We start from the raw sequence: 72,089 nt of genomic DNA, 5'->3' as shown, positions 1-72,089 counted from the left end.
GTGATGTGTCTGTAACATCCACACCAGAGGACAGCTGTTTCAATCGACAGCTCAGGCGTGTGGCACAAGTCTGAGGCTCTGTGATCTGTGTTTGGTCCAGTAGCTGTTGGTCATACAGGAACCGGTTTCATGTTGGCAACAAGTTTCGGTACCAACCGAAGGCACAAGGGATGAGGTGAGCGTCATCACTGACCAGAACAGTGCAGGAGGTGGGAGTTATTTAGACTAAAGATTTGAAGAAACAGAAACCCCTTCGACTGAATGCCTGTGATTGATAATGCATCAAACATCAATAATTAAAAAGTATTTTTTAAACACCAGTAATTTTACTTGTACTTGAGTACAGATTTTCAGTACTCTTTCCACCACTGGCTGAGACTTTGTTATAATTTGTTCAACAAGCAGACAATGTATTTTTGTCAATCTAGACACGTGAGCACAAGAAGGTCTGCAATTCAGATAATGATCATTAGTGACCAAAGATGGTTTTTATTTTATTAATAATCAGCTTCCAGACAACATGTAAGAACAGCTTTGAATTTCACTCATCGGTGATCAATAATATCATATTTGCTGACATGTTGACAGTTTTAATTTCTCCTGAGCTGGAGGATAAAACACCTGTCAATATTACCAGAAAGTCCACAACCCACAAGCTGAAGGGGTGGGGCTGCTCAAACGTTATGCTGCCGCCACCTGCTGGTAAGCAGCTTTTGAAGCCTTCTCCCCCTCCCCTCTTCTGCCATTCAAACTCACCAACCCCCCAAAGTAACCAACAGTAAAATCTCTCCTCTCTCCTGCCTCCAGCTTCACTTCACTCCACAGCCTTTTTTTTCTCTCTCTCTCTCTCACTCTTTTTTTTTTAACAAATCCCAAAGCTGGAGAAGTGTTTATTTTTTAGCCTGTAAAAAATATTTCCTTTCACCTTTTAAAAACGTGTCCACATTATTTGAGTAGAAATATGAGCCTATGTAATTCTATCATGCACAGAGATGGGTGCAGACCAGAGCCTGACCGATACTTGATTTTTGGAGCCAGTGTCGATATAAGAGTAAAAAACTATTTGACATTGATATATTGGCGGATATTCTTTAAAGAGAATATAGAATATATACATAAACTCACTTTTTTTGCAAGATCCCTCAAAAGTGGTGATCAAACACTTGTGACAAAGTAATGGAGGCAGGATATTTTACAGTTTAACAATAAATGTTATTGTCCAAAGCAATAGTAGGGCACTCAAACAGTAAACTTTCACCTGCATTATTAATAATTATAAATAAAAAACACAAATAGAGTAAATGTATATGTATATATCAAGTCTGAATTCAGAAAAAGGATCAAATATACATACGATGCTGCCTATAAGGCTAAAAATTAAAAGCAATCTGCATTATGTTCTACTAAAAAAGGTTACAGTTTTTTCTATTTAATCTTTATTTAGACAGGCGATCTCACTGAGGCATAAAGTCTTATTTTCACTTGGTCAAAACACAGAGTTACCGGTGGTATGAGGTAGTTACGATGGGCACCAGTGCAGGCTATTATGACAACAGTGATTTGACAACCTCAAAATACATATTACAGAGCAATTATCACTGCACATCTACTCTGTATATGAAAAATATACCAAAGAAAATAAGAAATTATTCATTTAATTGATTTTTTTATTGTTTATGTAGAATAAGAATAGAATTTAGTTATTTGCTATTAACTATTTTTAATTTTTTTTAATTGTTTAAACACAGGCATATGTCTTTTTAAGGTGACAATCTGAATCACTTGCGAGGCCCATTCTCTCCCAAACACATTGTTGGAGGCCCCCCACCTCACTGGGCCCCAGTGTACCTGCACTGACTGCACTGTCTATATTTACGCCCATGGTAGGTACACAAAGTTAAAGACAGGACATTCAATATATCGGAACAAATAAAACCCAAAACATGAGACGATGAACACAGAAACACCAAATGATCAGTGTTAAATACTATAAGCAAGAGACGCCCCCCCGCAGATGCTCCCTCCATATCTCGTGAAAGTAATTTAAAATCCCCTATAGGGCAAGACAGCTCCCTGCTGCAGTGTTCATATCAGTGCATATCGGACATCAAATGAGCTGATACAGACCAACAAAGCTGTGATAGGCCCATACCGGGCCGTTATTATCGGTCAACCAAAATATATCGGTCAGGCTCTAGTGCAGACAGACTGAAGCTGCAGATATGAAGGTCAGCAGATAGACAAATGGTCAATGTTATGCAACGTTATTACACAGCTTTGTTAAATACACAATTCTGATCGGTCAACTACAGTATTCTATGGTCTGTTGTTTCTGTAGCACAACTTTGCTGTGAAGAACAGACTGTTGCTATTGCTGCAGTTTGGATCATAAACTTTAGACGAGCAATTAAAATCATTTTGAAATAAATAAAAACATTTTATAATTAATAATCTGTGTCAAATTATTGATTTTCTTTTGGCAAGTCACCTTGTAATAGCAGGATAATGTACAAGGAGCAGGTTATTATTGTGAAAGGGTGATTCTGTATCATCTTGTTAAGGTTTATTTCACAATAATGACCTGCTCACTGTACATTATCCCTTAATGCAACACTTGCCTTAAAAAACGCTTCACAGACTTATAAACTCATAGCATAATTTCCTTATTTTCTCATTATTTTGCTGTGCTCGGGATGCTTTACTAACCCAAAACATCGGTATTTGATGTCTTGAGAATGATACTCAACGATCAATCTTTCAATCATATCTTTCTGGTGCGTTTAAGAACAGCTCGGACAAATCCCTCTGATTCTACCTTTAATTATTCTACAAGAAAAAAGAGCCTCTCTCTCATATTAAAGAGGCACCTGATGAGGAGGCCACTGCGCCCTCCTTACAAAGGCCACGTGTTCACCTTACATCTCCTCACCACTCCAACACTCCTGAGACATATCTGCAGCAGGCCCGAGTCCAGCAACAGACAAAGACAGTCCTGCACCATTTATCTTAAAGCTGGCATAAGGTGCCTCCTCCACCACATTACTCTAAACACTGTCTTTTCAATCGAATAAAATAAATTCTAGTGCTCTCACTAATGGTCACACCGAACATTGACCACGGGAGGTAAGTCTAACAAAATTAGTATGCAAAAGACCTGCCCTGCGAGGCCTATAATTTCCTTGCAAATGATTTCTGTATTTGAGGATGAAAGAAAAAAAAAAAAGAAGACAATGGCATTTTTTGTGCGTGCATGTGTGCGTGTGCAGCCTCCCAATAGAAGCTGCATTTAAATAACTTAACCCGGCGTCAGCAGGTGGGATCGGATGAAATAAGGTAAAAATGCAGAGTGGAAAGATCCGACACTCCGCGTCTTTGATATTTAGTTGATAGGCTTTGGCATGACGCCCCGACGGTGTGAGCTGAGGACAAAAACAAGTGCCTCCGAGAGCGTCCAGCCATAAGAAAGGCCCCTGCATTTGCTCTTTCGCCTACATTATGTGCAGCGGGCAGGCTGGCTGCGGCATGCTGTGACATCTTTTTCATGAGTTAACTTAATTAAACGTATATCCGCCTTACATTGTTTTGCCCAGACAGACCTTTAACTTTAAAATAAAGGGCAGCTGCTTTCCAGGAAAAAAAAGTTTTCAATTTTCCAGGGGAAAAAAACAAATAATAATAATAATAATAATAATAATAATAATAATAATAATAATAATACATATTTTACCTAACTTAATTAAAGTATTTCTTCATTTTTCTAAGCCGCACAGGCCCTACAGGCTTCATGCAAGGCTGCATTTCTTCAGACCACGAGTCTTATGAATGTTAATTGCACCGTTTCCGAATCATAAATACTAACATAAATCATCGGACTATACAATATTATGCTCTACTTTTTTTTATGTCCCCTACGTGGTCTGCAGGAGTACATCCTCATCACAATAAATCACATCCCTGCTGCAGCTCACACGACTGGTTGCACGGACCACGCACTTTCCACAGCATAAGAGACCATTTCTTGGTATTAATTTTAATGTACTTAAAAGATGGAACTCCATGTTCGATGTCCATTTAGTAATCTATCATGACTTATAATGTACATCACGGTATATTAAAATCCGGCCTGGGCCATTGTAATTTCTGTGATAAGTCATTTAAATAAACGATGGCGGTGGGATTCGTTAGAAATGCAATAAAATGTGAATTATTATTATTATTATTATTATTATTATTATTATTATTATTATTATTATTATCATTATCATTATTCTGTAAAATAAAATTCCCATTTAAGAAATATTATTTCAGCTTTAATCTTAGGAATGACTTGTCGACTATTTATTTAATATGCAAGCATTTGACAAGCAGTCAAAATATTTAACAAGTGTTAAAACGTGCAGACACTCACTGTGATGCTAAAACATTTCATGGGGGAATCTCAGCCTTTCGCACACAAGAGTTTGCCAATTTTTCAGAGTGTTTGACATGTTGAAAATTCCAGATAAATTAAATCCCAAATGTTCGTGGTGAGTGACATTTTCTCCCTTATTTTAATTTAAAAGAATTATGTGCATTAAAAGTCGAATTTTAAGTAGAATTTCAATCTTTTTGAATTAATTTTGGGGTCATAATTTATTAATACTTCATAAGACCAAAATGTTTCTGACATTAATAAGACCAGAAAACAAAAGAAATCCAGCCAGCTTTTAACTTTTTAAAGGTACAGTGTCTGTAGTGTCATTGTAAAAAAAAAAATTACATGTATTTATGTCTAAAGTCTATAGCTTAACATTTTATCAGTTCAAAAAAATCTATTTATTCTTTTGAATAATGAAACATTTACTTTCATCAGTCACTTAAATTAGAAAAAGGACATTTTAAATATGTCCGCAATGCAACATTTTTTATTACATTCTGACCTTTAAATTCCCTGATGCTTGAGAGTTCAAACATAAGCTTTCCTTCCACCAAACCACATGTAAGTTTTGGTTGTTTTTTTTGTCCTCAACAGCACTGACTGCAGCAGAGTGGGCGCCTGAGCCCTCCAGTGTACACGTCTCTCTATGTGTCTGTGTCATAACCTCCATCAGGGTTTCATATTTCCCTCTTCCCTCATCTGTCCCAGCATGGTAGCCTTAATATGCATGTCTCCGTACCGACACGCTCTGACTAAATGGCCACATTTGCACATCTTTTTTGCAGCCTATGTCCAATCCCCTCGCTCCGTTAATGTGAGTTAATTTCTTCCTCCAAAATAATACTTTGGCAAATCATTCTTACAAAGTGCTACATCATTTATTGTGAGGACTTCGGTGAACTTCTTTGAAAAATTAATGCCTTTAATTTTGGTTGATGGCAACATCAGTGCAAGCTCTGTAAATTGCACTTTAATGAGATTTTGCTACAGGGGATAATCTGCAACTGACAGAAAAAACATCTTGAAAACATCTGTAGACCTATGATTTCACTCTGACGATCCGACCCCCCGTAAATCTCGGAGCTGAGGGATGAGCAGAAAAATGGTCACTTGATAAGTACAACTTTATGATCCAAACTGCTCAAAGTTAAACTATAAGAAGTAAACTTACAAGTACGTCTTATTGTTAGTCTGAATGGGCAAGTAGGACAGGAAGTACAGGATTTTTAATAAGATACTTATGGAAGGGGTCCAAAATAATATTCATTATCAACTTGTGTCCACTGTAACATGTTTAAATCAGCATAACTGACAAATCTTCAAGTTTTAAAACATCAGACACAGCAAGCTCTATGTGAACTTACTGAAAAAAAAATCATAAAAAGAACAAAAATTTACAGTCTGATGTGGAGATCAAAAGATTGTCCACGCTGATCAAGTACCAGAACAGCCGGCCAAGTTTTGCATCCGATGATGAAAAAAAAAATAAAACGAGACTTTCATGCAGATATTTAACATTTGATCATAAAACCAAATATGCAGTGCTTCCACCCTTGCAAACAGTCCAAACTGAGCCCATCTGAAGCGCTGCGTGTAGATTGCCTTCCTTGGGGTGTCTGGACAAAGTCCCATGGCCCAGTAACTCTTCCAAGGAGACAGATTTGGACACCATCCAGCAAAAGTATGGACCAGATCATCTGCAGCGCGAGCTAAGCCAAAGTCCCTCCAAATTAAAGCTGACACATTCAATCTCGTCAACACGGTATTTTTAATGTGTCTTTCTCACACTGTCACCTGATCTCTTTGCAGCACCATGTTAATCTCATCTCTTTTAAAGGTTGTTTTTTTTTCTCCCTCTCATTCTGCAGCTTTAACCCCACTGCTCTCCATTCACCGCAGAGAGGAGTGCCACTGAGAATCTGCCAGGTGAACTGTGAATGTCTCATTACTGTTTTACAGATGTGTCCAAAATGTCCACCTGGTCTGTATTTTCCTCATTCCCTCTTTATTTCCCCGTCTATGTTTTGTCTGCCTCTTGCTTGCTCTTGCTGTCATGGAAACAATAGCTTGCCTGAGCTAATTACAGAGCAGACAGCAAACTGCAAGGTGGGATGTGGTGAGGAATGCTTGTTCTCATAATGAATGCAAACGCCGGATTGGAGGCAAGTGATGGAGTCCCACCCTGTCTGATTTGGTCCCGCTCTCTGAAATTCCTGACATTTATTGGCCCATCCTTATTCAATCTGTAAAGAGCTTAATGTTTTCCATGTGCAACCTCACAGCCCTGCAGTGGAGGAAGACATGTTTCCAAATGTTTCATGGTGAGAGTTTGTCTCCTATGAAAGTGGTTCCTTCACTCAGTTTCCATGTCTACCTCAGATAACAAACAACATTACACCTATTGGAGTGCGCACCCCACCATGACAATTTGGAGATAGAAAAAATAGTCCCCACTGGAGGCTGAGGAGGGATTTTAGTTTTAAACTAAAGGTGTAACAATAAATGTTGTGTTCATGGTTACCTACTCCACTGCATCCATGTCTTTCACCTCTGTTTTCCCCCGCTTCTTTTTGCTTCTACTTTACTGTAACTATTAGAGCTACAACAACTATAAAATGAAGTGCCATCTAGTTTGATAACTGATTACACACATCCACACATCACCTTTACCTTTGGCAAACAGTAATCAAAAGTTTTTACAATTTTCTCACAATTTATGGACCAAACAACTAATCAAGTGATAAAGAAAATAATCTACAGATTGATCGATAGTGAAAACTAGAGTGCACTCAGTGGAGTGCGGATCCACGCAAGGCAGCAGATGGTGAAGCACCTACTGCAATACCACCACGACTGCCAGGTGAAACCAGCAGAGATCTACAAAGTCCTGCCAACATTAACATGACCTCTGCATACTTTGTCCCAAGATGAAACAAGATTTCAAACTGAGGCAGTTGTTGATCACTTGCAAACCCTAGCAGCCAGTTAAGAAGAATTAGCAGTCAGCTGTCAGTGGACATATAAAACAGAGCAGTCAAAAAATAAAATTACTGCTTCAAACTCGTCCAACCAGTCAAGCTGCAGCAAATCCATGTCTGTCCAGATTCATATAATGTATGTAATGAAAACTCTGTAACTCTGAAGGAATTCAATAACAAGGTATTAAGTGTAGCTTTTGGCAAAATGGAAGTTAGCAGTATGTTGACATGTCTGATTCCAATGAATCATTTCCAGTGAGAAACATGCTGTTTTCACCATGAGGCTATTTTTACAGATGACTGATAGAGAACTAAAGATGGTGATGGATGTCAGATTGGATAGGAAATGTCATATTTAATTTTGTCACTGAGGTTCACCATGACCTTGGCGTTTGACCACCAAAATTTAATCAGTTTATCTTTGAGTCCAAGTGAACATTTGTTTCAAGTTTGAAGAAATCCCCTCAAGGCATCCTTGAGATATTGCATTCAAAAGAATGGGATGACCTGAAAACCAAATGTCTCTGGCTATAAAAACAATAAGGCATATTCGTCATAATGATTTTCAGGGTTTTTCAAGATTTGTGAATCACAGAGGTCCTTCAACATGCAGTCATGAATCTGCACAACGCTCATTATTAATAAGCTGTGGACAAGCTGTAGGTCCAGTGACTGATCGATCACTCACTCACTGAGGTGATCACATTAGTTTACATTGGTAGCATTTTATAGCATAGCATTTATTAAATTGAGGTGATTGTTACAAGACTCACAGACACTGCTATCTAGCAGTCGGGAATGTAAACACAACACAAAATGAACCACCATCACAAATCTTTACATGTATCACAATATCATGATACAGTGTTTTGAGAATTGGCAGTATCACAAAACCGCAATACTCAAGTGTATCAATATTTTCTTATACTCCTAGTCCCCATGCTGGAGGCTGAGGAGAGATTTTAAAGTCGTATTAAACTAGAGGTGTCACAGTAAATGTTGTGTTCATGGTTTTACACTCCACTGCAGCCATCCCTTTCACTTCTGTTTTCCCCAACTTCTTTTTTCCCCAAGAGTGACACAATTAAATCAGCTCCAGTGATTGGTGCTGTGGTCAGTGCCAAGTTGGGATCACGCTCTCAGCACGGTTCTGGGTCTTCTGCGGCTCGAGCAGACAACTCTTGTCTGGTTGGTGGCCGAGCCGCGCTGTCGGGATGGCAGCACCTGTCAGAGCCGGGCGCATCATGCCAGCATCGCGCTAGGAGATCCTGAACCCAAAAGAAATGACGGCCTTGTGCTGCATAAATGTGGCATCTGACGCCTCAACCAGAAATACACTGGGCTCGGCCGCTGAGAGCAAACACAGTGGAGTGTGTGTTGCTGTGTGATTGCATGCTGCCCGTGTTGTGCAAGTTGGTCTTGGTCTCTTGCTTTCCCCTCTCTGTCTCTCTCCATCTCTCGCATGATTTCCCTGACTCGGGCTCCCCAGGGGTTAGTCATCTTGGTCATCAGCTCCACTCGCAGGTCAATTGTAGCAGCAAGTGGTCGGCCAAACAATGCAGAAAAAAAAAATTGTTATAGCCATGATCCACCGCCGTGCTTGTATCACCAGCGCATGACAAGATCAGAGCAGAAAGCTGGCCATAAACAAGGCAATGAGTGGTGTGAGAGATTTGCTCAAGCACTTAAAATGGATGAAGGGAATATGTTAAAAGATGGAGACACAGAAACCGGTTATATGTATTTGCATCTTGTGAATCTTTGAGTGACTCAGGCAGGCTTTTTTCCTGCTGATCTCCAGTAGGGGAAACAGTCCTGCCGGGGCAAATTAACTGGAGAGCCTTTGCACACAGGCCCCATAGACTAATGAAGAGGCCCAGAGGATATTTGCAGGGTCACACAAAGGAGGTGGTGGTATAGATGCTGAATGAAAATTGGGTATTAAGCAGGATGCCATGGGTAGCTTCAAACTACTGCAGGCCTTGCTTCTAGGGGACCATCACTGGAAAGAGGATTGCCATCCTATCTTTTATTTATTAAATTTCTTTCAAGAAATGAGATGATTATTCACAGAATATCTGCATGTTTAGCAGAGAAACTGTCATCATTTCTCTTACCCTGCAGACCCACAAAAAGAAAAATTAACATTTATTCAGGGCCACGGGACTTTTATTGGCTCCATATGCAGGCAGCAAACCCACAGGAAATTTCAATTTGAAGCCACTTAACTTCAACACTATTGCAGTCGTCTCCAACAATGAGGCATTTAGGTTTTAAGTATTAAAAAGGAATCCCAGAATGCCTGTGTCAAACACTGTATACTAGTCAAGTGCAGTGGCCAAGAGGCATCACTGCGGACGCTGGCGTCCACTAATGCTTTACAGCACCACTAGTTACAAAGGGATTCCAACTGTTTGCCCAATATGAGGTAAAATGAAATTAATATCACTGACCATACATTTTGTGCTAAGTCCCACAAGCTATTGTGATTCAGAAACCTGTGGTGTAATATTACAGCAGTTGGTGAATTACTGTTGAGTATTTAAGGATTATAATAATATTAAAATCACATTCTTTTTATTTCTTTTTCATCTACTCAATCTACTAATAGCACAATCAAGGCTTAATACAATAGAATTTTTGGTAAATAATCATCAGTATTGTGGATAAAATGGTGACGTGTGTAAAGGCAAATAACAACAGCCAGAACATTCTGGTAATTTTAAGAAACTGATATCACTTTACTGTAATGCAGCCAGGAAAAGACAACACCTTTGCCATATCAAAATATAAAAATATCTAAAATGTAGTCTCATATCAAGATATCAGCATTTATTGATCTATTGCCCAGTCAAGGTGGAAGAGGAAATCGATTCTCTTATGTATTGTGATTCTTTTCTTTACAATTCCTGAATATTTGTTTTATTTTATAAATACTAGTGATTACTCTGTTAGCTTGATGCTAACACATAATGGGAATTACCCAAAAAAAGCTTTTAGCATCACGATTGCAGTAATATTATCTTTACAAACAATACATCTGTCGAAACAAGCATCAACTACTCTGGCTTCAACACTCCACACTGACCAGCTACAGCAACCTCAAAGGGTCAAAACTCAAACTAAATCTCCAGGGGTGGATCCACTCAAGGTTTCTGCTTGTTTAAAGTAAGTGTTTCTTGAGGTTGTCTCAGTGCTTGCTCTTGGTGGAAACCACTGAGTTTATAAAGAGTACGGTCTAGACCTGCTCTATATGAAAAGTGCCCTAAGATAACTATGTTATGACTTGCTGCTATACAAATAAAATAAAACAGAAGTAAAGTAATATTGAATTGCTGTACTTGCAGAATCACAATACTAAAGAATTACATTACATAGTGAATTGGCACCCAAGTATCGAGTATAGTACCCATTGTCCTAAGCACAATCAGCTACATGTCCTTTGAGCTGCACTATTCTTTGGTTTTCAACATGAATATGCTGTGTAGTCATTTTCCAGTGGAGATATTATTCAATTGTTCATCAGATTTTGGATCTCTGTTTTTTTTTTTTTTTTTTTTGCTCAGCCAAAGAAGAAGCTGCAATTAGAGAATCTAACTATCCGTTTACTTGATGAATTCTATTCCACTGTGTTGTCTGATAAATAAGGAAATACGTCAACGCTTGCACTATGTATAGTAATTAAAGTGAAAAATACTGTCACAATGTAAATCCTTAATTGGACTCCCAGAGAGATATTGAAAATTTGTCTTTAATAATAGGTGATGACTGGGGACAGAAAAACAAAGCGTGCTGAAATGTGGCCCTGCAAGTTCAATTAATCACAACATAGAAAACAACCAATTTAGCATGGCTCATTCAGGGAATCACCAGGCCCAGGTAATGCACTTTTAATCATCTCACTTCAGCACCTCAGCACAACGGTAAAGTAGAGAGAAGCCTCACTCTCTGGGAGGATAATGTTTCTCTGAGTGTTGCAAAATGTTCCATTATAATAGGACACTATTAATAAGGAGTCGGTAAGAGGTCTGCCATCTTTGGACTACACGCGCAACATTTGTGCTAGTTAGTGTCATGGCTGCCTTAAAATTTTAAGTTGACTGAATTTGAAAAGTCGAGGTGCAACAAAAAAAACCTTTCTATTCAAATAAGCGTGATATTAATTCAGTTGTACTTTCATTAAGATGTTAAATTGAACCAACAACTCTTCAGTCACACTGATAAACATTACAAACAAATCTGATTTCCTTTTACATTTTCTCCTTTTCAAGAGCTAGTTCTTCATTTAACACACAAACACACCAAAACAAAACCAAAAAAAAAACTGTTGGAGCTTCTTTGATCCAGCATCGGCACAAAGTTAAGTTTTGTAAGGAGTAGGGAGTGAATTCAGTACTAACCTTCATCATTTTTTGCAGTGTTTTCATTATTGTGAAAACAAACAACCATGAACTTAAAGTGAACTTTTCTTTAATTTACAAAAAAAAAGCGGGGTCTCAGGAGAGTTTTACTGTCCAAACAATGCATGCTGGGAAGTCTGCTAATATGCTACACTGAAAACAGAGAGTGTTGGACTTAACTTAAGAAACGTACTTCAATTGGTAACATACAAATTAATTAAGTTTTTGCAAATCAAGTTAACAAGTTACGTGTGTGCAGATGTACTTAATCTGATTGCTTTCAAATCAACAGTTTGCATTAATGCAACCTAAATTTAAGGTGAATCAACTTAAAAGTTTACAATTTTCCAACTCAATCATTTGCTTTACCCAAAAGTAAAATACTGCTTCTTACAGCCTTACAGTGTGGTTACAGGGAAAGTAGTTTTTATATAGTAACCTCAGTGTGTTTGTTAAATATAATGAATGCAATTGCTAATGTTAGCACGACTTAACGTTAGCTTCTTCTGATATAATATATTATTTGATCACACATTATAAGTTTATCTTGCATTAGACTTAATCTTCTTTCCAAAGTCACCAAGAGAAAATGGCTCCTCAACAGCAAGGGAAAACATCTGGAAAAGACGTGGACTGATGTGCTTTTACTCACACAAGAACAACAGGTTAAGGGAATGGGATGTAATTCCAAGTTGTTATAATCCATAAAAGTGGCATCACTAAAGCAGAAACCTAGTTGATTGAACTCTGTACATTACATTCATTCAACACATTATTTTAAGTCAAAAGGCTTCGAGTTAAAAGACCTCATGTTTACTTAGTTCTGTTTTCTAAAATTTAATATTATAGGTGTTAAGTTTAATTAACTTGATAAATAAAACTTTTATATTTAGGTTAACGAGAAACAATTAGTTGATTCCTCTAAATTCCTGTCTGATTCTTTTTTACAGTGTATGCAGCTAAAAAAAAAAAATGCTGGTGAGCTGCTCATCTAAAGACTGCGAATACCTCCAGTAAAATGTGTGTCAGTGAGTCCATAAACTGTGGGCTAAGTATGTGGTCAGGACCTTATTAGTGGGGGTCAATCAAATCATATGTGTGAATTGACCTGGCTTACATTCCACTTGCTTCTGACAAGTTCAAGCTCTGCACTTGGTAAAACAATCTCGCATCAAAGATAAAAGTTTTCTGGTGTTTACTATTCTCTCATTAACAACGCTCCCAGCCATCTGTGAAGTGCCGCAAACACACCTGCTTCACCCTGGGCTTGTAATGGCTTTTCTCAATGTGCATGTGGGTCTCCAACTATCTCAAGGAGAGGGGGGCTGTTATAGACCTGTCATTCCAGGATCATCAACCAGACGCACAGCACCTTGTATTCCACTCGCATAATTATGGATATTGTAAAGCATTCAAAATGATCAATTTAGCCGGCTCTGTCACCGGAGGAGTTATTAAGCCACTTTGTGTTGATTTCAATGTTCATAATGTGGTGTTTTAAAGCACACCCGACTGCGTGAATTTGGAGCTCTGTTGCAGAGCGTGGACTTGTGCAGCTTGAGGCAGAAGCATATTTGTGAGTGGAGTCATTTTAAGCAATATCCATTTCGTTTGGGTTGAGGCCAAAATCAACAAAATCTCTAAAAACCTTCCCATGCTGCCATCCACAATTGTCACTATATTCAGATTCTTCTCCTCATCACACAAACCCATTGATGCCAAAATGAGAATGAGCTCAGAAAAGATTTTTGTTCATTATTAATGAAATTGGATGGTCCTCAAGGGGTGTAAACCTTACGGGGCTGATGCAGTTGTTAAAAAGACACAGTGACTCATTTTGAATTTGAGATCCTAACGACGTTGCCAGCTTTGAAGTCTCGCACATCAAACTGAAATGTCTCAAGAAAACAGAAGCAGTGAACCGCATCAGGAGCTGAGATGAATGAACTCCTGAATTCCTGAATCATTTTTTTATTCCTGAATTGATTTGATTAGTATCAGTCATTCTTATCAATTGGGACAAAACCATATTTGGAGGGGTTTTTGATTTTTATAGTTTAAAAGATCAGACTCTTGGCTATTAAATCTTGTAACAGGCTGTTTTTGGTTTTTTTTTGTTAAATGTAGACATCAACTGTGTCGGTATTATTTCTTTTACATTTTTTGTGGTTGGACTTGATTTGTCCCAATTCTCAAGAATGAGTGATATATGCAGTGGTGCTGAGTCATTTTAGGGCGTCATCTTGGGCCTTGAGAAACATTGACTGACTTTTCTGACCATTTTCTGACACTTGATAGACCAAACAACTAATTGAATAATCAAGAAAATAATCGACAGATTAACTGGCAATGAAAGTAACTGTTACAGCTTTACAGTAAAGCAATGATGCTGCTGAAATAAAATTCAGAAAGACTGACTGACTTGTGGTGTGCGTTATTTTCATGAGATACAGTCTATGATTCAACTTTTCCCCATTGTCTAGTTGTTAAGCCACTTTGTGTTGATTTGACAATGAACTAAGAAAATGTTGTTGTTCATCATTAATGTATTTGGATGATCCTCAAGGGGTGTAAACCTTGCAGAGCTGATGCAGCTGTTAAAAACACACAATGACTCATTTTGAAATAACGTTGCCAGCTTTGAAGTCTCGCACTTCAAACTGAAATGCCTCACGAAACAAGAAGCAGTGAACCACATCAGGTGCTGAGATGAATGAACTCCGGCAAATGAACTTTGGCAAGACCCCACTGGATCCTTTGAACTTGCTATAGGGTCTGTTTCTGCTCTGTCAGGGGAGGGTGCAGTGTTGTGGTCACTCTGTGGTATGGTCATCAGGCTCTGGCCCCTCCGCTCCTCTCTGCCAATGTATCTGTTTCCAAATGGGACTGACACAGGCCTGAGACGTACCCTGCTGAGGTCCTCTGAAACCAGAGACCCTTGAAGTGGACGTCTGCCTGTGTCCAGTCTGCTCCCAGGAACCCCTTCAGATCCAAGGACTCCAAATGTGGCCTGCTGCATGAAGACATTTTGGACACAGCCTGGTCGGACGGTTAGGTCCCTGCCCCCGACGCCTCGGCCCTCTGCACACCACCACCAGCTCGACCAAGCTAACCACCAGCAGACCAGGGAGCAGACCACCCTGGGCTGGTCAGCAACCCCTGCTTACACCTGCCATAAAACTTAAAAGCTACAGTCTCATCCCCCGGCTTTGAAGTGTTCAAAGCATAGCTTAGTGACCTTTGATGCGACTTTGGCCGCAACACATGTTTTGCACCCATGTATAAACGCAGGCCTCTCAGTAGACAAGGCGGGATTGTTTACCTACATGTGCAAAACGTAAGGGCCAATGCATGGCAGCCATGCATGGAGCCTCTATTCCCACACGTCAAGTTCCCCGCGGTGGGAAACTGACATAAGTCGAGCCGGACACTGCTTTGAGCTAACATATTCAGCCACCATGTGTTCAACATTACTTAAACCACTTTCTCTGTGCCCTCGCACTGACCACAAGGCCACAGTCTGTCCTGGATATGGATAGAGGCAGCAGTTGGGCCTCTTGCCTTTGATATAATACTAGATGTCCAGAGGTGAAAACTAAAAAACAAACATTAACTCAGTGGCAGACTGTAACTTAGTACTTAACTTAAGTAGAATTTTACTTGTATTTAACTTGAGTATTTCCATTCTATGTTACTTCACAGGCCTCCTTAGCCTACAACACATTCCAGAAGAAGATACTGTAGTTTTTATTCCACTCTGCTTTATATAACATTTATAGTTAGTAGTTACTTTTTATTTGAAAAAACACGATAGGCTTCTATGATATGATGCAGTGCTATATCAGCGTTTGAAATCAAGGATGTCCCCTTGTCCTGGGGACATTAAAAATAGCCAATGGGACACAAAGATACAGTGTCTGGGATGATTCTGGGATAGTAAAACACATAACAGAGACAAACAGAATATATTCAGTTTCAACTGTTAGGTGTTCAAGTTCAAAAAACGTGAGCTGGCACTGGCACAAGTTCTTGACTACACCACACATGCACCTAAACACCGTCCTGATTAAATTATTTGATTTAATTTTTCATGTAAATGTAAGTGCAGAATCAACAGGCAGAGGCTGCATTGGAGTAAAGTGATGTAATTTTCTGAACTTTCATCTCATCGTGTAAATTAAAAAAAAGTAAGAAAAAGTATTAAAAGTTTTGTTTCTGTGCCAAAAAAGCAGGTCTTGTACTGAAAATTGAGACACTTGTACTGTATTTTTTGTGTAAATGTGTAAATTTATACTTTAACATAACTTAATTTAAGTGGAAGATATTGTGCTTTTAACTTGATACATGCACAAGACGTTAATAGTTACTTTATACTGTAGATTAAAACAGTGCAATAAATATGATAAGCTCATGAATGCATTGCTTTTGACTGAACTTTAATACTGAATGGTATAAAAAGTAGCAGTAGCTTATCTTGGGTCAGGAATCATGTTGCAAAATGAGTTCCTTTCCTTTTAAATTTTAATGCAAATTGTGCTGCTAATAATTCTGTCCTTTAACTTAAGTAAAAGTTTGTATGCAAGACTTTATCATGTAATTGAGCTTTTTTATCCAAGCTTTTTTCCTTCATCATTGCAGTGCTGCTTTTCATAATTAAAGGATCTGAACTCTTTTCCCAGCACTGTGCATATCATTTTCAGGGTTCAGATCACAGTAAATGCATGTAAATTATGTAAAACTGCGTGTTTCACTTAGATGAAATGCAGCACGCTTTGTTCCGCTGAGTTCTGTAAGTATGGGTGTTTTAGGTCCAAGCAAGTGTGATGAGTTATTGGCGTCTGCTGGCATCTTAAACTTGTACACACAGTTACAACTGTAATCATGTTTACTCTGCAATATGTCAGGGATTATATTTTAACCCTCTTCCTCTCACACAGATAGCGTTGCAGCATTCACTGTACATTATAAATAGCTGGCTGTTTTACAAGGCATTAAATATTTGACAGAACAGTAAGCTCATAATTACATGAGACCACGGCTGTGTATAAATGTCAAACAAAGCAGGCTGATATATAGCTGGCCATGGGGTTTACATGCTTCACATGCTAGTGTCTGAATGACAAGGCTCAAGATGATGTAATTATAACACGAGAGGCTTTATAAGAGCGTGAACCGTCACAGTATGCACACAGAGTTAAAATAGCACACGCTCGAGTCTGGAATAACCTGCCAGCACAACATAGGCTCCCCTTTATTTACACAACGTGTGTGAGACCCGCTGTGCATGTAGAGTAAGTACACCAACAATGAATCTCAATTACAGTGCACATAGAGTAAGTTGAAACATAATCAGGCAGTAAATGCTTTCTGATTTTGCTGTTCCATCGCCTGCACCAATCAGCGAGCCGCCTGTGCCTGATGTCAGTGGAGCCAGAGGAGCTGGCCTTTTCGCTAACTATAGACTGAGAAATCCCGAGCGTGTTTCTTTAGGCCTCGGGGCTGTGCGGCCCACACAAATGTTGATGAGGATGAAACGGCGTGACTGCGTGATGTCTCCTGCACTGTGACCTATGGAATGTGCCTTCAAAGAGGATTCTCAGGCTGCGTGAACCTCTCAGAGGATTTCAGTCTCGTTGTCACTGTTTTAAACCAGCATTTATTCACTTTGGGCATGACATAGTACAATATGCAGAGGTGGCAAAAGTACACACAGTCTGCACTCAAGTAGAAGTAAAATGTAGAAGTACTGATTAAACTTCTTTACTCAAGTGAAAGTGAAAAAGTACAGGCTCTGACGTGTACTCAAAGTACATTTCTATTGGCTGTTTCTGTGCAACATTAACTGAACCTCACCTTTACTGCTTCGTCATTATTGTCTTGTTTCGGTTTTTACATTGTTTTTGTCTTGTTACATCTTTTTTCATTGTTTACATCTTGCTATGTCGTTTCTGTCATTTTCGTGTTGTGTTGTTTTGTCTTCTTATGTCTTTTATGGCACTTCTGTCTACATTATTTTCGTCTTCTTACATTTTTCATGTTGTTGTCATCTTGTTAAGTCTTTTCTGTCTTGCATCGTTTTGTCTTGTTACATCTTTTACATTGGTTTGGTCTTGTTCCGTCTGTTACATTGTTTTCATCTTGTTAGGTCTTTTCAGTCTGTTTTTCCTTGTATTGATTTGTCTTGTTATAGCTTTTATGTCGTTTTTATCTATTTATGTCTGTCATGTGCGATTTGCACTGATGGATACGACGAGGAATCTTCTTTTCTGTGTTACTGTCTCATTCATTTAAGTTGAAATCAGTAGGGAAGATGGTGGAAATTGTGCAAAATAAAAACAATAAATAATTCCCTTCAAATTTAAAACTAAAGTAACAAGTCTGTTTTGAAAATGTAAGGATAAGAAAGTACAGATATCTGTGTCAAATAGAGGGAATAAGAGTAAAAAGTTGCCAGAAAAATTAATACTCAAGTAAAGTACAGATACCTGAGAAGTCTACTTATATACACTAACAAGTATATGTACTTATTCTCTGAAGTGGGGAGTAACTATGAAATGTCATACCTGGTCTGTGCTGCTTTTGTTGGCACAAGGAGCCAGCTGCTTGAATCCAAAGTCAACCCTGTCCCTTTACTGTCACCAGTCATGGAGCCCAAGGCCTGAAAAGAAGCAGTGATTTCAACTACTCATTTACAAAAAGTTGTATATTTTCACACAGTGGATGCACAAGTCAGATCAACACGACTGTACTGTTCCTCGGCCCAGAAAGCAGGCACATGGCGGGTATACATGCAGCACATGAGACAGCAACAGCAACATTAAAACAGTATGAGCGAGAAGCTGTCAAGTGCGGCTGTCAACACCTCTATTTCAGCAGACATGACAGGCCCCTTTAAACCTTGATGGATATAAATCAGGAGGCCATTTTGAAACAACAGGGTCATATTCAATCCTTGTTGAAAGTGTGTGTGTGTCCACATAAACCCTGCCAGCATGGGATCCCGGAGGGCACGCATACTGGCCTGGCCTCCCGTTCCCATCTCTGCCACGCAACAGTTTCATATCTCATTCTTCTAATTTTAGCTAATAATCCCTCATTACTGATAATTAAAATGGTTTGCATTTAAACTAATCTGTGCTGCTCCGGCTTAACTTTGAGGAATGGGAGTTTTTTGGCATATGCAATATTCTACATACCCTTTTTATGGTATTTTACACCTATTTAAGATTGTATTTTACATATTTTATATTTTTTCTTATAGTTGTATGCATTTATTATTGTGTTTCTGGTATAGTACTGTACAGTACTGTTTTGTATTGTATTATATTTTGTACTGTAAAGTTTTGCACTGTACTTTATTGTTTATTTCAAATTACAATGATTGCCATGAGTAGCTTGTTGTCCTCACCAAATTTCACCCTCAGGTACAATGAAGTATTTCTTGTCTTGTCTTACTGGAGGATCTAGACACAGAATTCTGAGTGACGATAAGAAAAGGAAGACGTCACTTTATAGCTCAGTCAGAAAATGTTATTTGGGGCCTTAAATAACTTAAAACAGCTTAGATTTGTGACTCTTGTTGCATTAAATATACAGAAACATACAGATGACCCTAGAGGTGGTCAGTATATTGATATTAGATTGATTAGAGCAGCAGTGATTACTCAATTAATTAATTGAATTATTTTTTAAGGAAAAAAAATCTCTGACTCCACCTTCTTAAATGTGTGTTTTTTCTGGTGTCCTTTGTTATCTATGAAAATAAACTGAATATCTTTGGGTTGTGGAGAAAACACGACATTTGAGGACGTCATCTTGGACTCTGAGAAACTCTGACAACATCTTTCACCATTTTCTGACATTTTATAAAGCAATCAAGTAATTTAATTGAGAAAATAATTGATGATAAAAGAAAATTCATCGGTCGCAGCACTAATATTGACACTAAGAGACTAAGTGTTGTCTTTTGAATATCAGTGTATCATGATATGGCATAAGTGTCTTCTTTCCTGGTCTTAAAGGCAGTAATGTGATGTAATTTTCTGAACTTACCAGACTCTTATAGCTGCTCTATTATTTGTCATCACCCACTTAGATTACTGACGATTATTTATCAAAAATCTCATGATATTTGGTAAAAAAAAACAACAAAAAAAAAAACCTTCATATTTTGATTTTGTCCATTTGACCCAGCCCTACCATATGGTAAAAATATGTTGTTGTTGTTTCACATTAGTAATTAAATGGTAGCTGAGTTTATGTGATCTGCAGCGTAAAATTATATCCTGTGTATCTATACCAGGTTAAATAGGTGAGCAGCTTCTTTTCTGTGTGTTAAAAGATGAGTTTACTCAGTTAAAGTGGGTTTATCAAGCGTTATATTATGATATAGCATAAGTGTAACTGCCTTTTCCTGGTTTTAAAAGCTGCATTAAAGTCAAGTGATGTAATTTTCTGAACTTACCTGACTGTTCTGGCTGTTCTATTATTTACACATACCCACTTAGCCATTACATCCACATTGCAGATGATTAATTATTTTTTTAAAAAAGCATCAGCAGTCATCACAATATTGTATTGTGGTATTTGGTCATAAATATTGTCATATTTTAATTGTGTCCACGGTGTCCAGCCCTGTGAAAAACATACTAGGAAAACAATCTTTTTTATGACATTAGGCAGTGATAATTAAGTGGTGACAAATGTGCGGCATAAAATAAAACCCTGTGTATCTACGCCAGGCTAAATAGGTGAGCAAACTCTTTTCTGCTTACTCAAAGGTGAGTAAACTCAGTTTAAGTGGGTTTATCCATCCACTCCATCCTCTAGTTAGGAAGGGAAATCAAGCACAACAACAAAACTTCCGCTCTTTCTCTAAATCTTCCGACCCTCTTTCACAAATGTCCAGCCCCTCCATTCCTTTCACTCCAATGGGACTCTACGGAGAGCCTTTGTACTCGGGCAGATCAGGCTGTGTCCACTACTCCCACTCCTTTCAATAGAGAGTAAGAGGACTGCTAAGGGCTGGAACGACAGTGTTACCCATGCAAGCAGAACATCCCTCTCTTTTTGTGCAGTGGGTTGGTGAGGGGGCAGCGGGGAAGGATGCGGTCAGTCTGCTCCGGGATAATAGAGGGCTGGGCAGCTGCCTTTGGCACAACAAAGGGACTAGTCTCCTGTTAGTCCTGTTTACTTTAGTGTTGTTTCTATGCCGCCTGCGTGTCAGGGTACCTGAAAGGGCGGATGGATAAAAATGTGCGTAGGCCGCCTTACAATTGAGACATTTCAGCCATCAGCTTCCCGGCTCCTGTCGAGTTTGTTGTGGGCAGAAAAATAGTTTAAACGACTTTATTTCTATTCTAGGTGTGCCGAGGTTATTTTAAAACTACATTTTGAACAAATAAATTTTTTAAAACACCTAAATTTATGAAATAATACAGCGTTTTAATCCGTGCAGTCATTAATGTTTAACTCTTGATTCGTTAATTTGCGTTGATTTACGCTTAGTTAAAACTGTCGTGCGTAAATCTGGAAGTCTGGGTTTGGTTCTCTCAAAGGAAATATTGTCTTATTTTTTTTCTGAAAGCATTTTTCAGTCCCTGCCAAAAACTATGGTTGGTCAAGATTTTCTGATGCAAAAAATAAGCATTAACGTTGGTCCAAAGTGCTTTTAAGGACACTTTCAGTGCCACGGGCTGCAGAAAATGGGTCTCCAAAATCTTGCCAACACTTAAAAGTCAACATCGTCCATCTTTTCTTCACGCAAAAAGCCTTCTTGAGCCGAGCCTTTGATCCTTTTGATTCGCCCCCTCCCCTTTTCCTACGCCAGATCTGTTATGCGCTAAAATTCTTTAGTTTTCCATAGAAACGTGTCCTTTCCGCGGGGATATTGATGTTTTTTTCCTCGCAGGGGTTATGATATGGTGAATCAGAATTTCAAAGCCGGGGACAATACTTGCATTCATGCTTGTTTCTTTTTTTCTTTTTTGTGTGCCTTTGTCGGGTTTTTTGTCTCCTTGTTCAAATCCTCATTTCTCAAATGAATACAAATATTTATTCTGTGAATGTCTGCGCTCCAGTCACTTCGGATGCTTTTCAACTATTAAAGTCTTTGTTGGAGCAGCAGGTTGCAACGCCAAGACGCTCTCCAATGTGTGGACGCAGAGACATGTCTCCTCTCTGTGTCCGTCTCTTACATCCACCCTCTCACACACAAGTTTAGACTTAACCCACCCTTTTATTATTTAGTCCTACTTTAAGCACCTCACTTCATGGCAACATCTCTGAATTTATTACTAAATCACCAAATGTTTTACAGTCTGATATAATAGGCCTGATATTGGCCTGGAGCAGCAATATTGATCCATATCTGTATCAGTGTATATATTGACGTTTTTTAACACAACATAATGTAGATTGTGTCTGGATTTTTGTTTGTTTGTTTGTTGTTTGTCTCCTAATTAAAGTTGTTCTGTTTTTCTAATTTATACATATTTAAAATTATTAAAACTACCAGTGAAAAGTTTACCAATGTCCTGATGAGATTTTGGATTTTCACTGCAAAATTTAGTGAAATCAACTAATCTTAATTTCATGTAAATATAGTCATTTCTTAAGAAAAAAAAGTCAATTCTCTGATTTCATCTTTTCAAATGTGAACCTTTCTCATCCTTTATGACAGTAAACTGAATATTTTTGGGTTGTGGACAAAACAAGACGTGACCTTGGGCTTTAGGAAAGACTCATCAACATTTTCCACTTTTTTCTGACATTTTATGTACCAAACAACTAACTGATTATAGATCAGTTGATTAATCAATCATGAAAATGATCATTAGTTGCAGCCCGAGTATTATGGAGATTTTTTACTTCATTGTACAAAATAAATCACAGGAATGTAGTGTAATCAACTAATCACTTCTTGTTAACCTAACATAAATATAAAAGTTTTATTACTTTAAGTTAATTTAACCTAGGATTTCTGGCATTTATTTTCAGAACACTGAAGAACTCACGAACATGAGTTCTTCTAACTTGAAGTCTTTTGACTTGAAATGATGAATTGAATGAATGTACTGTGCAGAGTTCAATCAACTCATTAAATTACACTTCTACAGAAACATGATCAGCTTATTAACAGACTTGAGGGTTAAAACTCTCCCGAAACACTTCTTTGTTATAGTTATAGTCATAAACCTGCTGTGTGTCTCTAGTACATTTTAAGTTAAGTCATGTTTGTTTGTTTTCACAATAATGAAAAATTGCAAAAAATGAGGAAGGTTAGTACTGAGATTAGTCTGAAGCTCCAACAGAAGCAGCTGCAGCTGTAAGCTCTTCGTGTTAAATGAAGAGATGACTCTGAACTGAGAAAATGTTTAAGGAAATCAAATTTGTTTATAATATTTGTCAGGGTGAAGAGTTGTTGTTTCAGCTTAGAATCTTAAGCTTATTGAACATGTTGCTTGAATACAAATGAATTAATAACAAGTATTTGACCAGAAGGGTTAATTTGTTTGGAAACATTAAAAAATTACCTCAAATTACAGTGTATAGATAGAGAATACTGGCCAATATATCGATGTTGGATTTTTTTCCGCATCTGCCACCAAAATCTCTCCTTTTTAGAAAAATGATAAAATCTACAATGTCACATTTGGACTCACTCATGCCCTGTTGTCGCCCATGTTTAGCAAATAACCCCCCTGACATGGGTCACAGATGCTAACTGGAAGAATACTGCAGAGAAACCGACTTGGCCACAGCTAAAAGCTTCAAATTCCTCCAGTTGGGGTATTAAATCGACACCCAGGCCTTTCTCAGCCTCTCCTCCCTCTCCTTTCTGCGGGCTGACATGTCTGATAGACCACGCTTTTCTCTCGGCATTGTCGCCCTGTCATCTCAACAATGTACATCTTCGGGACACCAATTTCAGAGGCCTTTGATCTGCAGACCGAAAGGAACAAAGTTATGGAGAGAAGGAGATGATAGAGGAGGATTTTTTCTTTCTCTACGCCCCCACAGTCTCAGTTTGAAAAAGCAGAAAGACAGAAATTGATTATCAGTACAACCCATAAAGAACAATACTCTCTCCACTGTCATCTCCCATGAAAAATAACTATAATAATTTTTAATAAGCAGCCCACATGCTACATTTATTAAATTCTTCAAGCAGCTACTGTATGAGCAAAGAAACATGCCACCAAAGTTCTGCAGGAGATACACAATTGAATGCAACAGCATGAATTCTCTGCAGAGATTCCAACCACTACATCTACTGTTTCCATCTTCTTAAGGAGGTACAACAGACTATAGCCTGTAATTATTGTGCAAAGAGGGAAAATAGAGTGAAAATATAACTGAGAAATTGTGAGCAGTGACTCAATTTGCAGGTCTTTCTGCAGGCTAAATGATAGGCATATGAAATTCCACACATTCCCTTTGTGCCCTGAAGGCCGTCAAGAGTCTACATTTCAAAATCTGCCCTAAACATTAATTATGATATTCTGGCAAGTCTCGCGGGAGCTTTAACATTTGACACAGTCTGGGTTATCCTTGTTTTCACCTTCTGATCTCCACCTCTGAGCCACACTGTAGTAAGAACACAGTGCAGGAGTGAACGCCGCAAAGGGTGCAATAGCTCCTCTTTGGGGTAACAACTCATATCCCCTGAAATGTGTTCGAGGGCTGCTGTTGCAGAACTCAAGTACTGTATGTATTAGTAACAGTTTACTGGTGCCAAAACATTCCCAGTTCACCCTTTGAAGGCACCACACCAGTGACAGAGAGTTAAGATAACACTCTGTACATTTATTAGAGCAGAAGTTGATTAAACTAAGTGGCAAGTGACAGTACATGCCCACAAAGTTGGAAAACTAGACGTTTTAGCGACAACTAGTAGTCGATTAATCGATTAGTTAAGTGTTAAATTCAAAAGCCAACTATTTTGACAGTCAGTTAATCATTGTAAATCATATTTTAAGAAAAAAAAAGTCAAAAATCTCTGACAGTAAACTGAATATCCTTTAGGGCGACAGATACTGGATCTTTGGGCCCGATGCCAATAAGGATATTAGGCAGTAAAAACCTTCAGATATTGGTATATTATATTATGATACTGATATATGTTGCATAATGGTTAACTTTTTGTTTTTTATTAACATATTGCTTCTTTTTCATTGTAATGTGTTGATTTTTAAAAATCTTTTTAAAAATCTTTTTAACTGACTGAGCAATTTTACTGTGTATCTTTGTTTTGATGGTCTTAGTGTTGCATTTATGTGCCTTATGTTTTATGTATGCATCCTACAGCCGCACCAGTTGCCCCACTGGGGACAAATAAACTTCTTGAATAATCAGCCGATATTGCAGTAGTCCCTCAAATGCTCATTAAACACTTGTGACAATGCTATGTAATGGAGGCAGGACATTTTACAGTCTAACAATACACTGTTGTTGTATTTATGATTTTCAAAGTAAGGAAATAAAATTAATTCAAAATAACTAAAAACAGTGTACATTATGTTCTGTCAAAAACAAAAAAAACCCCAGCACATATGGAACAACATATACGCCGATACTAATTGCACAGATATGAATGTGATCAGTTAATATGGGCCGATAATATCGGCTGACCGATAAATCTGTCTGCCTCTAATATCTTTGGCTTGTGGACAAAACATAACATTTGAGGATGCCACCTTGGGATCTGGGAAACAGTGTTTGGCATTTTTTCACCATTTTCTGACATTTTATGGTCCAAAAACTAATGGATTAATTGAGAAAATGATTGACGGATTAATCGCTAATGAAAATAATTGTTAGCTGCAGTTGACATTTTTACCTGGGCCACTTTACAGACTTATTCTGTGGATTCAGGTTTATACGGCCAGTGACTTTAAGAAGGAGACTGCTGTCAGACCAACTTAAAACAAAAAAACTTTAACTGGTAAAATGCAAATGAATTAAGTTAATGGATGGATGTGTTACATTAACACACTTGCTTTGAAATTGAAAAAAAAAACTCCATTTACTGTTACCAATTTAAGTCACTGGTCCAACAATTCTCTTTTTTCCACTGTATGAATTATGTACCTGAATGCAGCTGGGACTTTTATTAACATTTATCTATGTCATCCCTTTCAGTGTTGCATGAGAAAGCAACATCAAACATCATGCAACTTTACATTCATGACATAATCACACATCTATGCATGTAAGAGCAAGATCACCCGAGAATGAACGCTGCCAGTGAAAAAGGCAACACCTCCAATACTCAGCAGTGTAATTATCATCATATAGAGCCATCTGATGAAGCTTTATGATGAAGAGAAAAAAAAGAGGGGGGGGGCTTCTGCTGTCTCTGTTTTCCATGTCATCTCACACGCTGCCACTCATGATAAATGAACACATTCCTGCTCCCCTATAGGCTGCAGAGCAACGCAATCATGTCCCTCCTGTCATAAACAGCGGTCGTTTTACTGGCTCCGTTAGTATTTCTATCGCTCCCAAGCAACTTTCCCGCAGTTTACTGAGCCGAGTGCTGAGAGTAACTGCAACACAGAAAATAAAGATACTGTGAAAACTGACAACTAGAGTGTTACAACGTGTCAAAAGCCTGTTGGAAGGAGGGTCAGACCCGCTATGCTGTTGGTGGGTGCATCAAAATAACTCCCCTGCACATATCCGCGCGCATTTATTCCTCTTTTTGGGCTGATTTATTGAAGAATTTGGGGTATTATTAACACGAGCCGTTTTTCTTGCACCGTTTAATCGCTTTGTAGTGTAGAATACAAAAGTCAAATTTAAAACATATGTATAATTTGGGTATCTGGGTGACTGACAAGCCTCGCAGGGACTAAGTAAACAAAAGTCATTCATGTTTTCGCTACATTGTTAAGTGAAAATAGATTTCTGAATGGTTAAAACAGAAAAATATACAGCTTTTATACTCTATATTTACAATCTATTAGATCCGCAACTACAACTCGATCAGTTGTCAACTATTAAATTAATCACCAACTTTTTTGATAGTCACGTCATCAATTTGAATAATTATTTCTAAAGAAAAGAAAAATCAACATTTTCTGATCTCAGCTACTTAAATGTGAATATCCTCTGTTTCTTTTAGTCCTCTATGACAGTAAACTGAAGATGTTTTGGGTTGTTGACCAAAAAAATATATATATATCATCTTGGGCTTTGGGAAACAGTGACTGACATTTTTTACCACTTTCTGACATTTTATCGGCCAAACAATTGATCAATTAATTGAGAAATAGTCAACAGATTAATTGATAATGAAAATAATCTTTAGTTGCAGCTGTAGTTATTATGTTTTCTGGTGCTGTGAAGTTACATGGTTAAATAAAAACAAGTTTCTAAGTGATTAAAACTGAAAAATATAAAGCTTTAATTAGGGCCTGACCGATATTGGATTTTTTGGGCTGATGCCAATACCGATATTTGGGAGTAAAAATATCCCAATAACACTATATTGGACGATGTTCTTTATATAGAATACAGATTATATACATAAACATGAATGTTTTGCGCTGATCCCTCAAGAGTGGCAGTTGTGACAAATATGTGTAATGGAGGCAGGATATTTTACTGTTTAACAATAAACTTTATTGTCCAAAATTATATCAGGGCTCTGGCATTTTTAATAATTATAAATAACTTTAAATATTAAAAAAGTAAACAGAAATAGAGCAAATATATGTATTTATTGAACATATATTAAGACAAAAATATCAAATACAAACAAAATGCTTATGCCTATAAAGTTAACAAAAATAAAAAAAGAACAACCTGCCTTACGTTGTGTTTAAAAAAGGTTTATAGGCACATATTGGTCAACATATATGCCAATACCACTATAGACTGATATAGCTGTGATAAGCCAATATTGGGCCGATAATGTGATTGAACCGATATATCAGTCAGGGTTCTAGGTTTTTACTTTTTATTTACAACTCTACCAGAATTAATTACTACTCATTTATATAATTAGTCAAAGGCGTTTGACTGCAACTTTAAAATGATTTCTAATAAAATAGTGTACTTTGAAAAATGAAAAAAAAAAAAAATCTTTTAACTCAGATGGATGCTGGGGTTAAAGTCACATGTTTTGATATTTTATTGAAGGCTATGTTATTTTAATTAATTTATTTTTTTCGCATATAGGATTTTCCCATTAAGTCTTTAGTTTGGATTATTTTAATGAAAATCAACAAATAAATATTTCTGCATTTGTAATTTATTTTATTTACGTGGTTGTTAATTTGCCACCTTTAAATTACCCGCACTACATGATTGTATGTAGGCCAGTGTTTGTTTACAGTCGAGTCATGAGAGAACAATGACAGAAACCTGGAGGAATCCCACCTCCGAGAGCTCCACTGACCCGTATGTCCATCCAGCAGAGATGTAGGTAGACCTACGCGGTGACATGAATGGTAACAAGTTTATCCCTCCCGCAATATGAAGCGTGTGCGTCTAGAAGCGTCGCGGGGGTCCTTGAATGCGTCTTAAACGTGTTTACAGCACACAGAGGCGAGAAATTAATCATGGAAACCAGTATTTGTCACTTGCAGTACATTTCTGAGCAATTTCTGCGAGGTTTCTGCGCCTTTTTCCTCTCCACCCTGCCCTATTTCACTGCTTCACCCAAAAGTTTCCAAACACCTATGAGCCATTTGACGTCCTCTCCAGTCCCGTCTGACTGCGAACATCCATCCGCTCAATGGGACGTGTCACGGCAGCGCATGTCCCCGCACAAAAGACAATTGTGATTTAGACAAACATTGGGGGGAAAACATAAAGGCAAAGGTCAAGTCCTCTTTCAGTTCAAGTGTGCTCTGATTCACCTACAACACAACGGGCACAAAGAGTTGCAGCTACCTCGCGTTTCTAAAGGGTGGATGTGATGATTACCCGCTTTACGGCGGAAGAGGAGGAGGAGGAGGAGGAAGATGCTGATTCTCAACCTGAAAATAAGAGGAAGAGCAAGAGAAGATTCTTAAAGGCAGCCCTCCCTCCCTCCTCCTCCTCACTAAAAACACACAGAAAGAGACGAAGACGAGAGAAATTACAACCAGAATTCCTGATAATAAACAAATTATTATTATAAATTATTATTATAATTATCACGCCCCGAAAAAAAATGCATTTTCTCCAATTTAGACATTGGGTCGTGCGTGTTATTTTTTTGTATTATTATTGCAAGTACAATTATTTCTAGAACAGAGGGATTAGCAGAATAAGTAGTGTTAATTGCGCGGCAGGTATAACGAGCAGGTCTAATCCTTCTTCCCCCCTCTTTGTATTGAGTTTTTGTGGGCTTAATGAGTGGCAGGTAGGGCTGCTTCCTGCTTTCTCACATGCTCAAATAGGCCTCTCACTGCTTGCAGTCCTGGACCCTGGCTGTGTACAGGAAACAATTGATTTTGAGCATAAAGTTAATTATGCCTAGAAATTAGACAGCCTTAACGTCGGGGTAAGGACTCAGAGGTTGATTTCCTGACAGCTCTTAACACACTCTCACATATCATTCACGCATGTTTTTACTATAGAGGCTGTGCAATAATGTATGTGAGGGAAACACTTACCTCGCCTGCTCCTGCTGGTTATGCTTATTTTAGCTTATATATTCCTTAAAATAAAAGGAAAAATGTTGCTCTACTTGTAGTGAATTTTATCCAAGCGAATTTGGAGAAATAAAATGAACAAAAAAAAACCCTTTCCTCTGCTTCTGCTCTGGTCTGAGTAGTTTCCTAGGCTACACAAATCAGTATTATGAAGATAGCCTAAGCTCAAAGAATGTCGCAGTGGTCGGCTTATTATTGAAAGCAAGAAAAAAAAATCTTATTGAAACTTTTTTTCCCCGCTTTTGATGAATTAACTCATGGACAAGGAAGGATAAGCCTCGCATAGCGTCTTCTGCGCTGAAGTAGGAATAATAAAAAAAAAAGTGCTGCTTTGTGTTTCTTTGGACAGAATCAAGTGCCTTTAATTCTCCTGTGCTTTTGAAAAACCCTCCAAAATAAGAGTTTTTACCCAGAATTATCGCGTAAAATGTATGAGTATGATTGCTATTATGAAATGAACAGTTGCAATAAAGTTTTCACGCGCTGATAAAGCCCCGCTGACCCCTCTGAGAGAGAGAGGGACTTTAGCCTACATATGGTTTACGCGTCAAAGTGAAATTGCCTGCCGCTGAAAGGGTTTGCTTTAATTCTATTACCGGACGTGGGCTCGCTTTGTTTCAATACTGTCGTATCAAAATGATTGACAAAGTAATAAACGCGTCATGCTGCTGCATCTGATTATGCCGCGGCATTTGCATTGGACATTGAGGGGAATATGACAACCTTGACACGCTGGGGATTTGCTCTGTCAAATAAACACGTCTCCAAGGATCTATATTGTTGCGGTGACAATAACCTCCCCATTCATTGAATTTCAAAGTCTTTCAACTTCGTGTATCGGTTTTGATCAGCGCTGGGTTTCACTGTGCCGGGATGCGCAGCTTTAGCGAGGTCAAAGAAGGAAGAAATGATAATGTGAACGAATGAATAAATAAATGGTTGGCCTGAGCGTAAATTATCTATAATTAATATCTTTCCCCTCCTCCTCCTTTCCACCTCCTCTTCCTCTCTTTTCTTCGTTTCACAGGTCCTCCAAGTGCCTCTTGACGTTGTAGTGGTCACACAAGCTGCCTGCACTGCAAAAATATCAATTTTAGCATGCATTACAGTTATAGGACTTAGCAATTTATCAATATTTTATCGACGTATCATTATGAAACTCGATATCGTCTTAGATTTTGGATATCTTTATATGGTGATATGACATAAGTGTTTCCTTTTCCTGGTTTTAAAGGCTGCATTCCAGTAAAATTATGTAATTCTATGTATTTATCAGACTGTTCTATCTGTTCAGATATTTATCTCTATCCACTTAGTCAATACATGCAATTAATGATTATTATTTATCAAAAATCTCATTGTGTTCACCAACATCCTTATCGCTCAGCCCTAAATACCTCTGCTGTTTGGTAGTTTAATTTACAGAAATGCATCATATTCTATGAGATCATCACATGCTTACACTAATTAATAATTTACGGTATGTTATTTTAAATAAAATATGTATATCATGATAACTATAGTAAAAATCGAGCTATTATTTATGAGTCATATGCCCAGCCCTAATTACAGTGTTTATTTATTTATTTATTTTTTCAAAGGGAGTGGAATACATCCCAGGAGTATATTTTTAAACTTGTCAAACTTGCTCCAAAAATTCTCAAAATGCGTTTAAAACACATTCTTTTATGTTGAAACTACTTTAAAGAATAACATTTTTTTTAGGTTTTGTAATCTTTGTGTGCAGTGTAATTTTATTCATTTAAAAAAATACATCTCCCTAACATTTAACACTTTTTATACAGGCTAGTGGCGTTATAGATGGAGGCCATTTATATCCCACGGCGTGCCCACCTCCAGCAGGTGATCCTGGTGTCGTAACGTGTCAGCGGTGGCCTGACATAAGTATAATAATAGTTAATAGAGCGTGATAGGGAGAGAATGGTATTAAACCTAACAAAGATGTGTCAGAAGCGAAAAAGTCTATGTCTTCATTAGCCTGATCTCCAAGGACCGTCGAACATTTCATTAGTTTGTAATTTATGAATGTTTGACAAATATTAAAGAGTATGTAAATATGAGAGGCGTAATGTCTTTCCTGCGGGAGATGGCGAAATGACCCAAAGTCTTCGATAGACTGCTACACTGATCACATGCATTATGTTTCTCCTCAAACTGTGCATTTGCTTGAACATATTTCCCATCTGACGTGTGAAATAGTGCAGATAAACCAATGATTCATAATGTTGGCAGCATTTGCATCCCCTAATACTCGGTGTTATTTTGATATATGATGATATACTGTCGCTTTTATCGAGTGTGTGAACGCACTTTTGCCATTATGGCTTTGGCTAAATCAGTAGGAGGGTTTTTGTCCTAAAACGGTCCATTTCCTTGTTTGTGAACCAAGGAAAAAAATCGTTATTTTATTTTTATTTCTGGCTATCTCAACTTCCTAAGTCCCTTTGTTCAGTGCTGGAACTTGAAGCAAAAGGCCTCTACAACTTTTAAAATTTCTGACTTTAGCAGCATTGACTATTTTTCCTGACTTTTTTTTGTTGTAAACACACCTGTTCGCCATTTTGTTACATATTAGTGTCACTGAACAGTCTCTCAGAGGTCAGCAGAAGATGATAAATCCAAGTTATGATAAATTACTGTGCGACTTAATCGCCAAAGGGTAAATCCTCAAATTCACAATCATTTATCCTGCGTGATGCATGGCCCACTTTTCTCAATCTGAAGTTTGAGCAGCCTACAAGAGACTCTTTTTGAAATATTTGCATTAATGTCAGATTTTGAAATCTTAAATAATTTGGTTTGTTTTTATGAAACAATGTGAAATTAGCAAAAAAGATAAAAAAAGAAAGAAAGAAAGAAAAGGGATTTAAGTTGGCCTGTTAGAGCTCCGCAGAAAGAAATAGTGCGCCATCAGATTACTGTTTATACTGTGTTGTAGCAAAAAGAGTTGCACGTTTTTATTCCCCCTCTTCACATGCACACGCACACATGATGTCTGAATAGGCTTGCAACAATATTTAGATCTATATGTTTGCAGCAACAAGTTCTTATGCGTATATAAAACTGCTTGTGCATTAATGAAGGAAGTCATCATGGCTCTTAATGCTGCAGTTCAGACTGCGACATCAAATGAGAAGAAGGAGATCTCAGATCAAAAGAGACCAAATAAGCGGGTCGCTGATTCATTCATGCAGCTGCATTGAGACCAAGGCCAACAGGCGTATCATACACTGAAAGGGAGCTGCTATTCAGAGTGCAGGTGTGAAGTATGTGGCACATTCTGCCATATAATGTGGAGGTTGTTAGAAATCCGTGTTCGGGCCTATATGGGCTGCTAGGGGGCTGATTCGCATTGGAGGGAAGTAAAATAACTTCGTTTCCTGAAAATCTGCGGATGACGGTAATCCTAAATCCTGTGGAGTGGAGGGTGGAGGGTGGGGAGGGGGGTCTATAAGGTCTTATTGGCACAGATTTTTTTTCCAGCCTCTCCGGATGGTGACTTATGTGAGGTTTGCCTGCTATATACAAAAGCTACCGCAGGGGTGTAGCCTTAAACCTGCCTTAACTCTGCTTGCGCACCTTTTTATATGCGGAATACAGTTAATTTAGCTTTAAAGGTTGTCATAAATCTTTATGACGGAAGCTCATGCTAGCCTATACATCACAAAGCCATGTGATCTTGGCTAACCTTGGGGGTGTTATCAGAATAAAATATTCAATATTCATGACAAGCTTTATGGTTGTAGTTAACTTGTGGGTGCTGCATAGTTTGCCTTCTGACCTCACTTCTTCTGCGCACTCTATCAAAGTCAAAGAAATAAAGTGTAATGCTCCTTTATGGAAAGAAAAACAGAATAATCCTTTAATAATATTTAGATAGAAAGAAAAAGAGTAGAACTGTAAAATAGGGGAGATTTAGCCACATTTTAAAGGAACAGTTTATCCCAAAAATCAAAAGCACATATTTTCCTCTGTCCTTTATAATGCTATTTATCCACCTTGTTTATTTTGCAGATCTCTACCATCTCTCAAATATTTTCTTCCTATGGTCGAAAGTAGAGCTCGAACAATACTGGAATTTTGGGGCCGATTCCAATAACAATTTTAGGGAGTGAAAAAACATTCCAGTATTTCTATATCAGTCGATATTGCAATGATCCCTCAAATGTGGTGATGAAACACTAGTGAAAAAGATATGTAAATGGCGACTGGATATTTTACAATTTAACAAAAAAAAAAAAACAAAAAAAAAACATCAGGGAACCTTTACTGGTATTTGTAATAATTAGCATTAACTATAGATTGATAACAAACAAACAGAGCAAAAAAAAAAAAAAAAAAGAAAAAAAAAAGAAAAAATTCTACATTGTAAATTTAAAAAGACACAATCTGCATCATGGTCTGTGAAAAAAAAAAAACAACAAATGGCCCATACTGGAGAAATATACATCCATATCAATTTATGCCAATACTGGGCCAATAATACGGGCCAACTGATATTTCGGTCTGGCTCTAGTATAAAAAAAGTAGTTCCTCGATTATCTTGAGTAACTGGGTTATGATTTATGTAAAAAAGACATTGTTTTTGAGTTTTTTCCAAAAAAGGCACTTTTTTGGCTGACTGCCATCTTGTTCCATTATATTTGAGAGAAGGCAGACATCTCTATAGTATTTTTGATGAACTGTCCCTTTAATACATCTAAAATCTATTTATTTATTTATTGACTATCACAAATGGTAAAATCAATGCATCTTTTTTCTTCCACCAGTGTTCCCAGAATGCCATGCAGCTCTATTATAACAACTCTGTCCTGCTCTGGTGGCTCCATTGCACCTGTCTGTCTTTCTCTTTAGTTTCCATGCCAATTTCGGCCACTTCATTCCTGATAATTATGACCTGGTTGGTGTTGGAGGTGCTGATGGTGGTGTTGGGAGCGTGGGGTGGGCGTGGAGGAAAAGAGGCTGGGGGGCAGTGATGAGGGGTGGTGTGGAAGGAAGGGAAAGGGGAGGGTGGGTGAGTGAGGCTTTTACTCCTAGACTGCTAATCCCCCTATTAAAAGGGTTTTGTTCAATAATGCCGGACAGTTTCCGGAAGTAGGATTACCGCCTCCATTATTTTACAAAGAAATGATATTTCACACTCAAATGAGCCTCAGGATGCAGCGGTGGTGGTGAGAGGGCCTTGGAAGAAATGAAATGGATTCATTTTCTTTTTGTTTTGTTGCACTTTGGGAAGTTTGAGGGCACACTACGCAGGATTTTCCTGAAGAAAAAAGTACAGGCTCATTTAAAAATAATCTCTCTAAATCATCACTTATGATCCAGTAGAAGTGAGTGGTGCTGCCTGTATGAGCAGAGACTCTGCCATCTGCCTGTATTTTCTTATTTCATCATTATTTTGTTGTGCTCAGGGAATTTTACAAACCCAGACGTCTCAACAATCAGCTGTCTTTCTGGTGTGTTTACAAACAGCGACTGACAAATCCTGCATATACTGTCTTTAACACTCCCCCCCACCCCCTTTTTTTTTTCTAAACAACATCCTTTCTGTAATTAATGTCTTATGTAAAAACTGCAATACCACCATCAGTTTTCTGTTTTGTTTCTTGGCATTCGTCTTGCTGCTCAAGTGGAGCCTCTTTCCTTCTCTACTCCTCCTCTATTTCTCTCTCACTCACTCACACTCACTCACACACACACACACACACACACACACACACACACACACACACACACACACACACACACACACACACCTGTTCTTGATTCTTGACCTCATAGTTGATATCAGATGAGAGGTTGTCACTCAGCTGAAGGTGGGAAACCCCGATGAGTGAACCCAACGGGATCAGTTGTTACAGATCCTCTCTTACAGTCCTAGCTGTCTGTAGTATCCAGTGTCTGCATGCTGGCAATTTAACTTTTACAAGAAAAGCAAACAATCATCATATATGTGTATATATTTTTATCTCTGCTGTGGCGGAAACACAGTTTACTTAACATTTTGAACTCTTTGGATCCAAGTTCCTTTGCAACCAAACCAACTTGTGGCAGCCTCAGTTCTGACCAGTTCTGGGCGATATGGACGGGATCAAATAGATACTTTTGACCAAATACCTCGATATTGACATCGCAACTTTACTGGAGGGATGACTATGGTGCTTTCACAAATTATTTACACTAGGGCTGCAACTAATCATTATTTTCATTATCAATTAATTTATTGTGCATTTTCTCGATTCATTTGTTTGTTCTTTGGTCCATAAAATATCAGAAAATAGTGAAAAATGTTTCCCAAAGCCCCAGGTGACATCCTGAAATGTCTCCTTGCACAGAAACCAAAAAAATTCTGTTTACTGTCATAAAGAAACCAGAAAATACTCATATTTGAGAGGCTGTAATCAGAGACTTATGATCTTTTTCCTTAAAAAAAAATCACTCAGAACAATTATCAAAATAGATGTTAGTTTCCTGACTGACAACTCATCAATTAATTGATTAATTGCTAAAGTTCTAATTCACACAATAAGATTTTTGAATAATCAACAATGAAAAACAGCAACACTGTAATTAGGGCTGGGTGATAATGCTTCTGAGTATTAATCTCAAAATTTTTAGGCAATTTCACAATATATATCTAAATATAGACATTTTCTCTAAAATAACATGCCATAAAGTCTCAAATAGTGTAGCATATGTTTATCTTACAGAATATGATGTATTGATTAAACTATCCAACAGTATATAAAGTATTTAGGGCTGGACAATACAGACTTTGATGCTCTCACAAAATATCAATACAATGATATTTTTGATAAATAATCATCAGTAATGTGTTTATAATGACTAAGTGGGTAAAGACAAATAATAGAACAGCTAGAAAAGTCTGGTGAATTCAGAATATTACATCACTGCAGCCTTTAAAACCAGGAAAAGACAACACTTACTCCACATCTACAATGATGTCCAATATCTAAGCCGATATCTACCACAATATCGATATAATACCGATATATTATTGCTCAGCCCTAGACTGAAGACAGAATGTTTATATTTGCTCAAAGTCATAAATTATTACGCATAAAAGTCACTAAACTCTTGCAGAGCAGCCCTGCAGCACTGCTCCGTGATTTTATTTCACTTTGTGGTTTCTAAATGAATTCAGGGCCATTTCTCTTTGATGTGTGGCTGCAGTAAAGATCAAATTCAGAAATGCTTTGGCTAAAAACACGAGAGCTCGCCTTGCCATGCCTTACTGACCCATGTTTTAACTCTCTCGCCTCTTCCTCTAGTGAAACAACCTTTTAAATGTTGCCTATCCTTCACTTTCAGCGCTGAATGGAAAATGTTTTTACGCGACTCAGTTAGTTCTTGTCCATTTTGACGACTGGAACTAAAAGCTTTAGACGGCCCAATAGAGAGGAGCCCAATAGAGAGGAGCCCAACAAATCGGCGACAAAAGGCTTTCCGTGTCATCAACGTCGTTCAGACGACCTAGAAGAATCCCTCTGATATCAACTCCCACTTCAAAGACTCCCACTTTCAATTGAGATCCAACTATCTTGTTTTTTCTTCCTCTTTCCTTTGTTTTTTTTTCTTTTACGCACAAGAGCTGGTGCCAAAAGAGGCATCATCATCTTCTTCTATTTCCTTGGTTTAGTGTTTGCTCTGCGCTGAAAGAAAAGAATAAACTGTCATGCACTTAACCAAACTCTATAAACGTATCAGAGAGTTGTAGCTAAGTTGTTTCCACCCACTTCTGTCTGACTCAAGGCCGGAGTGAAAATTTACCCCTCAGCCAAGAAGTTTTCCCAGCACAACAGAGCTCTTTAGCTGCGTGTTTTCACTCCTCTTCAAACTCATTTTACACTTTTTATATTGTATACACTAATGAAAAAAAATATTTATCTTAAAAAAATAAAAGCGTTTAAAGCAGACATAATTAATTTCACTTGGTGGTGTTTTACACATTTCATGTATGAAGCCTAAAATATGATTAAATGTATCCATTGAGCAGTTCGGCCCTCTTGCAATGCAAGTCTATTATAGTGTGGGACAACTGCGTTTGAGCGGCTTCTCCTTTGATTGTCGTAAAGTAGGCCTGGAGCAAAAGAATATATTTTTCTTCTTTATGCTGCCCTAGTCTGCAGTATAAAGGACATAGATTACCGTTTCCTACCCCATGGGAAGCAAATATTACATTCTTTAGAGCGGGCTTTTGAGTCCGCGGACTTGGCCCCCATATCATTTGAGTTTGACTTGGCTATTGCTATAGAAATCTTAATTCACCATGAGGATTCACCGTCGTGAAAAAATGGCTCTTTGTACGAAATGCTCTTTGAAGTCTGGATCAGAATATTGTAGCCCCTTCATCAGACTCTAACCCACGTCTGCATCAAGCCACAGAAAGTAAGACTTTAACGAAATTTAAGTCGAACCTTTTAACGAGAAACACTTTAGATTTAAAGATTATATTTTCTAACCTTAAAAAGGCTTTCATTATTTATTTTTAAGTTATTTATTTGGATTTTAGGGGAAAAGTAGCAAAAACATGAGTGTATCATCACTAGAGCGTTCCTAAAGGAAGCAACAGTTTTTTCAAAAATTGAAAAATTATTTTTAAAGATGAAAAAAATAGCAGAAATTTTGCTCATACTCCCCCCAAAAGTGACCCGTTTTTTAGGTATTTGATAAGTAGATATAAATTCCATATAGACCCGAATGGCTCAGCAGTTTTCACTTTAGTCATACAAGATTTATTCAAAATACTCACAAATTACAAGGCAATTCGGTACGCATTTTGAGTGCCGCTCGTTTTCAAATATTTCAAAAGAAAAAAAAAAAAAGAAAAAAAAATATTGACGACAATGATACAAAACCACAAAATGCCCACTTTGATAAAACATTTATAATTTCACGGTCGTATATCAAATACTGCAGGCTTATTTATGAAACAGTTCGGTTGGTTGTTTGACCTTCTGCACAAATGGAAAAGAAAAAACGCTGTAAACATAAAATGTTTGTACAAATAACTGCAGTAAATCGGTAAGAAACTGCTTCTGAGAGACAGATCCTTACAAAAACTATCAACATCAACACATCGAAACTTGTACAAAATTTACAAATGTACATCTTTTGCCCCTAATTGAAACATGCACTTTGGTTCGATAATACAAAAAAAATCCTCAGATCAGATTGAAAAATAAATAAAAAATCAAAACTCGGAATTTACAAAATAACTTTACACCAACATGCCTAGCCTACAATATACTGTACCACATAGTCTAAGGGATTTACAGTGGGCCGTCAGGGCGTCATAGGCACTGAGCCAACCATTTTGAATCGCTGAGGTTTGAAAATATATTCTTTTTATAGTGCCTGGAAATTAGCACGTCTTTAAGGTTTGCACTTTTTCCTTCCAATGTGGTTATAACGCGTCTCTTGGCTCTGGGTGTCAGTTTGGTGGCTCATCCAGAAGAGAGAGGGGGGGGGGGGGACCAGAAGTGGGCCCTCACAGGCGTGTATAGGCACCGAAGCCAAACCATTTTTAATAGTCGAGCTTTTTAAAGTGTGTTCTGTCACTTCTTGGTCAGTCGGGTTAAAACGCGTCCCTCGGCTCTGGGTTTCTGTACGGTGGCTCGTCTGTGGGGTCGGGCGTGGAGGCCCCGCTGGGCGGTGTTTGGGCGCCGCTGGCACCTGAACTGTGGCACACGTACCATTCACTTAAATTCGCGGGCTGGGAGGCTCCCACCGGCTCCGACAGCACCGAGGAGCCCCCTGGCTCCCGGCCCAAGTCTGAGGAGGGGGACACCAGGGACGGGGTGGACGACTCGTAGCCCGAGCTGGGCGGGGGGGACTTGCAGTGCACCTTCATGTGTTTCCTCAGGGAGCTGGGGTGCGTGTAGGACTTATCGCAGCCTCTCACTTTGCAGTTGTAGGGCTTATCGCTGGTGTGGACGTGGGAGTGCTTTTTTCGGTCGCTGCTGTTGGCGAAGCGTCTGTCGCAGCCGTCAAACTCACATTTGAAGGGCTTCTCACCTGTTAACAGGGATGGTGACACAACACAAGATAAATCGACATATTAAAGATTCAAAGTCAGATTATTTATTTATTTTATGAGACCATATCCTCCTGTGTTTTAGCAGCTTGATAGTGAGACAAATCTCATTAATGCAACATATAAACTCATAAACACATTCCATTTTAATCACCACTTTTGACCCATTAAAAGTTTGTGGATGTGTCTGCATCTGCAGATATCCTGCCCTCTGCCTGTATTTTGATTTTTTTCATATTTTGCTGTAGCTTCTCGGGGGCTTTACCAACAGAAAACGTCTGTATTTGACGTCCTGGGAATGAGACTCAAACAAACAACTAGCTGTAAACCATTTTCAGCAGGTTCAACTTAAAAACACAAGTTCCCCTGCTGCCTTCAAGTGCGAGTTCACCAAACCTAATTTAAATAATTAGCTAAATGATGCTGTTTGTTTCTAAATGTAATTTGATGAGTTGAGTGAACTCATCATTTCAAGTCAAAAGACTTAAACTCATGTTTTGTTCATAATCATATGTTCATAATCATATGCTCATAAGTTTTGAAGTGGTCTGAAAAAAAGAAATTTTGAGTTTAATTTTTAAAAAACAAACACATTTATGTAAGGTTAATTTAAAAAAAATAAAATAAAATTGATTCCACTTAAATTTGTGATGTTTTCCAATATATCTTGCTGGAGCTTGAGAACATTTCTAACAAATCCCACTGATTCTAAATACATTAACAACATGGGTAACACCACTTTATGGGCACACATGGGCTTAAAATAACAAAGCAACAAGTATCTGTGACTCTAAAAATTAAAAAGTTTGAATAAAAAAAACCCAACAACAACAAAAACTTGCACTTGGATTATTTTCTGTTATTTTTCAAAAGACATTTTATTATTAATATTATTATGTTGGTTTTTTTTTTATTATTTACAGGGAACACTTTAAAAAAGTTTGCCTGTTTGGACAGCCCTGCCATGAGCCTCAGTCTGGTGTAAACAGGAGGGCTGAACCCCTACTGTCCTGGGTCTATACCTGGCGTCTGCATGCATCAAGGCATACGTCAAAACAGACAAGCTATGAGCACAGACATAGCAGGCCTAAAACCAACTGAAAAAACATGATAAATGAAAGTATCGCCACAGCCAGGCTTCACCTACTGTGTGCTTTCAAATAGCAGCCTGACTGCTATAAATGCTTATGGACTGAGTCTAATTTTTGCGTCTTAATAACAAGTATTCCTACCTGATTATGACAAGGCAAAAGAAAAAAAAAAGACAATCTGAATAAATTACACGGAAATCATCCACTGCTGATTTTTCTCCTCCCGATTAAAGCTTTTGAGAATATGTAATTGCCTCTGTCTAATTACACTTGCGGGTTTGAATATCAATTTGACCTTCAGCTGTTGGGTTGAGAGAGCCAATCAAGGATATTAGTGTAGTACAAGAAACCGTCGAGGAACAGACCCCAGGGGCAGCCCCAGTCATAACCACACTTTCGGATAGGTTTTAAACATGATACCAAAAGACCAGGCCCCTTGGGAGTCAACACACAGAAATAATTTAACAGATTTGTACTTAGGTAATGTGAGCAAATTATATGAATAATACATAGGGGTGCAGAATTGGAGCAAGAGGAGGGGGGAGTGTGCCATGCCATGCAGCCACCGAGAAAAAGGAATGTAATCATTGTATTCATTTACAAGTCTGACTCGACATTTTGTGGCCTTTTTTCCTCCTTCCCTCACTGGCTCCACATGCAGCATGGGGCCACAGAGGCGAGCAGCCATATTGTGCTTTATATGTTTTTAAAGTCAAAATCTGAACTGCTCATAGGGGCTCTGCCAACCTGTTGGTGAATTATTTTAGCAGTGTGCACTTGTCAACTTGTTGCTTTGGCTGCAGGCTATCAAAGAGCTGATGACTGCAAAAGCATGCTTATTGTTTCATCATGGAAACGTGCCATCAGACTTAAAAATAAAGGCTTCAAATACTTAAATGTAAAATAAAAGCACTTCCTTAATTGTAACATTGTCAAATAATATAATAACTTTTATTACTAATATTATTATGGATTAAAACGAAATGGCATGCATAGAGCAGCTAATAAATAAAGCAACAAGTGGGAAACAAAAAAACATCATCACCTCTCTATCATATCAGTTACACTATAACGTGGAGATGCACTTTCCAACTTTTGCTGCCATGTCATGTCTGGCATGCACTAAGCTACATGGACAGGACCTGACTGTGGGCCTCAGTCTTTGTGCTGTGGTGTAAACAAGAGGTCGAACCGTCAAACGCCTGAGTGAGTTGTACCATAATCCCCCAAAGCTCAGTAACCTTTTGTGAAAAAAAAAAAAAAAAAGGAAAAAAAAAAAACTTGTACTGATGCAACTCATCAGAACAAACAGGTGGTAGTGCAGCAATGTAGCTGCAGCAGCACATATTGATTAATCTTTATATTTTTAATGCGTAAAATCGAATAAAATAAAATAAAATATCCTGAAAATTATGTAATCATGATTTGACTTGTGTCTGGATGCCTTCGTCTGAATTTCAGCATGCAACTTGACGATTTTCTTCCACATATTACAGTAAATATTCAACATTTCTGCAACATTTTCTTTTAAAAATAAATTTCTACTGACCTGTGTGCGTCCTCTTGTGAATCTTTAGATTCTCGGATCTGGCGAACACTTTCCCACAGCCAGGGAACGGGCATGGAAACGGTTTTTCCCCGGTGTGCACTCGAATGTGATTTACAAGTTTGTACTTGGCTTTAAACGGCTTGCCTTCCCTCGGACACTCTTCCCAGAAACAAATGTGGTTCGCCTGCTCGGGTCCTCCGACATGCTCCACCGTCACATGCGTTACGAGTTCGTGCATGGTGCTGTAAGTTTTGGAGCAAAGTTTCTTGGGCGAGTGCTCCGGCTCCAGCCACTTGCAGATGAGCTCTTGCTTTATCGGCTGCCTCATGTAGCGGAAAAAGGCACCGGCTCCGTGGTGGTGGTGGTGGTGGTGGTGAGCGCTCAGATTCATGTTCAGATTCAGCCCTCCGTAGCCGTGCAAAGGCGAGGCGGAGAACGGATCAGCCCTGGAGCTTGCCACTTGACTCAAGTGATCAGACCTAACGTACATTTCTCCAGGTAGTCCTAACCTTATTTGTCCATTCAACGCCTGGCCACCCGGTGATCCGCTAGAAGGCTGGTCGTGATGGAGTCCGGAGAAGAGGGTATGGTTCCCAGCGTCAGGGTGGTGACCATAGTGTCCGGGATAGCTACCTGTTGTTGAGACAAACATTCCGTGGTGAGAGGCTGAACCAGCAGTCTGGTCAGTGAGCACTGGCATGGCTTGAGCTGTCAGATCTCTCCGGATGAGGAAATCCCTACCTGCGGATAGAGCCTGGGCCGTGTGAGACATAGAATAGGGCACCGATGTCGCCTGAACCGGGCCAAAAGCTCCCGTTTGACTGGAGACCACTTCACTGTGGCCTGCCATATGATGATTGTGGTGGTGGTGATGGTGGTGGGGATAATGATGGGCTGGGCTGATTTTGAGGGCCGCGGAGTGCCCCATGTGTTCTGGCCCGAATGGACTCGGCCCCAGGCGGGGTTCCGCAGTAATCTCCCCAGGGTGCGAGTGAGCCATTGAGTGTGGATGGCTGCTGAACCCCGGGAAGCCTGTCACGCTCTGAGGGGTATGGTGGTGATGATGGTGATGGTGGTGAGCCCCTGCCAAGTCAACTAATCTCAGCGCCGTGTTCCGTTTGGAAAACGTAGGGTCCATCACGGGGCTTCCCAATGCATCCACGCTCATTACTTCCTAATTTTAGAATAACTTGACAGCAGGCAAAATAATAATGATGATGACAAATATATTTTAATCGCAATGAAAAATAAAGAAAAAAGACTTTATAAAGTTAAGTCTATCTGCAGACTACATGGAATCCCATTCGGTTGAGAGGCAGCAGCAGGACGCTTTGATACTGAATAGAGATTCATGGTAGGCGCTGCAGCCCGTGGAGCTAAACAATCACCCTGCGCTCTAATTGGTCAGAGCCCGGTGATTGACGTCACCGGTGACAGTTTCCAACGTGATGAAAAATGTCTTAGTGACAGCGAGCAGCCTAGCGCGCATGCGCAGTGCCTGAGGCAACGCTTGAGAAAAATAGTTGTTATGCAAAGGTTATTGTACAATAAAACTCGTAAAAAGTTGCTCCAGATATACAGTCGTCTTTCTTTTGTCGCGGCGGACAAAAGCAGCGCGGCTATGAAACAGCAATTTCCCACTTTGATGATGCAATTACACAACAGACTGCCGTGCAACACTGTGCATATTGTCACTATAAAAGTTGTAAGGATCATAAATAATGCAGTGATATCTTCATTTTGCCCCGCAACGTATGAAACTTAACGCGCAAATTACGCACAACTTTACGCACGTAAAAAGATCGGCGTCAGCGGGGAAAAACTTCTCAGCTTAAACCAAAGGAAAACTCCTCGTGGGAGTTTAAAATAGTCCGCAGTACATACCATTAATGTGCGCTTTGATAAACACCCATATTTACACATGCAGCCGTTTGCCCTTCAGCGCGCTCCGCAGTGCTGTGACTCGGTGCTCCGCTCGCTGGGATCCATGTGTGTAGGAAGTGTGAACAGGGCGAGCTGCGGCCATTGTCCCGAGGAAAAAAAATGTAATGGACGGGACCTGTTGTTATGATCCGGGGTAATTTCGCTTTAGACCCAGGACGGCAGCAGATGAGGGTCACAGGAGGTGGTGCCGCTGCAGACTTAAAGTCCAAAATAAAACGTGTGTGTACTGTAAGTATCGGTTACTACAATATTATCTTACAAAGTGTGATACTTTACCTTAATGATTCTTGTCTGCTTTATGTTTTAATGCTTAAAAGAAAGACATTAGTTACGAATCATAACAACATGCGTGTAACTTATCTAACACTCACTGCTGATTATTAATTGCAGAGACTTTGTGTTTTTAAACCAAGCAGGACTATTTAAAAAAAAATCTAATGTGTGGTCATTAAAATGCCGAGTAATGTTTGAATGTTACTGTACACGGACGGTGGACATTTTTCGTCTCTGACATGAATTACTGAAATTTGCACTAACTTACTTGAAAATCACAACTAGCAAATTTTGAATTTTCTTTTTGGCTTCGCCTCTTAATACTCTTATAATTAACAGCTATTACCTCAACACTTATGGCTTCACAGTTTGAAGGGTTTTTTTGACTTACAGGTTTGTGTGTTGCAACCAAAATTATGTTCCGAGTTTGGAGTGAGCGCTTAATCTTTGTAGTTGAAGACAAAAATAAATTAAAGACGGTCACAAAGAGTGCTGACCACTTTGATGTCGAATGTAAAATGTGTTTTTGTGTCGTATTTAACTTCTGTCATTAATGAAGGTTGTAAAACTGCAACCTAAATTTAGTGTCACAGGCGCTCACTAGTATTTCACCCTCCTCACATTTTTTAAAAAAATATTTGTTGATATGAAAATTAACTGGCTATATTATGAAATGTATGTGTTTAGGTTGACTAAAAGTGTCGTTTTCAGATATAAAAACAAAGTAATAAAATGAATATGCTGACTAACAGGATACTCGCTCACTTGGCTGATATTTATATGAGAAAAATAATTTAAAAACTACATCCCTCTCGCCTTTTCTCTGAATTGACTTGTCAAAATCGCTGCTGACAGCGTCATATCCAGCACGTTAGAAATGGAGTCAATATTTTGAGACATGACGGATCCAAAAGATGTTTATTAAATGGCCTTTGCGCGTGGGGTTCATGAGGCTCACAGCTGTAGCCTTCAGAGGCATCACAGCACCAGCGTAATGCAAAACTTTGAAGTGCTATTTCTGGTCCAACTTGTGCATGCACTCACTCTTGAAGACGAGTAAGCAGGGGAGTTGTATAAGATCCCAAACAACGAGGAAAAAAAGAAAGCTGAATATTGCAGAGAGGTCTCATAAAACGCCGCTTTGGCTGCTTTTGGCTTATTGGCTTTCACTGTAAATCCTAAATAGCTCCTTGTAGCCATTTTACATTCTACAGTATGACTTAGGATCATGACACTAAATGGTTATTGGCCTTTTAATTAGGACGCATCGTTTACGCATAAAAGTAAAATATGTTAGACTCATTTTGAGGCACACAGAAACTTCAAATACACTTGAAAAATAAGTCTTTTTTTGGCGCACATTTCCCAATTTAGCCTCCCTTGTTGCTGAGTATATGTCCTCCACTCTTGCACAATGATATGCCATTCTTACCGTTTTCCACCTGTTGAAAGATCCCTCCAAATTTTGCATAGCAGAACAGTGGGCTAAGTTGTAGGTCTACTTGTTAAGTTGAGAACAACAAAACCTCTTTCCCTGGTCTCTTAAGACTGAACTTGGAGAATGCCTTGTAAGAAACTAGCCTAGTAGCCAAGAAGATATTTTAATGGTTCGCATGGCACGTCTGTGCATGTGGCTTTGAACTCTAGCAGCCGGAGGTTCCTGCAGAGAGCGCCGCAAATCCCACTTGATAACTTCGACAACCCACAACGTTTTGCACACAGGCTATGCATCACTGGCCTGCACAAGAAAAAGAAAAAAAAAGAAAAAAGAAAAAGAATGAGCAAGTTGCACAAGCACAAGCCAAACTGTGATGGATACATTAGGCATAGTAGTGCATCCAACTTAAACACTGGCCGATGTATTCAAGGTAACCTTTATGAACGGGGGGTGCTGCTGGAGAGCGTGATGATGTGGAAATCTAAAGCACAGATGTTGCACCGGTGTGAGCTCCAGTGGACGCAGAAACAGTGTGTTCAAGGAGCTGCAAAACACGCAGAGCAGTGCACACAACAAAACGTGATGTGGATAAGTTGATAATAACAGGCCTTTAAAGGGAGTGATGACAGTGGGCAGACTTCATATCAAACCTCAGGGCTTCCCATGGGGTTTCCTGAAAATGAAAAAAAGGACGTAAACGTGGTCTCTGCATACCTGAACCTGACCTGCGTAATGAGGGTCCAGCTTTGATTGGACGCTAGAAGTCCATAAATTAATTGTGTCATAATGATAGATAGATAGATAGATAGATAGATAGATAGATAGATAGATAGATAGATAGATAGATAGGCTGCAACAGTTAATCAATTAATGAATTGATTATTACATTAATCCAACTATTTTGATAATTGATTAATCTCTTGAGTTTTTTTTAGGAAAAAAAGTTGAAATTCTCAGATTTCAGCGTCTTAAAGGTACATTCAGTTGTGGGTTGGTAAAGCATCCCAAGCATTGCAAAATAATGAGAAAATTAGGACATACAGGCAGAGGGCTGCAGGGTCTCTCAGGTACAGACACCACCACACACTTCTAGTGGGTCATACGTGATAATTGAAATGAATTATATTTATATGAGTATATACATTTTTTAGGAGAATGCTGCATATTATGCCTTTAAATGAGCATATTTTCTATTTCTTCAATATTCTATGACATTAAACCGAATGCATTTGGTTTGTGGACATTTGAGGATGTCATCTTGGGTTACTGGGAACAATGATAGACTGATTTTTTTTTGTTGTTGTTGTTGTTTGTTTTTTTCTCTCCATTTCCAGATACTTTATAGAGCAAGCAATTAACTAGTTGAGAAAATAATGCACAAAGAAAATGTTAGGTGCGGCCCTGAGATAGACAGATAGATAGTCTGAGTGTTCAATTGCACAAAAACGTCACCAATTGCACCACCAAAGTGTTTGCTTGGTAGTCTAACCTGTCCATGTTAACAAAGACAATCTGACACATTTTGCTTTATAAACAGTTAATTCAGAATGTGGCTGCAGAAACGTGCTTTGACTGTCTACAGCTCAACTTTTGTTTTGCTGTTATTCAGCCTTTTAACCAAATTCACAGTCAGCAATCTCACAATATCTGGGATTGATGATGCAAAGAGGCCAATAGAAGTGTGGGCCCTGCACCGTGGATTGTTATTTGGTGAGTGGATGTTATTGGGGGGAAAGGGGCTCCGCCAATGAGCGCTCGGCTCGGGGCCCACATGACCGCCCCCCTCCTCTCCCATTCATCAGGGCTGGACTGTGTTGTCTTTTCAATTCATTTATCTGCAGGAATGATTGCGACTATCAGTCTAGAGCTCACCGCCTGACTGAGGAGGTGAAAGTTGCGCCACAGGAAGATAAACCGCAAAAGACAATATTGCATGTATACATGATTGTGCGTGTGCGTCGGATGAGCGGTATAGGGGAATTCCTCGCGTCTTAGAAAGTAAACAGAAAATCGGAGGATTGGAGAGTTTGCTCAGTCGAGTGAGGTCCAGGAAGAGATAGCTAGAGAGAGGGGGAGGAAGAATATCTGTGCGTGATTTGGTGATTTCTGCTCTCAGTCGTCTCGGCGAGTCTAGACTGAAGATGCTCTTGGACGCAGGACCGCAGTATCCCACCATAGGAGTCACTACTTTCGGCTCCTCACGGCATCACTCAACAGGCGAAGTCACAGAGAGAGAAGTGGCGTTGGGGATAAATCCGTTCGCGGATGGGATGGGCGCCTTCAAAATCAACCACAGCTCCCACGACATTGGCTCCGGACAGACGGCGTTTTCCTCCCAGGCGCCCGGCTACGCAGCAGCCGCCCTGGGACACCACCACCACCCGACCCACGTTGGCTCTTACTCCACGGCGGCTTTCAACTCCACCAGGGACTTTCTGTTCAGAAATCGGGGATTCGGGGACGCGGCCGGGGCGCAGCACAGTTTGTTCGCCTCTGGAAGTTTCGCAGGGCCACATGGACACTCAGATGCGGCGGGGCACCTGCTCTTCCCGGGGCTCCACGAGCAAGCGGCGAGCCATGCGTCTTCCAACGTGGTCAACAGCCAGATGCGGCTGGGCTTCTCGGGGGACATGTACGGGAGAGCCGACCAGTACGGCCACGTTACGAGCCCGCGGTCCGACCACTACGCCTCCACCCAGCTGCACGGCTACGGCCCCATGAACATGAATATGGCCGCGCACCACGGAGCAGGGGCCTTCTTTCGATACATGAGGCAGCCCATCAAACAAGAGCTCATCTGCAAGTGGGTCGAGCCGGAGCAGCTGACCAACCCCAAAAAGTCGTGCAACAAAACTTTTAGCACGATGCACGAGTTGGTGACCCATCTGACGGTGGAGCATGTGGGGGGACCCGAGCAGACCAACCACATCTGCTTCTGGGAGGACTGCGCCCGAGAAGGGAAGCCGTTCAAAGCCAAATACAAACTTGTAAATCATATCAGAGTACACACCGGAGAAAAGCCCTTTCCGTGTCCGTTCCCCGGCTGTGGCAAAGTATTTGCTCGATCGGAAAATCTAAAAATTCACAAAAGGACTCACACCGGTAAGAACCGCACAGACTGACCCGCTTTTTACTGCCAAAATCCACGCTGACAAAATCCAAGAGCCAAACTATGCATGCGATCCGCCTTATTATTTATTAGGCAGCTGGAGTCTCCTTACTGGCATGTGATTCAGTGCAGTTGTCAACAGAAAATATTTCACATGCTTTTATAGAGTCTTGATATTTTATATTAAAAGTGTTATTTGTGATACATACTTAAATTTAATTAAGCGAATTAATTAATTAGTCTAAATGGGTTAAATCCAATTAATTTGCAGCCTGTAAGTAGATTACGGTTGTAAAAAGGCTGCCGTTTTATTTTTCAGCATTATTAAGTTTTTATATATATATATTGAAATGAAATAATGTGTGTATTTATTTTGTCTTTATTTAGGTGAGAAGCCTTTTAAGTGTGAGTTTGAAGGCTGCGACAGGCGGTTTGCAAACAGCAGTGACCGCAAGAAACACATGCACGTCCACACGTCGGACAAGCCCTATCTCTGCAAAATGTGCGACAAGTCCTACACACACCCCAGCTCCCTCCGAAAACACATGAAGGTGAAACTCGATGTCTTTGATTCATTTATCTTTTCCATGCTCACTTGTCTTAACAGAATTTTAAAATGTTACAATATGTTTTTGCAGATTTTTCTTACAGTGGAAATTTGGATAAAAAATATTTATAATGTGTAATATTGTGAGAGGAAGTTAGAGCTTTTCTTCCACAGTTAATTTGCTTTGACACTTTCTTTCTTTCTTTTCTTTCAACCGATAAATGAGATTAAGATCTTAATGAGAATAATCATGTTTTGGGTATGAATTTTGCAGACGTTCAAAAACAGTCAAATTAGGACTTTTAATTTGTTTTGATGAATTTCTCATGTCGTTTATTTGTACAAAACACAAGCAGCATGTGCGGGATGCTTTTTAAAAATTTCTTTCTTATTGTTGAAGGTCCATGAATCCACCAATCCGGGCCCGCAGCCGTCTCCAGCGGCCAGTTCAGGGTACGAGTCGTCCACACCTCCCACCATAGTCTCCCCGTCCACAGAGAACCAGAGCAGCAGCTCCATATCACCAGCAGCCTCAGCAGTACACCACACAACCAGCCACAGCACGCTGTCGTCAAATTTCAATGAATGGTACGTGTAAATATTTTTGACAAAAAGAACGAAAGCGCAAAAGAAAGAGACTGCAGAATTTAAAGGAAAGAAAAACTGCTTGGAATCAAAGACTTTATAAAGTCAGCCAGTGAAACATGGACTGAGAAAACACACGGGAGGCCCAAACGATCAATTAAAGGCTGTCTTAATGTCAAAGAAAGAGAATGCATGGACAAAAAGGAGGCGAGGACAGCCAAGTTTAACTTTTTCTCCCCCCTCAAATATTTCTTTGAGTCTTTATTTTTACTGAGAGACTTTCTCAAAAAGCATGCGGGGCCTGAATTTTTGTACATAAGGATTTCACCAAGTTGGTAAAAAATGTAATATTTTATTTTGTAAATAGTTCTATCACAGTTTAAGGGAATTTGTGAAAAATGTGGTCCCTAGATATATGGAAAAATGAGATGGTTTTAAGAATATTGCGATGAATAGACTTCATTGAAAAGAATGTTATAGTTGTGAACCAAATGTGAATTATTCAGTATTACTACAGTCTACACGTCGACCTAACCGACTCTTAGTATTAATGTGCTTTTGTAGCCTATTCAGTGCAACATTTTCGTCCAAGGTCCAGTTTGAGTAGCACAGTATCATTGTTGTTATTTAATGTCATGTCGATAAAAATCGTGTAGTGAAAGCCTGAAATTCCGTGTCAATCTGTTTATGTACGTGATAAATATAAAAAAATCTCTCTGTCAATTGCTTTGTCTGAAAGGAAGTATTATTACATGTAAGTAGCTCAATTTTCCATATTTATCCGCATGTAAAGGACCGGTAACATGTTAGAAATGATCGGTATTTATGGAGAAATGCGCTCGTATGTAAAATTTAGTTTACAAAAAAATGTTTGGATACATTTCGTACTATATTAAAGGATTAAAAAATACAAGAATGCAATGCGTTGAGAGGTTATTGGTTTCATTTTGGGTGATTGAGGTTGATCTCAACATGGGTGCTGTGTGAAACTAATGGGTTCTTTTTACATAATAGAATATTTTGCTGCAAATAATTAGCTTTTTTTCAGCATACTAATGCATTTAATACGGATTAAAGAAGGATTTAGTGTATGTTCAGTTGCACAAATATTTTTAACTCTTTACTGTGTGTGTGTGTGTGTGTGTGTGTGTGTGTGTGTGTGTGTGTGTGTGTGTGTGTGTGTGTTCAAAGCTAAAGGTTATGTTTTAAACTTCCCTAACAGTCAATCATCTTCTGCATCTTCTGTTTATCCAAAATTAACACCAACACCTTGCCCTGCAGTAATTTGCAAATTAAATCGATTAATCACGCCTGTTCCTCGATGTATAAACCGGAGTAGTTTGCGTTACTTAATTGTTCGGGAATCTAATTTTCAAAATCTAATTTATTTTCCGTCCTGCGTTTGTCGGATTTCATAGATTTTAAGGGGCGAGCTGCTGCAGGAGGAGTCAGTGTGGCCCCCTCATTGTTCCTGCTGGCTGCAGCTTGCTTGACCGCCCCATTAGGCAGAGATCACATCAGCAGCCGCCAGTGATCATGGTTAACACTGCCAGTGTGCACGGAGCCACGATCTGTCAGTCTGCAGCTCTGTCAAAACTGCTGCTGCTGCACACACACACCCAAATGAAAGAAATTTTCATCTTTAAAAGAATCTGCAGCAGAGGAGGTGTGTGTGCGCGCGTCCACGTGTGTATGCGCGCGTTATACCAGCCAAAATAATAATAATAATAAAAAAAAAACATCCACGACTCTCAGCAGCATCTTTAGATGATTTGTTGAAATGTATTGAAATGTATTCATATTTTCTTTTCACGGACTATTAGATTTGGAGATAAATGAAGGATGGTAATAAAATGACTTTTTCGACTCTATTTAACACTATCTATCCATCTGAGGTTCCAGTGCTGCTAGAGAAAAGACGCACTCTACGCCGGCTGAATTCGTTTGAGAAAAGTCACTTTGCTGCAGCTTTTATAGAAAAATCCTCACATGTAACTGGAAATATAAATAGTTTAAACTGGATGTGTTAAAAAATATATATATATGTCACATGTGGCCTCTGGGCTGGCGCCATATTTAAATTTAAAGCTGATGCCAGTTTGACAAATTGAGATAGAAGCTAAATCCAAGTAAAAAACAGTTTATTCATCATGTGAACTTGAGGAAACCCGTAAAATGTAAAATTTTATTTTAGAGTCAAGGCTAATAATGATGGAAAAATACTTTCCTGGATACACTTGGAGTTTTGTTTGGATTTGTTTGCCTCATTATGGTTCAGACTTCTTCATAGTTTATCTGCCTTTTTATTTCCCTGCACATGTTTTCACTGAAGAGAGAAACTACAACGTTTTAACCCGCAAAAAGCAGCCAGACGCTACTCCTTTAACGCGCCAATGTGAAGCATGGACCTTGACTGTGCTGTTTAATTTCCACTTCATGCTTCTGTCGTATTACTTTCCACTGAAGCTACACACGCTGGTGTCGAAAATAAAATGCTCGTAAAGGAGAGGAGTCGACGACAGGCTGCAGCGCGTCTCCATACAGCTGATGGCGACTCCAGATCAAATAGGAGCGCAGCAAAAACATCCACTTTAAATGTATTTACGCTCAAGTCTGGAAATGACAAACAGTCAGATATGGGGAAAGCGCAGGCGCCAGCGTCATGAATATTTATCAGCAGCAGCACTTGTGGCCAGTAAACCGAGCCTGACGTTTGTGTTACCAAGGTAGACACTGTGCAGCTTAGCTGCGCATCAAATATCACACAGCCTTCACTTCAGCTTGTTTTTACACATTTTAAAGTCAGAATTGTCGCTTTTATTCCGCAAACAACAGGAAATCGATGCAAGCCATTATAAAATTGTAAAAGTTTCAAATTAATACACAGCAGACTTGTTTTTAAGGCGATAATTGTTGCATTTTGTAAGTTCTGGTTCATCTTTATGACATTTTTCTGGTGAGCTTCCTCTTCAGAGACAAACTGAACATGGTTGCCCTGTTTTAAATGTGCAGAAAAATGCAACTTTTCGGTTGGACTTTTTTTCCAGCAAAAAAGCTATAATCCCTGGTCCTTGATGGATGAGGTGCCCATACATGTGCCAGCACTCTGATCTGCATGCCCAGCTGCCGTCACTCAATGAGAACTAAATCGATAAGTTAAACATTTGCAGTTGAGTTTAACTATTAGGTTTCTGAACAAATGATACTACAGGAGAGGAGGGTGGTGCATGTGATGTCTATTTTTATCAGTTCCAGAGTTTAAAAACTTGAGAGGGTACAGTATAGTTGCAAGTCATGAAATATCTTGCAAAAAAAAAAAAAAAAAAAAAAATTAGCTGAGCGTAAGAGTCTCTAATACAAAAAGGTCAAATTCAAGTCAAGGCCACTTTGGTTTATTGGCATGCAGACATTTGAAAACGCCTCCAAGAAGAAACCCTGTCGTATTTGCAGCCATAAAAAGGGTTTCATTGCCCAGACTCTGGCTAATGGAGCAATCCATCCCACACTGAACGGCTAAGTTTGCACACAACGATAATCCAGACATTGATTTCTACAGAAAATGATTTATAATCTTCATGCATAACAAGTGAGTGGACGACATGAAGAGCGCCAGATGTTTTTTTTTTGTTGTTTTTTTTTTTTTTTTTTTTGTTCTTTTGAGGTTTAAAAACATGACTTCTTATTTTAAGACCAATTGCAAATACAGCAAAATTTTAAAAATATATTAACCAAAATAATTATTGAGTTGACAGACATGACATGCAACATTTTCCTTAAAAACAATGTATTAACTAATCCCTTTCAATCATCACTTAAGTGTATGGTGGCGGCTGTATTTGCAGAGAATCTGCCCTCTGCCTGTATTCGTTATTTTCTCATTATTATGCTGTGCTCGGGAAGCTTTGCCAACTTAAAACGTCGCTATCTGACGCCCTGGGAACGAGACTCAACGATAAACTACCTTTCTGGTGCGTTTATGAACAGCTCGGACAAATCCTACTAATTCCTCCATTGAATGTGTGTACATATCCCACCATGACATCGCTTAAATTTTCGTTTAAATATCTTAAAAATTGAATTTAAAAAATCAAAAATGATTGACACATTTTTTCCACTCATCAGAAATTATAATGCATTATTTAAACGCTTTCTTTAAATCTATATTATTTGCAGACAGTAGCTCTAACCTTTAGTTTGAGCTCCACATGTAAAGTCCAATGTGACCGGAGCTGCACTGCTGCAACTCTCCGTTTTATCCCCTAAACAGGCTTCATCCATCTCTACAAAATAAAACGTCAGACTATTGCGAGCTGCGCGAAAAGACAACACAAAAAACACTATTTTCATTTCTTGGTTTTTTTTTATTGTAATTGCTGTTTTCTGCCGTCTGATGACCCTGACTGCAGCTCATATAGTTCACAGCTCTTTTTATTTAACCACATCGCTGATTGGGACATTAATCTCCGCTTTGCCCGCGCAGTGCCGGTGCCGTGGCTTCGTTATAGTGACGCATTAGGCTCACGGTGACCCCTCGTTGCATCAGTTGTGGTCTCTGACACGCTATTAGGTTGAGACGGTGTGCAGGAGATTTGTGGAGGCGCTGACACGGTGTTGTCGCGTCCCCTTTGACGTGTTGCTAAATGAGGCCACTCCAATTAGCTCTTTGCGACAGGGTGAGAGTGCTGCACACCTCCACTGAAAGGAAAGAAAATATAGTACCAGGATTTATCCAAAGAAAAGCAAAGTGAACGTCGTGATTCACACCTGAGCTGCTCCAAAGCTGTGATTGGTTAGTTAGTGTGCGGTTTGGGTGCAAAATGTCCTGCTCAAGGGCACGCCGGCAGTGGTGGATAAATCTCACTTATTTAACCCTTTTTGCAACCGCCATGCAACGCGACAGTTAAAGGGCCAATCTTTTTTTTTTTTTTCCCTCAAATGACATTTACTCACATGCAGTAGACTGAACTGAGCTGTTACAATTAATCAATTATGAACTGATTATTAAATTAATCAGCAACTATTTTGACGATCGATTAATCAGTTTGACAATTTTTTTTCATTGATTTAACTTCTTAAATTTTAATATTTTCTGCTTTTTACTCCTCCATGACAGTAAACTGGATGTCTTTGGGTTGTGGACAAAATAAGACATTTAAGGACATCATCTTGGACCTGGGAAAACACTGATCAATGTTTTCTGACATTTTTTGAGCCAAACAACTAATTGATTATTCGAGAAAATAATTTGAGAGATTAATCAACGATGAAAATACATGCTAGCTGCAGCCCTACACTGAACACATTGACTTAATGGTGAATTAACATTATATTAACATTATCTGTATTTCTCTCTAACAGATTTTAGTTGTGCTTACAAACTTGGGCTGCATATAACAATTATTTTCTGGTCAATTAATCTGTTGATCATTTTCTTCATTAACTGATTAGTTGTTTGGTCCATAAAATGTCAGACAATGATGAAAAATGTTGATTAGTTTTTCCCAAAGGTAAAGATTAATGTCCTCAAAGATATTCAGTTTACTGTCAAAGGGGAGTGAAAACAGAAAACAGAAAATATTCACATTTACGAGCTGGAATCAGAACATTTTGGCTTTTTCTTTCTTACAAAATTGCACAAACTAATGAATTTAATAGTTCACAACTAATCGATTAGTTGATTAATTGTTTGGTCTTTAATATGTCAGAAAATAGTGAAAAATGTTGTTCAGTGTTTCCCAAAGACCAAGATGATGTCCTGGTTTGACCAGAACCCAAAGATATTCAGTTTACTGTCATAGAGCAGAAAATATTCACATTTAAGTGTCTGGAATCAGAACATTTTTACTTTTGTTTTTACTTGGAAATGACCCAAACCGAATAATCGATTATCTTTAATAGTTAACAACGGGTAAATTAATCGCTGAAGCTCTAGCTAGAAACATTAGAAATTAGAATTGTGAGACCAGTCAAAGAAAATGAAGAGTGATGGCAGTTTCTCATGTTTCTAATTTTGGTAACAGAGCTTACAGCCTTTTGTTAATACGTCATAAAACCGTTTTAATAAATTCATCAACCCACACATTTAGATTTTACGTGTTCAAAAAGGCGATGGTGCATATGGCATGTTAATGTACTGTTTCGATGGAGAGGTCTTCTCGCTTACAGAGCAGCTTGTCGACATCTGCTTATCTGATGAGTCTGATAATGACTTTGCGAGCAGGATGACCAGCCAGAGATAATCACTGACAGATTTCTTTTGATCCATCCCACATCACAACGGTTTCCTCAAAGTGCATTAAAAGGTGGCCCCGGGGGAAACATGGCAGAAACCATATGAACTCCAAGGTTTTAACGGTTTACAGTGACATGAAGCCTGATTCGAACTGATGTTGCTTTGTTTTCCCTCAAATTTAACAATGAGTCCCAATTAACCTATTTACCATTGTTCTGTATCTAAAACATATGGTGTTTTAAATTGGTAGCAGAGACAAATTATTTCTCATCACTTGCATTTCTGACATCACCCTCAAAAGTTATATTATTGTTCATCACAGATTCTACGAAAATAGGAAAGGTTTTATAAAATAAACCCACAACCTACCTAAACCATCACATATCTTCAAGAGATTTCTTTTTCTTTACTTTCTTTACTCAGGGTGGTGTCAGGTTAGGTTAAGGTTTACAGTTTACACTACACCTCTTCAAAAACTTAAAAGATCAGAAATATTGTTACAAATGGTGGTCAAAACTAAAATATGAATCTTAACCTCAGTCAGTGGTTGAGTATTTTAAATTGGCAGCAGACCCACATTATTTCTGACACCATCTTAGAAGCCTACGTCGTTGGTCATCACCAGTTCTACAAAAACAGGACTTTCACAAATATTTGTTGATCAGGAATTTGTCTAGTCTTCTAAGAATAAACCAACAGCCAACCTATATCATCAGTTTTCTTATATTTTTAATAGAAGACGTGTTTTGCTTTGTCCCTCTGGTCTGTGTCTCAGAGTGCTTTTGGGTTAGGTTAGGGTTTACAGTTTAAACTTCAAAAACATAAAAAGATCAGAATGACTGTGGTTACAAATGACGGTCGTAGTCAAAAACAGAAAAATATGATTCTTAAACTCGGGTCAGTGGTTGAGTATTTAAAATTGGTAGCAGACCCACATTATTGTTCACTGGTTTTTTATTTTGGACATCATCTTAGAAGCCTGTGTTGTTGGTCATTACTAATTCTGCAAGAGCAGAAAATATTTGCTGAGTAGGAATTTGTCAGAGGAAATTAAGTTACTAAAATAAACTTGTTACAATTGCTGGTCATCACATGAAAATATGAATCTGAAACTCGAACCACCGGTTGAGTTATTTTAAATGCGTGAACTTTCTACAGCTTCTGATGGGAGGAGTGCCAGAAAAAGTTTGGTAACCACTGGGTTAGGGTTTAAAGTTTACCCTGCATCTCTTCGAAGCCTTAAAAGATCAGAACAGCTGCTACAAATGGCTCTTATTGTCAAAAACATTAAAATAAAATCCTTAAACTCAGGTATTTTAACTCCACGCAGCATTTATACACATTAAAACCATGTCAGCAAATCTAACAAACTAACTAGCCTCTGCACAAGCACTTTATCTCTGGTTGCCTGAAATTCATTGTTGTTTTCCTGTTGGGCTGTAGCCCAAAACCTTCAAATATTTTTCAGAGACAAGAGGCTATAAATACAGGTTGGCCTGCTTGCCTGTTGTTTTGAGTGCAGATATTTCAACTAGAAATGGATTCCATTTTTTCTTTCCTCATGAGTAAATCATTTTAGAAAAAAAAAACATGTGTGCAATGAAACAAACTGGAATAATTCCCCTGCTTAGTTGGCTTGTGCATGCAGAATTTCAGCTATTTTCAATGCTATATTTATATTCCTGCAAACATTTCCTGCTTCGTAATTGTTTTGGCTGACTGTTGTTCAGTTTGATTCTGATAATGGAAGTACATCAATCATTAGTCCATCCATCCATCATTAGAGTCCAGCGCACACTGTGGCTGCTGCGTTTGTCATGCTAGTGTGTGCATCTGTAGATATTTTCCAGTTCTTAGTATTGGAGCGTTTCTGACATCGATTCTGGTCAGAGTGGAATAAAACTGTGGTTGAGTCATCAAGCCAAAACCTTAAACCCCGTAGTAAAATGTCACGACTCAAAGGAGGCATGTCAGTAGATAAAAACACATCTTCTCACCGCGCATTTTCACTGACCTTAGCGGAGGCCTTCAAGCCAGTCTGACATGTTGCAGCCAGTGTACAGTATCAACAACAAGAGGCATGTACCGGCTGATGCAACGACTCAATCGCGCCCGATATGTTCCACCTCTTTCTCTGCAGTGCATTCATTTATAATTATACTGGCATCGCAGAAAGAGAGTGATTAAAAGTAGAATTTGGCAAACAAAACGTGGTGTGTAAGGTATCATCATAACTGTGCGTTTGGCAAGGAATGTTATTCGGCAGCTGCAGCAGCAGGACACAGGTGGAAATGCAACTTGACTGGTGATGGGAGCCAAGAAAGATCTGGAAGCTGAATGTGTTTGTGTGTCTGTCTATGTGCGTTTGTATGACTGTGCACTAACTCTTGTAGGATATCGCCTTCATAATGTCGCCAGAGGGTGAAGAACTATGACTCATTACAGAGAAAAATGGCAGAATGCATGTTATTGCAAAGTATGATGAAAAAGCAAAGAAAAAACAAAAAAATCTTAAATTTCAAGCAGGAAACTATACAGCAGCTACACAAGACTGTCAAAATAAAATGTCATGTTGTACTTAATAAACTCTACTAAATAAGATGTACCAAATCCAACAATTCCTGATGGCTGACCTGTGTGCAGCGGCTGCTCCTGTAAGTATCTGACAGTTCGGTCTTATGTCTTTGACTCTGATATCCCTCCATATACCACAGTTAACTGCGTGATACACTGTGGTTTAGGTGAGAATAGATGATGTAACAGGGTCACATCACTTCCACAAGCTGTGGTGACCCCTGCGCTTCTGTGTGAAAGCACCTCTCCAACAGTATTTAATACATGCCAGTGGTTTTTAAATCATTTTTAGGCCTTTGGTGCAGTACAGAGAGGTAGTGCTGCAATGATTAGTTGATTAATTGTCAATTATTAAATTAATTGCCCACTATTTTAGTAACTGATCGTTCATTTTGAGTTATTTGTTATGAAAAGATGTTTAAATTCTCAGACTTCAGCTTCTTCAATGTGAATATTTTCTGGTTTATTAGTAAACTGAGTAGCTTTCGGTTGTGGACAAAAACTATTTTAGGATGTCATCTTGGGCCTTGGGAAGCAATGATCGCGATTTTTCACCATTTTCTGACATTTTATGGACCAAACATCTAATCAATTAATCAAGAAAATATCAAGAGATTAATCGACAATGACAATAATCATTAATTGCAGCCCTAAGGAGAGGTGAGACGCTGTGAGGTGTCTACTCGGTTTCCTATCAACGTGCAGGATAATAACACAATAAGGCAATGTTTTAATATGTGAGGAGGAGGTTGAGTAAAGGGCTATTCTGTAAAATGTCAAACACACACCCCAAAGGAAAGGTCATTTTTTAACATCTTGATGCCATGTTTGTTTACATTTTTATGGTCAAGGTGTAAGGAATGGAGGCATTGATAGTAGGGCTGCACAGTCAATTACTGCAATAGCAATATAGTCACATGCAACATCCAAATCACAGAAGCTGCAATTTTCTGATAAATGAAAAATGTGTGACAAACAGCATTATGAAGTACTGTAGTGCTGCAGAGATGCCCTGGCCTACAACCTTCACCTTCAGTGAAAATGAAAATTGTGATGCAAAAATGGTCAGTCAAACTACTCATGAATCATATTGCAATTGCCGTATCTTTAAAAAAAATAAAATCACAAGATGATCTTTTAAACCATATTGTCCAGCCCTAATGGATAGCATACCACTTTAAATGTCCTGACAGACAAGAAATCCACCTCTTTCAACTGAGTGACCAATCACCTGACAGTTGCATCTGTGATCATTTAGTTTGTTTGCTAATAACAATTTCTAAATAAAATGTCACGCATTTCCGACATTATAAGGCGCATGTTTCCCATTAATTCCAATTGCTCCTTGCTCACTCACAGTTTGATTGATAATGATTGGCCCGGATTTGCTTGCTCCAGGTGTTTGCCGTTTATTATTTTTCTACCCCTTTCAATTAATCACTAATTGGTGTTTCCACCTGCAATGGAAATTACACCACAACTGTGGCCAAAAGCCTCACACTGCCACTCTTTGTGTGGAAAATGCATCAAAATATTTATGGTCAAAATTAAAGCCAAGATTTTAATGTTTATATGCTGAAAAAAGAAAATGTCCAATACTAAAAATTCATGTTTGTTGTGTCATTGTTGCTTGCACAGCATGACACAGTCAAGGATTTTGAAATTACAACAACAACAAGAGCTGATTTCAGTGCATGTCATGTCTGGGGATTATGTCTCGGTTGAGGTGAGGTGACTGTGTGGGATGTAACATAATAGATGATTTCTGTAAAGTTGTCATTATACCAGTATTTTAAACTTCGATACCATACTGACATAAAAAAAAAATGGCACTACCATGGAAAAGCTAAAAAAAAAAAAAGTCCTCGGCACACAAAAGAGGATAATTTATTTTAACAACTTGCACATGATGCTGGTGCAGGACAAGCCAAATTTCAGGAAGGAAAAGAAAGACTGAGGTCTGGAATGAGCACTTAGGTCAAAAGAATTGTAGGACCAACTTAAAAAAAAATCACTTTAATTGGTAGCACATAAAGTTTTTTGGATCAATGTCAAAACAAGTGTCTTCATTCATCTAATCCAACTTGTTAACTCAATTCATTTGTGTGTCACTACTTTAAGTGTGTAAAAAGTTTGTCCAACCATTCTCTTTATATAGCTTTGGTACTTAATAATAAATAATAATAATAATAATTAATACTATCAAATGTTAGTATCGTATCATTTTAAACATATAGTATTGAAAAAGTATAAACGTATTGATATTTTTTACAGCCTTAGATGTCTGCATATGGCAACACTATGATGTTATGACTATAATGATGCATTAATAAAGACTTTTTTTGATAAAATGTGTCACTGCAAGTCGGAATTTCTCTTGTATATGAACTCAAACTCAGCAATGAGGTGGGGTTTTTTTCTACTGACATGGCTATTTGTTCGGCTTTATTGAGGTTGGGTTAAAAAAAAAGGCACCGTATTCCACTGAAAGGGCAAAGAAAAACACTTAAAAGGTCAAGTTCTTGAAAACAGTGAGGCCTTAGCCAATGAATAACATCTAAATTTGGAGAAAAATGGTAGGAATGAAGACTGGAATCTAGATGAAAGTTTGTGTTTCTTGAGCACAGAAGAAAGCAGCATTACAACTAAATGCAAGCCACATCAGAGCGTCAGTGCACAAGTAACGTTGCACTGGTGGTTTAAGGCTTACTGGGAACTTGTCAGCAGCTTTTACAACTTAGAATTGAATGTTGAAATGCTGCAAAGATTCAAGATGGATCTTCTCTTGCAGTCCAGACAGAATCTTAGTGTTATTATTAAAGCTATCATATATGAATGTATAATTATGGTTTTAATCCACTGTGTCTGTTTACTCATAGCAAAGCAAATAGCAGCACTGGTGTTTAAGTGTCACATGACGTGTCTGCAGCCACTTGTTTTTTTCTTTAAACATATGACAGCCCCCTGCACTGCATCCCCACTCAGCTATTTGGTACAAAGCCACGCGCAGCAGTGGTTTGTGTCTAATGGACAAGTGTTGATAAGTCCTTAAAAAGAGCATCCAGCTGAACTTCTCGCTGAAGGTTGTTTCCAAACTTATGCGACGTAAGTATCCATCTGTCATCGCTTCACAGAAAGCCGCAGCCGCCGTCATCAAACAGATAAATGGCGGCATGTTGCTACCTAATGGCGAGTGGAATGATTGTTTGAAAGCAGCCATTTCTGCAAAGCTTTTAAAATATATGTCTTTAAAAAAAAAAAAAATCTGTCCACCAGTTGTTTGTTTTTTCTTTTTATAAAATAATTGGTTTATGCTTAAAAACCGCACTCTGTAATTGAGTCTCAGTGTTGAAACTCTGCGACTGCAACACTGGCTTTGTTTATGTTTTGATTTATGTGAAAGAGGATTTTTTTTTTTTTTTTAAATGTAAAATTATGCCTGGGTGAGGTTTTGAATCGGAGTGAAACATCAAATTTAAATGTTTTTCTTGTTTTGTTTTTTACATTTAGGTTTTGAAATAATAAGTTTGGTTTCAAGTTAAATAAACAAATCGTTCCAGTCACACAATTCCCTTCATGAATCTAAAAATTTATCCCCCTTCTATGCTGAACTCAAACCACAGAAAATCATAGACCTTCCTCTCTGTTCTCATTAATGTATTCAAGTCATAACCCCCTGTGATATTAGGTATTGAACTGATAATACAAGAGAGAGTGAACACAAAAAGTACAAAGCCATCCTCTTCTTTTTTCCTCCAGTGCTTTACACAGGAAGAGATTGAATCAGGATTAGAGCCCATAGAAACATATCTTTAAAATAGTGTCAGCATCAAGCACTGCAAGTTAATTATAACCAAAGAGAGAGTGTGTGTGCGTGTGTGTGTGTGTATGTGTGTGTGGGTGAGGGGATTAGTGTTTTGATCCCTATCCTTGTTAAACAAAATGGTGACGTACTGTAAGGTTTGAACAGTTTATCCCACTGGGTTACAGGTCGATTCTTTGTACAAATACACTGCAGCCTTTGTTCTCTGAGCCTTTAAAAGTAGACGACATATCACACACCTGCTTATGTGATTCTCAAGTGTTATATTAATATATAGGTATCATAGCATTTACTGACTCCTTAAAAATCACCCTGGCTGAAGTCCAAATGACAAATGTTTTGTCAGACACATTGTAGGAAAAGATTCACTGTAAAAACAAAATAAATCACAACAATTTGGTGGAATCAACTTCTAATTTTAAGTCTTTTGATTTGAAATGATGAGTTGAATGAATGTACTGTTCAGAGTTTAATCAACTAATTAAATTAAGTTTCTAAAGAAACATGATCAATATATTAGCAGACTTCCCGGCATATGTTGTTTGAGAGTTAAAACTCTCCTGAGACCCTCTTTTTTTAATAGTTTTAAGTTTCAAACTGACTCAAATTTATAACGTTTGCCAGTCTGACTTAAGAGTTATCTATTATCTTTAGCTTATTATTTATCAAGTTTCTTTTTGAGGGGAAAAGTTTATTTGTTTTAAATTATGACAAAAGGATCCCAACTTGTCTTTTCAAATTCAGAGGACTTAAAATGTTGAGACAGCCCAGACACTATCTTTTTAAAGTCAAAACATATACTTTATATTTACAGTGTAGGAAAAGCTACAAAGGAAAAAATCAGACAGAAAGTTGGTGGAATCAAATATTTCCTCGTTAACTTAATGTAAAGTTACAAGTTTTATTTATTCAAGTTAATAACTAGTATTCATTTTTAAGAATACTTCAGAACTTCATAAACATGAAGCAAACTGAATTAATATTAGTTTTATTTGGCTGAAAAAGTTTATTTGTTTTGAATCACTGCAAAATTGCCTGAACTCATCTTTTCCAATTTAGTTAACTCAAAATTCTGAGGCAGCCCAGACACTAATAGTCTGTATTTACAGTACGCTACAAAGGAACGCAGGATTATTTCCATGGCTATTTTAGGCGGCCGAGTCTTTTTTTAGCGTCTGAACGATGATATGTTGTTGACTCATAAATAATTTCAAAGTTACATCACCCCGTGGCTTTGAGCTGCTTCTGCTACAACCCAACCCAACCTCATGGCCACGTGCAGTGTTTCAATAAATCACTCATTCCTGACACATTTGCTGATGGTGTTTGACTAAAACCGCAAACAGCCATTACATTTTTTTTTCCTTCCAAACATATGTTTCAAACAGAAAGTTGAAACTATCATTATTTGCATTTTCTAAGTCTTAAAATGTCTTTTGTTTTTTTTCTTATTCTTTTGCAATTAAGTTCATTCAAGTTGAGGATTGTTGCATGTGCAGATGGTTTGGAGGCACATCAATCTCTGTCAGCAGCGTAATAATGCAGACATTCCATACTGGGACACTTCATGAGCAGAGGAGGCACATGAGAGGGGGAGTTCCCTAAATCAAATAAAGGCTTGTGTTCTGGCTCAAGTCTGAGAACCAGCACCCCGGTGAGGATGCAGTGGGAATGAAATTATACACAGCCCCCCCCCCCCCCCCCCGGTTACACTGTCTGCATTTTTAAGCATTACAGTTAGAGAAACGTTGTTAAGTATTAGCAAATAAAATTCAAATGTAACATGCAATAAAATGTTAGTCTTTGTGATGTGTAAGTCTAGACCATCATGATGCATTTAGAAAATCATTGCAGTTTAATATTAAGGTGGTTTTATTGTTTAGAAAAGAAAGAAAGAAAAAGAAAAAAACCCCCAAAAACTACATAATGGTCAGATGGAGAGTGGGGCTTTTTAATTTAATGTATACCAACTTTTTAGTCAGATTTTATGGAAAGCTATTGCTGCAACGCCAGAAAAAGAAAAACGTTACGTTATACAACATACAAACTTGTCACATTATGACAAGAAACTTTTCTTCTTATAAAAATATAATATTTATCTCATTATAATGTGAACAGTTTCATGTTATAACATGCTAATTTATTGTTATAAGAAACTTCTTTTATAAAAACATACTATTTATCTTGTTATAAAGTGAAATCTTTCATGTTGTGATAACATATTGTTTAACGAAACATTATAACAACATGAGTTATCACTTTATGATGATGAAAGTTATCAGGTTATAATGTTATAACAAGATAAAACAGTATATTGTTAAAGAGGTAAAGTTTGTTATAACGTGATAAGTTTGTATCATGTAATCTTTTCATGTCATGTGTTAACATCTCTATTACAAGAAACTTTTCTGTTATATTATTATCTTGTTATGAAGTGAAATATTTCAGTTATAATATGATAACTTATATTTCTTTAACATGACACTATAACAAGTATAAGACAGCACATCATAACAATATAAGTTATTACATCACAGCATGAAAAGCTTTGTTAAAAAGTGATAACTTGCATTGTTATGACATGACATAAAAATATAACTTATCACATCATAACATGAAACGTTTCAAGTTTCTTGCTATAACATGATAACTAATTGTTATAACAAAACATTTCATGTTGGAATGTGACACTCTTATAATGTGACATTATAAAAATATAAGTCATCACATAACAATGTTATGTTACAGTTTGCGTGTCACAATAACATGAAAATATCTTGTAATAACAAAAAAGCATTTTTCCTTATAACATGATACTAATCCATTTTTCTTTTTCTGGTGTAGATGCAATACTTTGCTGTTATATTTCATGGATATAATGACCAAAAGATGTCTTGAGTTTCCCTAATCTTGCCAATCTTCTCCCTCTTTGTCACACAAGCATTAAGCTACATCTCTATTTACAGCATTTCCCTGGCTTTCTGGATTCTATCTCTTAAAGTGATCTTTCATCCAATGATCAATCTGAACATGAATTCCACAGCCATAAAATGTTGGCAGCACTTCTGATTCAACCCCTTGTACCTCCCTTGACTTTGGGTCTTTGGCTTGATGTTGACATCACATGTAGAAAAATTCTCAGGCGCAGGCTGGAATAACACATGGAAAGTATTGGGGCTGCAGGGAGACATGGGATGGAGAATGATAAGACTGGATGCCCTTCATCTTTCTCTCTGAATGCAGGCCTAAGTCAATTTTACTCTCAGCGTGAGACTTTCTTCAGCCCAAGTTTTGAGTAAATCCAATCAGCTGTCCACAGGATTGAGATGTAGTGTGTCAGTGATGACAGAGTTCGCTGAATGGGAAAGATGCGGTCCAGCATTTTTAATAAGACACTATACTATAAGCTCCACTAAAGTAGTAATTATCATTTAAAGGGAATTACACTGTAAAAATAATCTATTTGTGTTACTTTAAAAATGTTTGTGTCCGGGCTACCTTAAAATTTTACGTTGACTGAATTTGAAAAGACAAGTTGAGGTAATTTTGTGATGATTCAAGGCAAATAAACTTGTCTAGTTAAACAAACTTGATATTAATTCAGTTTTACTTCAGAAAATATGTTCAGTGGGTTTAAGATTTTAAGTTGAATCAACAACTCCTCAGTCACTTTGTTCCAGCACTGGCACAAACACAATATGTGAAACTGCTCCCAGAGAATTCATTAAATTTGTAAGAAAGTAGAGACTGAATTTGGTGCTAACCTCCACTGTGGTCTGCAGTGTTTTCATTATTGTGAAAACAAGCAACCGCTATGACGACTGGTCAGATTCGCAGTGATCGGGCAGAAATGCAAGGTCTTGCAGAATTTAGAGATTGATTGAATTTGCATGATGGTGCAACATTGCAACTTCCTGGAGGGAGTGATCGGTGACACAGCAGGTTTTCATCATATATGTTTTCTTCAAACTGCAGAAAAGAAGGGTCGCTGAGAGATTTTTAACCCTCAAACAATGCATGCTGGGAAGTCTGCTGCTATGATGATCACTTTTTTTAGAAACTTAATTTAATGAATTGATTAAACTCTGTACAGTACATCATTTATTCAAGTTATCATTTCAAGTCAAAAGTTGGAAGATCTCATGTTTACAAGTTCTTAAATGTTCTGAAAATAAACTTATATTAAGTTTAAATAAGTTCAACAAATAACAATTCTGTTAACTTAATGAGAAACGATTCCAATAAATATCTGCATTTTTTTTTACAGTGTATACTTTAAGACTTAATGAACATTAATAAATTATTAAGCATTACTTAGTTTAGCATAAATTTCTCCCCGCTACAAACCAGAGACACATTCTTAAGTCCATTAACATTTGAATTTGTTATGATAAATCAAAATAAAAGGGTAAATTAGACCAAACACCTTCTAATTTAGATACCAAACATTTCTTCAAAGTTGTCCGAGACATTTTTTATGATCAGTTTAGCATAAAAAAGGTGTATATTTATGGGCCCTCTGTCATGTTTTGTGTGTGGAGACCAGAGAATTAAGCTCTGAGTTTAGCATGGCATTGCTCGAGTGCTTTGGCATAGCAGCATAGCATGAAATCCCTCCGTCTGCCAGGTGCGAGTTCCCAAATCATACTTCCCCCAAATGTGCATCAACAGTTTTGACAGGCGGACTGTACAGTGCTTTTCTACACTCAACAGTGCTGCTGTTCCAAGAAGACAGAGCACACATACATCACACACAGCCCACACACCCCACATGCTCTACTTGATTTTTTTTTTTTTTTTGGGCACCTTCCCATCTCCACCCCTCTCCCTTTCTTTCCTCTCATTTTTTTGATTGGCTTGATTCCATGCTCATTAGCATGTCCCATTATCTTCTGGAATATTCAGGGGAATGTTTCCAGTTGCTGCCATTCCAATTATTGTAATATACAACATGGTTCATGACTTTCAAGTTTCTGGAAGTGCTTCAGCTTTTTGTCAAGGTCCTCAGTCACATGTGAGGGGCTGTAGATATTTCAAGGGCATCTGTTCCAAGCTGGCCCAGAAGAGAGACAACGCGGCAAAGAAGGGGGGTGGGGTGGGGGTGGCGGGTGAGGTGGGGTTGTGGGGGAGCAAGCTGGAAAGATCCACCTAGAATTTGTTGAATCAAATCCTTGCACCTGGATATAATTGTCCTGCCGCTGTGCTGGGAGTTGCTGCCGCCACAAAGAGACCAAATTAGTGGCTCGAAAATGGCGACCTGTCAAGACACGCGGCCTCACCTGGTATCATATTTTACCAAGACAAAACGCTTTCCTTGCATTGCTGGTTAATGATTATTTTGTTTACGGGCTCGGATAAATGCACCACTCAGAATTGCCAGAGATGATGAGCATGAAATCAACAACGGCAAACAATGTATAATAGCTTCTCAAAGTGCTAAATGAATCATTTACATGTGAACTAAATCAAATGCAAATGGTTTTGTATTATATTTAAATCTTTTTCTTTCTTTTATTTTGATTTATGGTTTTGATTCATTTGTTTTTTTTGGTTTTTTTTTTTAAAGATCAATCGTCTATTTCAGTCAACATCTGGTTTGGTATAGGAATAATACATATGTATTATCTCTGTAGCTCACCATATGGATACATGAATAACAAAGGGTCTAGATAAATACACAGTCATCCAAGGAATTAACACATAGGCCTAGTGCAACAGTTTTCAACAACTTCTAATGAAATTAAGTTCAACCAACAAACCACACTGAGTTAGGGGGAATAAGTTTTTCCTCTACAATCAAACTTATTTTTAAATTTCCTCTTACTTAATAATCTCACCAATTTTTATGTTGATTACTCAAAAATTGATTGTGCCGCATTATTTAAATGATTATTTTTAGTGTTATGCAATTAATTGGTGTGAGTTGCAGAGTTTTGGAGATATCAACTATAAAGATGTCTGCCTGCTCTTCATTATAATAGGACTAGTTGGAATTCAGCTTGTGGTGCTCAAAGTGCCAAAAAATACATGTGAAAAATTCAACACCAGTGTCTCTTTATAGAAATCATGACCTGGTTACTCAAGATCCAGAGACCAGTGAACAGTTATCTTCTTTCTAGTAAAAAGAAACAAAAGTGATCACGACAAGGTCTGTGGATCTTGAGTAACCAGGTCAGGAAAAGACAGTGGTGTTTTTCAAATTAATTTTTTTTGGCAGCCAATATCTCCAAAACTCAGCAACTCACACCAAAACTACCTAGATTGATAAATGGCCCTACAGGTAAGAAGAAAAATAAGTTTTTTTTAATTTGGTGATGAACTGTTGCTTTAAGTTGGTGTAATTTAAATTAATGAATAAGAGTATGTATCTTGCAATCAAGCATTTAATGACTTTGTAATAAATGTTCCCCTGAATTACTTTTTAGAGTGTAATAGTAATATCTATCAGTCTATTGGGTGCAACCAGCTTTTAATCACTTCTTGTGGAAGATCAGGGCAGCCCTTTCATCTGTATTTCTTCAAATCTATAACTTAAACACACCAAGCCATCAACATGCGCAAACTCACTTACGTGTGGCCGCTTTGCGTCGGCATGCTGATTGTGTGAAGGGGAAAGAATTACATCTTCTTAACTAAATAATGCAGTGTACAGCCATGGCATGGATAAAGAATTACAGCCCTGGGGGGTCTGGACAATAACTACTAACATTGATGAATCTCGTGGAAGATAACACCAGGCCTAAGCATTCCTCTAAGAATATTAATAGAAGACCCTCTATTTATATTCCTACATAAATTCCAGCTGCATGTGAAGTTTATGGTATTCATTTTCAGCCGTGACAAATTAGTGTTGTTACACTGCAAAAAAGATTATCATCTGTTTTTTAATTTAATTTTTAATCTTGGCAAGTTTATCCAGCACAGACAATAGCATAATTTATCACACTTTTATCTGTAATTTGGCCATTTTGCAGTTTGTATGAAATATTACACGAAGAGATAAAAATGATTCTTTCAGATCGTAATTAATATCAGATTTTTGAATTAAAAGCGGTTATGGTAGGCTATTTAGTTTTATGGATTGGAGTGGAGGAAGAGTTTTATATTCTGTTTCCATGAGTCTTCATGGGAGTGTTGTTTTGGGTCGGACTTGGCAGGGTGGTAAAGCAGTGTGGTCGGAGTATGGTTAGGTGTATAATCGTTGCTGGGTGAAGCCATGTAAGCAATGTGGCAGTTTCGTGGCCTCTGAATGTTTTGAGTGGGAGAAGGAAACATGTTTTGGAGCTCAAGTCAGAGTCAAGAGCAGTTCTTTGTTGGTTTGCTTTTTTGTCGCACATACTCGCAGTTTTTGGAGAGCTTTTTAAAGCTTACTTCACTTTCCAACTATTTTTATAATGTTAAAGTCAAAATCATGAAATAATGGTCACCTCGCCTGCCTTCTAGCTGAAATCACTCCTAGAGCCATTAAAAAAGAAGCATTAAAACAAGAACTCCCAGTGACGCACGGAAAGCATGTATCCAGTTGTCTCACTCACAGACAATAAAAGAGGTTTTTCGAACTAAATCTGGAGTAATCCATCACGGTTTCTCCATCTCTGCACCTGCATGGTGAGGGGACATCCTCAGGGGGATCGCAGCTACAGACAGTGCGGTGTGTAGTCTAATGGTTGAATCAGCTGGCAGGTGTGCCCCAGAAGTTTCTCTGCCACCTGCACACTGGACAGTCCATAAATGGTGTAACTGTTGTATTGCTTAGCTGGACAGAGAGACACACCTGGGCCGGGCTGAATTAAATGCTTAATGGGTCTGTCTTCTTCTGCTGGAGAAAAAAAAAAGACACCCTGTGAATCTCCCTCTCCACATTTTCAAACCTCACACGGACCTTGATGAAGATGAGGAAAGGAGCTCATTTAAGCCCATGTAAGTCAATGTTTATGCAATCCTCTCTTTGTTGAACTCTATACTGTTTTTACAACAAAATTAGTGCATATATATAGTCTTTTTTTAAGGTGGCGAAACCTGCTAAAAATAGGTAATGAGTCTTCCTCTCTGTTTTTCTAACGTGTGCCAGAAAGCCTCTTGTGTGCAGGAGAGCAGAGAGAAAGCCTCTGTCTTCAGCTCTCAGTACTTTTGTAGCTTCTGACTGAAACTCTGTGGTTCGAAGTTTAGTGTCGCTGTTTGTATTTTCAGTATCTATCTTATTTTACTGTTTGGTGTTTGCTTTCAGCTGCACAGAAGCAGTGTTACTGCCGATGAAAACTCAACATTTTCTGATTTTGCCGCTTTAGAATACAACCTTCACGATAACAAAATAACTGAGGACTTTTATTGTGACAAACGTATAGGAAATACAATGTTTATCCACTGCTTTACAGACACTCGACATCAGTAAATACACACCTTTAAGTAGGTGCAAACTCTGCTGGACTGATGCACCAAGTCAAACCAAGTCAAGCCAAGCAGCATGCATATGAAAAAGGAGCAAAACAGTTGCACAAGTTACAGACGGAGATTGCGAGCCTTCATTGCCTCCGCAAAAGGGGACAAAAATTAACGCGACCACCCAGGTATCAAGTTTCCAACGCTGGCATCGGAGCTGAAACCTATAAATACCTGTGACTACTACAGTCATTTGACCTGGCAATAGTGTTGTCATGATACTAGAATTTTGATATAACACCCTGAAAAATAACGATATTCAGTACCATTTTTGATACCACAGGGACAAATTGAGTCAACATTGAGGACATTAATTTTTTGTTTTTTATAGACATGACAATGGCTATTAAAAAAGGGAGACAAGTGACAAGAAGAAGACAGTTCTGTGAGTAAGTGTGAGGAGGCGGCACTATGTGGGCACTGCAGTGCGTGTGTGTGTGTGTGTGTGTGTGTCAACTCACTGTTAGGGAGAGGAAAGAGAATAAGAAAGTGCACCAGAGCATTAATACTGTGAGAAAAGAGGACTGAAAACATTTCAGATATTCAGCATATTTTTGACTCCCACTACCTGGAATGAATGACGTTATATTGATCACAAGGCCAGATGTTTCATAACATTTGTTTTCCAGTGTAAATTGGACTACGCAGTTCATCCTGTCAGATCAGTCTGATGATCTTTGAGGATTACTTGCTGCCAAACCATGACATGGACAGTAGAAAGTACATGTGTATTGAATTGCTCATTTAATGACAAAGTACATGGATTGAACTGCAGTCTAAGTGGCTTTGAGCTAACGATGACAGACAGAAGCAAAAAGCTCAGGAACAACAACTTTTTCTTGTAAGATGGAATAAATTGACCCCTCTCCTCCCCCAGAGTCGAGCCGCGGAGCTCCAACGGCCTTTAGTGCCATCACAAAACAAATGAATCCAGCAGAAGATCCAAGAAAGCTGATGCTAATTT

General features: G+C 38.4%; 2 protein-coding genes across 3 annotated transcripts; one reads left to right on the top strand and one right to left on the bottom strand.

Moving 5' to 3' along the window:
• Positions 1–38,051: 38,051 nt before the first annotated feature.
• On the bottom strand, positions 38,052–44,332 carry zic4 (zic family member 4). Of its 2 annotated transcripts, XM_084746751.1 has the most exons (3): positions 42,903–44,332; positions 42,162–42,794; positions 38,053–39,502 (listed from the first exon to the last, which is right to left on the bottom strand). In XM_084746751.1, exons 1-3 carry the CDS (start codon positions 43,327–43,329, stop codon positions 39,063–39,065), a joined length of 1,500 nt encoding a protein of 499 aa, XP_084602877.1. In that variant the 5' UTR covers positions 43,330–44,332; the 3' UTR covers positions 38,053–39,062. The 2 variants fall into 2 exon arrangements, with proteins under 2 accessions (XP_084602876.1, XP_084602877.1); XM_084746750.1 differs by having other exon boundaries at positions 38,052–39,502; positions 42,162–44,332.
• Positions 44,333–47,089: 2,757 nt separating this feature from the next.
• zic1 (zic family member 1 (odd-paired homolog, Drosophila)) lies at positions 47,090–50,978 on the top strand. The gene is made up of 3 exons (XM_084746752.1): positions 47,090–48,918; positions 49,313–49,476; positions 49,873–50,978. Exons 1-3 carry the CDS (start codon positions 47,958–47,960, stop codon positions 50,068–50,070), a joined length of 1,323 nt encoding a protein of 440 aa, XP_084602878.1. The 5' UTR covers positions 47,090–47,957; the 3' UTR covers positions 50,071–50,978.
• The last annotated feature ends 21,111 nt before the right edge of the window (positions 50,979–72,089 follow it).

The sequence above is a fragment of the Lutjanus erythropterus genome, chromosome 21 (genome assembly GCF_056507025.1).
Source record: "Lutjanus erythropterus isolate fLutEry1 chromosome 21, fLutEry1.hap2, whole genome shotgun sequence".
In the NCBI taxonomy this organism is placed as follows: domain Eukaryota; kingdom Metazoa; phylum Chordata; class Actinopteri; order Lutjaniformes; family Lutjanidae; genus Lutjanus; species Lutjanus erythropterus.
Note: the sequence above shows the minus strand (reverse complement) of the source record. Positions and strands in the feature narration are given on the sequence as shown.

What these genes read in the sequence shown, in the direction of transcription:
- zic4 (XM_084746750.1), bottom strand. Translation starts at nt 43,329, where the DNA reads ATGAGCGTGGATGCATTGGGAAGCCCCGTGATGGACCCTACGTTTTCC. An exon ending in TCACAAGAGGACGCACACAG is followed by an intron (nt 39,503 to 42,161) that starts GTCAGTAGAAAT and finishes CCCTGTTAACAG; the next exon opens with GTGAGAAGCCCTTCAAATGT.
- zic1 (XM_084746752.1), top strand. Translation starts at nt 47,958, where the DNA reads ATGCTCTTGGACGCAGGACCGCAGTATCCCACCATAGGAGTCACTACT. An exon ending in TCACAAAAGGACTCACACCG is followed by an intron (nt 48,919 to 49,312) that starts GTAAGAACCGCA and finishes GTCTTTATTTAG; the next exon opens with GTGAGAAGCCTTTTAAGTGT. An exon ending in CCCTCCGAAAACACATGAAG is followed by an intron (nt 49,477 to 49,872) that starts GTGAAACTCGAT and finishes TTATTGTTGAAG; the next exon opens with GTCCATGAATCCACCAATCC.